This window comes from Quercus lobata, chromosome 12 (genome assembly GCF_001633185.2).
Source record: "Quercus lobata isolate SW786 chromosome 12, ValleyOak3.0 Primary Assembly, whole genome shotgun sequence".
NCBI lineage: Eukaryota > Viridiplantae > Streptophyta > Magnoliopsida > Fagales > Fagaceae > Quercus > Quercus lobata.
In genome coordinates, this window is record NC_044915.1 from 36,618,463 (window position 1) to 36,690,551 (window position 72,089).

General features: G+C 36.9%; 4 protein-coding genes and 1 pseudogene across 6 annotated transcripts; 1 reads left to right on the forward strand and 4 right to left on the reverse strand.

The window, feature by feature from the left end:
* Nucleotides 1-6,828: 6,828 nt before the first annotated feature.
* LOC115970600 lies at nt 6,829-9,345 on the reverse strand. Its single transcript, XM_031090208.1, has 5 exons — nt 9,216-9,345; nt 8,581-8,729; nt 7,740-8,424; nt 7,422-7,616; nt 6,829-7,199 (listed from the first exon to the last, which is right to left on the reverse strand). Exons 1-5 carry the CDS (start codon nt 9,343-9,345, stop codon nt 6,829-6,831), a joined length of 1,530 nt encoding a protein of 509 aa, XP_030946068.1.
* A 13,454-nt stretch (nt 9,346-22,799) lies between these two features.
* Nucleotides 22,800-27,507, forward strand: LOC115972507 (annotated as a pseudogene). Its single transcript, XR_004087488.1, has 2 exons — nt 22,800-25,684; nt 26,925-27,507. The product of XR_004087488.1 is annotated as an MDIS1-interacting receptor like kinase 2-like (transcript).
* Nucleotides 27,508-35,540: 8,033 nt separating this feature from the next.
* On the reverse strand, nt 35,541-36,921 carry LOC115970601 (MDIS1-interacting receptor like kinase 2-like). Its single transcript, XM_031090209.1, has 3 exons — nt 36,305-36,921; nt 36,019-36,212; nt 35,541-35,900 (listed from the first exon to the last, which is right to left on the reverse strand). The coding sequence occupies exons 1-3, from the start codon at nt 36,919-36,921 to the stop codon at nt 35,614-35,616; spliced, it is 1,098 nt and encodes a 365-aa protein (XP_030946069.1). The 3' UTR covers nt 35,541-35,613.
* A 165-nt stretch (nt 36,922-37,086) lies between these two features.
* Nucleotides 37,087-38,820, reverse strand: LOC115970602 (MDIS1-interacting receptor like kinase 2-like). The gene has a single exon (XM_031090210.1). The coding sequence runs from the start codon at nt 38,818-38,820 to the stop codon at nt 37,087-37,089; it is 1,734 nt and encodes a 577-aa protein (XP_030946070.1).
* A 2,542-nt stretch (nt 38,821-41,362) lies between these two features.
* Nucleotides 41,363-45,221, reverse strand: LOC115971736 (serine/arginine-rich splicing factor SC35-like). Of its 2 annotated transcripts, XM_031091761.1 has the most exons (8): nt 45,007-45,221; nt 44,848-44,926; nt 44,657-44,736; nt 44,494-44,560; nt 44,185-44,256; nt 42,765-42,968; nt 42,495-42,654; nt 41,363-42,383 (listed from the first exon to the last, which is right to left on the reverse strand). In XM_031091761.1, the coding sequence occupies exons 1-8, from the start codon at nt 45,080-45,082 to the stop codon at nt 42,378-42,380; spliced, it is 744 nt and encodes a 247-aa protein (XP_030947621.1). In that variant the 5' UTR covers nt 45,083-45,221; the 3' UTR covers nt 41,363-42,377. The 2 variants fall into 2 exon arrangements, with proteins under 2 accessions (XP_030947621.1, XP_030947622.1); XM_031091762.1 differs by lacking the exon at nt 44,185-44,256 and having other exon boundaries at nt 42,016-42,383.
* Nucleotides 45,222-72,089: the final 26,868 nt, after the last annotated feature.

Sequence of the window (72,089 nt, forward strand, 5' to 3'; positions counted from 1 at the left end):
GGACTACTTACAAACAGGACCGGCCTAAAATAGTTTGAGGCCTAAAGTGAAAATTTTAAAAGGCATTTTTACATCTAAATATCACTTAAATAATATTTAGTTTTTTTATATTATATATATTTTTATTCTTGATTAATTAGACTAATTCACCCAGAGTGAGCTAATGATATTTACTATGTAAGTTTTACAAACTGACGTGTCACCAATAAAAAAAAGTCATTCAAAACAATTATTTATTATATTGTTTGAGTGACCCAAATTATATTCTTGTCATATCAATTTGTAATTTTTTGTCATAAAATTTGTATTAGTTATAGCATTTTCATTCACTTAATGGTGAATTGGTGATTCTGTTGTATTACTATTAATTTATAATTTTTTTTTGTGTGGACAAGATGCTAAAATTACTACAAATTTTACTATAAAAAACTTACAAATTGATGTGATATTTTAATAAAAGAATAAATGAGTATTGAATTTTTTTTGTGATCAATGACATACCAATTTATAAGACATATATGTTAAAAAAAAAAAAGTGCAAATAACTCACTCTTTTTTTTAATTAAAAAAAAAAACTTATTGCCCTCATTTAATTTGGGGCCTTTCTATGTTAGGCAGCCTTAGGCCATGGCCCAAATGGCCTAGGCCTAGGCTGACCCTGCGGACAAGTCTTCAAAGTCTTCTTCTTTGTTTTTATTTTTTTTGTTTTCTTTATTTTTTTTGGGGGAATCTTCTAAATGGTTCCATCCCTTAGGAAATAGGAACATTGAGGGCTCTAGTTTAGAGTTTCCCTTGATTTAGATGAAACTAATCTCTCAGGTCCCATATCTGCTTCCATAGGAAATATGTCCAACTTGGCCGAACTTTTGCTCTACGAAAACAAACTTTCTGGATCAATTCCAACCATTATTGAACAGATGGCCAACTTGTCTAAGCTCGTTCTTACTGAAAACAAACTTTCTGGATTGATTCCAACCACTATTGGAAACTTGACCAAAGTCATCTATTTAAGTTTGATGATGAACAAACTAAATGGTTCCCTCCCAGAGGAATTAGGATTGCTTAAACATCTCAGTACTGTTTAGTTAGCATCTAATAGTCTGTGTGGTGCAATCCCTTCTTCCATAGGAATGATGGCTAGCTTGTCTATGCTTGATCTATCTGACAACCAACTTTCGGGATCAATTTCAACCTCTATTGGAAATTTAACCAAGCTCACCATCACTGAATTAATCTTGTTGATGAACAAACTAACCAGTTCCCTTCCACTTGAAATAAACAATCTTACCAATTTCATAAGTCAGCAACTGGGCTATAACAATTTTATTGGCCATCTACCTCAACATATATGCCAAGCTGGATCACTTGAATATATGGGGGCCATAAATAACCATTTTATAGGTCCTATCCCAAAAAGCTTGAAAAACTGCACTAGCCTATTCAGAGTTAGGTTTGATGGAAACCAACTAACAGGAAATATAACTGAAGACTTTAGATTTTATCCAAACTTGAACTATATTGATCTGAGTGACAATAACTTGTATGGTGAACTGTCATCAAATTGGGGAAAGTGGAATTATTATTATTATTATTTTTTTTTTTTGGGGTTTGAAAGTGGCATAAGTTGTCAAGCCTAAAAGTCTCCAACAGAAAGATCTTCGGAAATATACCACCTAAGCTATTATGTGATATATGCATGAAAATCCTTGACTCAAAGATGCGCGATCAAAATCCCACCCTAGATCTAAATTATGTGAATGAATTAATCAAACTAAACAAAAAATCTTTTTGGCTTTTCATATTTTATATGATGCAGAAGAAATTAAAACATGTTTAATTTCCAAAGATGCATGAGCATACGATAAGATGCATGAAATCCAAAATCTACCTGAATAAATAAAAACCCTATATTTGCATGATAGGATTTAAATCACTTACATCCTCTCTTACTTCTAAACTTATTTTATGGGCCACATTTAAAATAAATAAGTTTGTGTGTGTTCGATTGTTAATTTTATTTTATGTAAATCTATATATCCTTATACTTGTAAAGAATAAGGGTACTCAGCCATTCTATATTTTTAAGCGAAATTACAAATTTACAATATATAGCAACTTTAATGCATTGGATTTTTATTGTTCTATGCTTCAAAGTTTATTTTATTGACAAATATTATAATTTATTATCGTAAATATTATTTTTTATTGATGTTTATGGTTTAGATTTATTTTAAGGATTAAAAGTTTGAAAATAAATTAGGGTCACTTAAACCGTTGAAAATACTTTTTTCGATGTTTTCAACCGTTGAAAATAGCAAACTTTCTTGTAGTAGCCAAGGGTGCACAGTGGCCCTTCAAAATGATCTAAAATACCCTCAAACCCTCTAAAATAATTAAAATACTCCTAAAATCTCCAAAATTCCCTTAAAAATTTCACAACAATTTTAAAACCTTTAAAATGAACAAATAATCCTAAAGACCTTTAAATTGACCCCAATATCTAGGAAACCTCTAATATAATACAAATACCCATTAAAAAAATAAAAATAAAAATAAAAAACCTCTAAGTACTCTCAAAACTTCAAAAAGACGGAAAATGTTATTATTTAATATCTTTCTAATGTTTTTATCTAAGTACTCTAAAGTTTTTATTTAATATAATACAAATACCCATTAAAGTTTTTGTTTAATATCTTTCTAAAATATAGAAAATGTTATTATTTTCATGCAAGCCAAATGCCAAAAAAGGTTTTCTAAATAATCTTCAAAAATACATCAAAACACTGGAAACTAATCCATTATTCCTTGGAATATTTTTAGTTGAATTTTTTGACAATTAAAGGAACAACTTATTCAAATATCACTAATTAAAACAGATCTTAGTTTTTTAAAAGTAAATTACAATTTTTAGTTTTACAAAACGTGGTCGTTTGGATTAATGCAATTTTTTATTTAAAAATATTAATTTTTTTTTTTTTAAAAAAAAAGGGTGGTGATGCCTGCGGCCTTCTTACTAAGACAATGAAGTTCTATGTAAAAATAGTGTGTGAAACTCACCTGTGTGTGAGAAACCTGGCATATATTCCGGGTATAAGATATTATTTTCACATGTGAAGGGCGCACAATTTTTAAAAAGATTTCCAATGGTGGGGCCTATGACGTAACTAACACCCAATCAATTTTCAAACCCCTAAAAAGAATTGGCAAGTTTTAAAGAGATTCCAAAGGTTTGCATGCGGGAGGAGATGAGATATCATGTGCTTTTAGCCAAAATCTTCAACCACCCAGAAACCAATTACATCTCTCTAAAGTTTATAACCACAAACTAATGGCATTTTTATTAGATAAAAAGCTATCCACAAAGTCTTGGGAGTCTTGTTTAGCCTTGCAGTCGTGTTGCTTTCTTTATTTCACTGTGCTGCTTTGCTTCCTCTTCAACCCATAGTGATAAGCCAAGAATGTATTGATCCATTCTATAAATTAATCAATTAATTAGTCAAGTGAAATTAATTAGATTCAATTACATGCAATAATCGTGATAGCACAAACAAATCACCAACTAAGTTAAATGCAGCGAAAAATAAATTTGACATAAGTGATTTGTTTATGAATGGGAAAAACCACCGAGACAAAATCCCAACGGGTGAATTGATCACCACTCCCGAGAATCTACTATTATCAAAACAAGCTGTTACAAGTAAAAAGAATCCTAGTACCTAATACCAATCTACAGTTGAACCCTTACCCTAATACCCAATTGGACTTGTAATGTAGTGACAATCTCTCCTTTCAATGCACGGCTCCTAGTACATGACTAACCAATCGATGCACGGATTCAAGTATGCGACTAACACACCAACTTGAGGAAGAGGTTGGCTGCAAAGTTCTTCAATTCATCCAACGATGAAGATCAAGAATCTCATTGGTTACAAAACCCTTGGCGCAAAAATGCAACAATTTCTACACAGAATATGATGAACTAGGGCAAATTCTATCTTCGGTCACAATTTTCATGCACAATCAATTTGCATTGAGTTGCATCACCTTGCATCAACTGAGACGGCCCTTAAAATAATCCTTATATATGTCTAGGGTTGTGAGAAAAGAAACCATATACAAATAACTTGGATATGCATGAAAAACATATCTGAAAATCTGAATTTCGTAATTCTCGATAAATATTGTTTTTGTCGAGCAACTGTCAAGATTCCTTATTAAACCTCAATAGATATTATCTGTCGAACTTTAATGAACATCACTTCTTCACTTGTTTATTGGACAGATTTGCATGACTTCAATACTAGACTTGAACTCTTGTTCTTTGAAGTACTAAACCCATCTTATATCTATCCAATTACAAGTAAAGTGCATTTTGTCAAAAGATTAGCCAATATTACATAGCATATGTTCTAACAAGTTCCACATATGTCCTAACACATAGGAAGAGAAAGGTTTAAAAAAGATTTCAAAAGGTGTATGGAAGGGCCCATGACGTATGCTAGTTAAGATCATCGCCCTCGAACTTTTAAAGGTTGATTTTAATTATTTTGTATTAATATTTTAAAATTTTGAATTAAAGTTTTTATTTAATATCTTTCTAAAATATAGAAAATGTTATTATTTTCATGCAAGCCAAATGCCAAAAAAAGGTTTTCTAAATAATCTTCAAAAATACATCAAAACACTGGAAACTAATCCATTACTCCTTGGAATATTTTTAGTTGAATTCTTTGACAGAAAACATTTTTTAAAGGTACAACTTATTCAAATATCACTTATTAAAACGGATCTTAGTTTTTTGAAAGTAAATTACAATTTTTAGTTTTATAGAACGTGGTCGTTTGGATTAATGCAATTTTTTATTTAAAAAAATTAGTTTTAAAAATAAAAAAAGAGGGTGGTGATGCCCGCAGTCCTCTTACTAAGACAATGAAGTTCCATGTAAAAATAGTGTGTGAGGCTTACTTGTGTGTGAGAAACCTGGCATATATGCCAGGTACAAGATATAATTTTCACATGTGAAAGGGTGATTTTTAAAAAGATTTCCAAAGGTAGGGCCCATGACGTAACTAACATCCAATCAATTTTCTTTTTTTCTTTTTTTTTTTTTATGAAAAGACGATAATATTAAAAACTAAGCACCAAAACAAGGTTCAGGACAAAACATGTTAAAATACATCCCATTGAGGTCACCCTTAAAAACATCTAAAATGTCCACAAGCGGACTATCATAAATAAGAAAATCAGTATTCATCCTAAAGCTCATCCTAGCTAAACCATCAGCACATTGATTGGCTTGACGAAAGCAATGATTAATATGGACATAATGGAAGCGGGTAAGCAGCTGCCTACAATCATCCAAAATAGGTGATATAATGTTGTTAGCATAATCTGCATTTCGTAACACATCAACAATAGCCTTGGCATCCATCTCAACTACAAGACAATGAATATTCAAATTGTAGCACAACTTGAGACCCTCACGCAACCCCCACAACTCAGTGGCAAACTGTTGGTGATCCCAATCCGCTTACTGAACCCAACTACCCACTGCCCATCCTTATTCCTCACCACTCCCCCACAACTAGCCAGGCCGTGAAGCTCACTGCATGACCCATTAGTGTTCAATTTCTTCCACCCTTGGACAGGACGCTCCCACCTAATTCTCCTTAAGACTCTACGGCCTTGCATCCTAGGAGCAGCCATACAATGAAAATACTCCATAGCTTGATACACAATATCCAAAGCCAAATTTTGATTCCAACCTTTCCTATTGAAAATGATGTCATTCCTACTCTTCCAAATGCTCCATAGAGCAAAATGAAAAACAAGTTTCCAAGGGGTACCCATGACATGCAGCTTATCATTAGTTCTAACATTAAGAGACAACCAATCCAACAAATTAACATGCTAGAAATCATAATTTGAAGCCGTGACCCCTAACTGGTTCCAAATATGTTTTAGGTGAGAGCAATCTCTCAAGGCATGCAAGATAGTTTCAGCACCATTGCAGCAAACAGGGCACACTTCATCTTGAACCACTCCTCTTCTTCCTAAACAAACCTTAACACAAATACTATTGTGAGCACACAACCAAATGAACATTCTAACCTTTGGAAGCAAATTTGCCTTCCAAATCCAGCTAGCTATAAAAGCAATCTCATTGGAAGACTCCATAGCAAAACCATATGCGCTTTTGACATCAAAGGACCCATTGGATGATCTGGCCCAAGCCAATTTATCCGAGCCACCTCCTAAAGTCGACATGGGAATTGCACAAATCAAACCCTTCACTTCATCCGATAACTCAAAGATTGTTTTCTCCCAATCCCAGCTCATATCAAGCATAATATCTTCAATTTCCAAAAGATTGGCCTCTTGAGAAATAGGCCCTTGGATCAACTTTCTAAGGGGTTCCCCATTCGTCCAATTGTTATGCCAAATATTCAAAGAGTTGTTTTTGGTCACCAACCATCTACAACCCTTGTTAAAAGTGCCCATCCTTTTCTTCATGGTTGCCCATATTAAGGAGCAAGGGAGACTATTTGCATTAGCGGCTGCTCTCCTTCGATGGTTGCAATACTTCATCTTCAACACATTAACCCACAGTGCCTCCCCCTCCGTATGAAATCTCCAATTAAGTTTGGATAAGAGTGCCACATTCCTACCCTCGGCTGTTTGCAACCCCAAACCACCTTCCTCCTTAGATTTTGTCACCTTCTCCCAACCAACCCAATGAATTTTCTTGGCTGAATCTGTAGACCCCTAAAGGAAGTTCCTTTTCACTATATCTAAGCCATTCAATACCCTTCCCGGAAGGTAAGAGCACTACATAATGTACGAGGGGATAGCAGCCAATGATGACTGAATGAGCACTCTACAGCCAGCCAAAGATAAAAGGTTAGCCTTCCACCCAGAAAGTTTTTGCTTCACTCTATCCAAAATAAATTCATAATCATGTGAAGAAGAACCCGAATGTTTTAGCGGGAATCCAAGGTATTTACCAAGATACGGCATTAACGCAAACCCCAAAATGTCACAAAGGGACTCCTTAGTATCCCTATTGACATTTGGTGAGAAGTACACCCCTGACTTAGCTTCACTCACTATTTGGCTAGAAATGCTACAAAAGGTATCCAAAACATCTCTAATGGCCGCACAATTAACCCAATCAACTTTGGCAAAGAGAATTAAATCATCTGGAAAGAATAGGTGGGAAAAAGCTGGACCACTCTGAGATGCCTTCACTGGCTACCACAACTTCCCACTATACTTCTCTTCAATAAGCTACCCAAGATAGTCCATGCACAGGATGAACAAGTATGGAGATATCGGGTCTCCCTGCCTTATACCCTTAGAGGGATAAATCGGGTCAAGGGCTTCTTCATTGAATAAAATAGATGTAGAAACTGTAGACATACAACTCATTATGACATCTATAATATCCATTGGAAGATTAACCCGAATAAGCATATCTTTGATGAAGTCCCATTCAAGCTTATCATAAGCTTTCTCCAAATCATTCTTAAGCGCCATATACCCAGTCCTTCCTTTCTTCTTTCCAAGGGAATGAATGATCTCTTGGGCAATAATAATATTATCAATCCCTTTACGACCTGGCACAAAAGCCGTTTGCATAGGAGAGATGAGTTTGTCCAAGTAAGGTCATAACCTTGCCACAATAATTTTAGTAACCACCTTATACACCGTATTACACAAACTAATAGGTCTATAATTACCCAAAGTTTCCGGACTCTGAATTTTTGGAATCAAGGCAATGTGGGTACTATTTAAAGTCTCCGGCACTTTTCTATCATCAAAAACCTTTTGAACCTCTTCAATCACGGACTTGCCCACAATATGCCAAAACTTTTGGAAAAAGCCCACATGAAGCCCATCCGGTCCCAAGGCTTTGAAAGGTTTCAAAGACCAAAGGGCTGCCTTTATCTCTTCTTCAGAAGCCCCCCCACTAATATTCTCCTTCTCCAAATCCGAGAGCCTAAGTTGCCATTGAGAAATAGCGGGATCTAGCCTAGACACACAAGAATGAGAAGACAAGAAAATCTGCTCAAAGCCACACCTAATGAAATCTTTTATCTCCCCCTCCTCATGGATCCACTCTCCCACTACATTCTTGATAGCCATGATTTGATTCCTCTTCCGTCTAACCAAGGTTGAAACATGATAAAAGTTCGTATTATGGTCACCCTGTATCATCCAATTCACCCTTGATTTTAAAACCCACAACTCCTCCTCCTGTCTAAGCACAAGATCCATTTCCTTAAGGAGCACATCCTCCAACTTCACAAGAAATTCCGATGGTCTTAAAGCTAGCGCTCTTTGAATACCATTTAGTCTCGACATCAAATTCTTTTTTCTAGTGAAAATATTCCTGAATTGGTTATTATTCCACTCCTTAGCTTTCTGCATAAACCAATTAATAGCATCAACCAGCCTATTATTACTTTCCCACGCCTGATGCACTATCAGGAAAAAAGAAGGATCCAACAACCACCCCGTTTGGAAACGAAAAAGCCTACTCCTCCCATTTTAGGTTCTCAGCTGCACCTCTAGAAGTACTGGACAGTGGTCCAAGTGACACTGGGTCAAATGAGTTATCTTAGCATCAGGATACATCACACACCAACTTGGGTTCACAAAAAATCTATCAATTCTCTCCTGAATCAAAGCTTGCACCTCCCTTCTGTTTGTCCAAGTGAAACGTGGACCTGCGAATCCAATATCCAACATATTACATTTATCCAAACACTCCTTCAACAGTAAAGACCTATTAACACTCACCGCCCTACCCCTAAATTTATCCTCGCTAAGGAGGGGTTCATTAAAGTCACCGGCTATAACCCAGGACCTATTAACATCCAATCAATTTTCAAACCCCTAAAAAGAATTGGCAAGTTTTAAAGAGATTCCAAAGGTTTGCATGTGGGAGATAGGAGATAAGATATCATGTGCTTTTAGCCAAAATTTTCAACCACCCAGAAACCAATTACATCTCTCTAAAGTTTATAACCACTAAACTAATGGCATTTTTATTAGATGAAAAGCTATCCACAGTAGTCTTGGGAGTCTTGTTTAGTCTTGCAGTCGTCTTGCTTTCCTTATTCCACTGTGCTGCTTTTGCTTCCTCCTCAACCCATAGGAAGAGAAAGGTTTAAAAAAGGTTTCAAAAGGTGTATGGAAGGGCCATGACGTACCCAATATCCAATCAATTTTCAAAAACCTGAGAAGGACAAGTTTTAAAGAGATTTCAAAGGTTTGCACATGGGAGAAGTCCAATTTCATACCATTACAATTTTCCGAGTTACCTAGAAGAGCATCTGTCATGTAAACGGTAAACCCACTCAAGTATTAGTTTCTTTTTCATTTTATTTATTATTTATTTATTTTGCCACAACAGACCTAATTTCCAATTGCCAAATTAGAACACCTGTGCCTTTTAGACATTACTGTACGAATATTACATAATACTGTACATTTTTTTTCTACACAAGATACAAGTAATCATGTAACATTAAACATATCACATTAATCCTTTATATTTAGGGTATTGATTCTCATATGTTCATTATTGTACATCATCTATACAAATCACTCCTTTCACATTTTAAATATAGAAATCAATAAATAATAATTAAAAATATAAACATCCACGCAAGAAATTATAAATTTAGCGTATATGAATTATGTACAATAACAAATATGAGAGAATTATTACTGTTATATTTAGTGCACTTGCAACCAATTACATTTTACATTTCCTGCTGGAATTTGATTGAATGGATCCCTCAGAAACGGACAGGTCAGTTTTAATTTTTAATTTTTTTAAAATTATTTATAAGTTGGTTGTAGTGCTAACCCTACAACTCGAACTCTTTCCCCCCTAGACCTTCAAGTACTTTGTGCATGAAAAAATGTCAATTCAGCTACAAAGCCTTTGGCATATGTTAAATTACTCAGTAGGATAAAATTGAAAAGTAAACTAGTCCATTAATTTTTTTGGCTAGTTCATAAATTTTTTTTGACATTTGTCGGTTTGTAAAATTAAAGATTATAAAGAGCATTCACATTACATATGCTAAATTAAAAATAACTAAAAAGTTAATTTAGCACTCAGAGCACTAAAAACACCCACAACATCAAAAGTGTCATAACAAAAAAAAAAAACCCTTAAGTATCAGCTACAATGAACTGCCATTTTTAATAGCTTACTGTAGCTAAATATTATAAAAAAATAATGTTAATTTTTTTCAATGGTTACAGTGGCTATGGCGGTGGTTGAGTGGTTGGTTGTTGAGTGGGTTTCATGGCTAGTGGGTTATGATTGGTGGTAGCTTTTTTTTTTTTTTTTTCAATGGTGGTGGTTGGTGGTGGGTTGTGGGTTCTTATTTATGTGTTTTTTTTTAAACCAGTGGTGGTAGTTGGTGGCAGTGGGTTTGGGTGGCAGAGAAAAAAAAGAGATGGAGAAGAAGATAGAAAAAGTGAAGGGAGCACAGATAATATTTTTTTTTTAACAAAGTGATAAAAAATGGGGGCTGTTTGGTAAGCATACTCAAACACATATTTTCAGTTTTTAAATAACATTACACGTATTTTCACACACTTTTTCACCCGCACATATAAAAAAAAAAAAATATAAACAACATTACTCAAACTCCTCTAACAAATAGGCCTTAGAACTTTTGAAATAATGTATATTATAAAGTGATGTGTTAAAATAGATAAAGTAAGTTTTTAAGTTGTTAAAAGTTAAATTATTTAAGTCCTTAATCGCAAATGCTCTAAATAAGAAGAATCTTTTGTCCAACTCCAATAATTGAACAAATAATTAAAGAATGAACAGCGGTACATAAAATATAAGATACTGGTGCTAACATAATATATTCATCTCACATATCTTTTCATATTTTGCTTCTGTATTGAACAAATTCAAATAGTGTTCTAACTTTATCACCAACAATCGTGTTAGTATGACCTTGATCTCTTTTTCTAACAGAGCTTGCATATACAATGAAAGTTAATGAGAAGTGTAATGTTTATAGGTTATAGCTTTGGAGTGTTACTATTAGAAATAAGGACTAAATACACTTTTAGTCCTCAAGTTTTAGCCTCATTTCTATTTTGATCCTTACATTTTCATTTCACTGTATTTAGACCTTATTTTAATTAGCGTGTTTCATTTTAGTCATTTCCGTCAGTGGAGAAAGATGACATGGTTGACAGACAGAATAAAAAAATAATATAATATTTACTGTTGTCCACCGTGGCCATACTGGAAATACAAAGCAAGCAATAAACAAAATTTGAGACCCAACAAAACCCCAAAAGTTAAAAAGTAAGTGGAAGTGAGTGTGGACCTGCCTTTCGGCGAGTATCAAATGGATCATCAACTCGGCGAGGCAAGAACACACCGGTGCTAGCGCTCTCTCTTTTATCACCTGGGTTTGGAAGAAAGACAGCTCTCATGGCAGACCCATTATGTTACAAGCATCTTCAGATAGACACGTTGCTAAGGATGAAGACTTGCATGGCCACGTTGACAAGAAGATTTCCGTAGCCAGCCACGTTACTAAGGAGATATAGATGACGTTTCCTGATATAAGTTCTAGTTTAGATTGGTTTGGTTTCAATTGTTTAGGTTGGTTTGGTTTCAATTGTTTAGATTGATTTGGTTTCAAGTTCCAATAAGCTAAGCTTTATCTTAGTAACGGTTTCAAATAAGGATGAGCTATAGATAATAGCTATCCTATAGAGTCTGGTAGCAAGTTTATCATTATCTTGTAAGGCGTATTTATATTCCCAAGTATGAAATGGAAAAAGCAGATGAGTTTATTCCAATTTAATTCTAAAGGAGGCCCGGTTTCCCTCGAAGAAAACCACTTAAAACGCAACTCGACCACTTCCTAATATCTATTTCATCAAAATAGGTAAGAGAGGATCAAAATAGGTAAGAGAGGAAGAGGTAGAGGACGTGGAACCCAAGTTGAACATAACACATTATGTAGATTCTGTTGATGTTGTTGGTGGTGCTGTTGCTGAGCTTGTTGTGGAGGAGGCCATGCAGATGGTGACAAACCCAGAGGACGAACATTTCTGCCACCAACAAAAACCGCTTAAAACGCAATTCGACCACTTCCTAATATCTATTTCATCAAAATAGGTAAGAGAGGAAGAGGTAGAGGACGTGGAACCCAAGTTGAACATTACACATTATGCAGATTCTATTGTTGTTGTTGGTGGTGCTGTTGCTGAGCTTGTCGTAAAGGAGGCCATGCAGATGGTGACAAACCTAGAGGACGAACATTTCTGCCACCAACGAACTTGGTGCTTGTCCTTACTCTATTCTAGTTCTGGACCACTTGCTGGGTCTATCTCTGTTGGTATCCTCCACTCGCTTTGGCTTGTCCTCCCCATACCGCGGAGGAGCCCTATTGCTTAATCATCTGTTGGTGTCTCAGTTGCTAAAACTATTAACAAAACCACACAAAACTCCAATCAATAATCTAAAAAGATAAAAACAAAAAGGCCGGGATTCTGATTAAACTGCCAAGAAAGTATGGATATGAGAGTACTTGCAATTCAAACAATCTATACATCCCAGCCTATTATAACCCCTCTAACCAATCCCACCCCCATAGCCCAAGGACACATCCTGAGCAGGTATGGTCACGGTGGACAACAGTAAATATTATATTATTTTTTTATTTGATCTATTAGCCACATCATCCTTTTCCGATAGTGGGTTGATGGAAAGTGTTAGGATATATGTAATTCAATGTTAGGAACATATGTCAACATTTCATGTAGTTGGCTAATCCTTTGAAAAAACACGTTTTACTTGTATTTGGGTAGATCTAGGATGTGTTTAATGCTTCAAGAAATAAGGTTTCAAGTTCAAGTATTAAAGTCATGCAAGTCTTTCCAAGAATCAAGTGAGAAAGTGCCAAATTTTAAAACTCGACAGCTAGCATCTATCAAGGTTTGAAAGTTGCTGAAACTCGTGGCTCGACAGCTAGCTCGATAGATAGCTATCTATCAAGATTTATAAAGTTTACCATGTCAATTTAATTTCTGCTACATACTTAGTGTGGGGCCCAATAATCTATGGGCTAGGCCCATTTGCTTGTGGAGAGTCCGAAGGCCCAAGCCGAGGAGAGCTATGGCCCAAGTCCGATAACATAGAGCACAAGACTGTTTTTGGAATACAGCCGAGGACAGTTCAGTCCTCGGCAGATCCAAAATCCCACCGGAATAAAGGGGTAAAACTGGCATAGGACTAAACTTGAGAAGAGACCTAAAATATCTTGGGAAAGTTACCCTTATGACCCTTCCCAGATAAGACTTTGCACCTAGCAAAGCCGTATTCTTCAGCTTTATCAATCATCCCCAACAATTCTGGGATTAGACTGATGGGATAAATATCAGTCTTGTAAAGATTGACCCTACACGTGGACGAAGGACAGTTAACGCAGACGAGTATAAAAGAAGGAAGTAAGTAAATCTAAGGGGGAGTCCCATCTCGTCTCCAAAAAAAGAAAGACTACATGGGTGAGAACACCTCAACAACACCTGACTTCACCGAAAAAGCCCATCGTTGGGTAACCGGGGAAGACCTTAATGGTCCTCGGATCAAGTCCGAGGAGTCCTATCCCATAGGGTGCGACGCCGTAGGGCTTAAATGTTCAAGCCCAACTCCTTTTTCTACAATGAATTCCTCTAAAACCAAGACCGGGCACCGCTCCGTGACCAACGGCTAGTTTTTCAAGCCCACTCTCTACAAATCATATTGTAAGGGATTTTTCAGGTGCGAGCCCAACATCATTATTGGGCCGCAAAAGAATTGTGACCTTACAATTGGCGCCGTCTGTGGGAAGCTTGCGCGTTGGCGCGGGTGGCGTTGGAGTCAACTCTCTAGCAAGCAGAAATTCCTGGGGTTTCCTCCGTCTCCGACGATATACAGTTGCTGCTCCAGCATAAACTTCTCCTAGGGGCTACGCCTTGCAGTGCCAAGGGCGTGGGCATCTCTAGGGGCTTCCGGCCTCAAGTCAACTTTCCCCGCCCTGGTATAGGGGCTTATGGTCAAAAAATAAACCAAGTAAAAAAAAAATCTCATAAGTTTTGGACAGAACCAAGGCCTTGCATGGTCCTCGGACTCAAGTCTATGGGGAAACCAAGTACAAAAAAGAAAGCTCATAAGTTTTGGATAGAACCAAGGCCTTGCATGGTCCTCGGACTCAAGCCTATGGGGAAACTAAGTACAAAAAAGAAAGCTCATAAGTTTTGGACAGAACTAAGGCCTTGCATGGTCCTCGGACTCAAGCCTATGGGGAAACCAAGTACAAAAAAGAAAGCTCATAAGTTTTGGACAGAACCAAGGCCTTGCATGGTCCTCGGACTCAAGCCTATGGGGAAACCAAGTACAAAAAAGAAAGCTCATAAGTTTTGAACAGAACCAAGGCCTTGCATGGTCCTCGGACTCAAGTCTATGGGGAAACCAAGTACAAAAAAGAAAGCTCATAAGTTTTGGACAGAACCAAGGCCTTGCATGGTCCTCGGACTCAAGCCTATGGGGAAACCAAGTACATATAAAAAATCATAAGTTCTGGACAGAACCGAGGCATTGCATGGTCCTCGGACTCAAGCCTATGGGGAAACCAAGTACATAAAAAAAAATCAATCAAATCACAAGTTTTGGACAGAACCAAGGCATTGCATGGTCCTCGGATTCAAGCCTTTGGGGAAACCAACTACTTGTAAGGAAAAACTACATTACATGCACTTTAGGATTTATCTGAGGAAAACTCTCCATTAACAATTGGGTTAGTTCCTAAATAGCGAGGATTCTCAAGTCTGCTTTTGGATCTGCAGCGCCAAAGGGACTGATGTGATACGGTGCAATATATTATCCTAAAGCACAATCAAAGTCCCTCGCTACTCGGCTACCCTCTCGGACATTGGTCTAGCATGTATCGCGCAGCACTCAGCGACTATCCCGGTTAGTTCCAAGAGTTTAATTTATTGAGGATTACCATTGTTATACTTGATAATATTTGTGAGTTTAAACCAGTAGGAATCTGTGTTAAGGCATTTTTCTACCCGGAATATCATTAAGGGCAAGCTTACATTTAATATTCATGCACAAAGTAGTCGTTACGGAGAAGAAAAGTATGTATAAAGAAATAGACATATTTTATTAAGACAAAGGAACAGTACAGTGTACAGTGAAAAGCTGAAACAAGCTTACATTGAAGCTAACTACATAAGTAAAGAAAAATACAAGAGAGTGAAGATAAAGCCGAGGAGGTAGCACAGAGGAGAAGTTGGCTACTGCCTCGAGACCTTATTCCTCCTCAATGCTTTTGCACGCCCATAACTCAGGCAGCAAAAGAACCCGACTTAAGCCTCACACCGCTGAGGGAAAGATGCAGGGAGCCGGAAGCTGAGGAGCCTTCACCAAAAATTTGCCTGCGACAAGGCAGAGGTGCTGGGGGCGGAGAATCTTTCTTCTGACACACCAAAATTCTGGCATGAACAGAACCTGCTTCGGATTTTGACTAAAAGAGGGAGAAACGCTCTTTCCCCTCTGTCAAACTGGAATATTCTCTTGAATTTATGCCTCCTTTGCCCGTACCTCACTATCTGGAGTCTCAGGAGGACACGGCGTCTTTGTGGCGGAGAGAGTTCCTTTGCCCTAACCCTCGCCTCAAACATGATGTACTAGGAGAGGAAACTGAAGGATTTGTGCGAAAGTAAAGCAACTTTCTCTCCTATTTATTTAAAAGATAAGGTGGTGGCATTTAATTCACGCAGCGTCCCAAGGAACGCTATAGACAAAACGTCTTCGGCTCGATTTCCAATGCCGTCTGCAACCCTGAGATTAAAGGAGCCTCGTGAAGGCGCACTTCGAACACTGGGACGCCAAAAAGTACCGCGTGACCTAAGACTACGGAAATGCCCCCTAATTTGTGGGCCCAGTAAATTCGCGGCCCAGGCTCGTTCAGCATAGGGGCCCAAGGACAGAACCAAGGTCTTGCATGGTCCTCGGACTCAAGCCTATGGGGAAACCAAGTACAAAAAATAAAAATTACAAGTTTTGGACAGAACCAAGGCCTTGCATGGTCCTCGGACTCAAGCCTGTGGGGAAACCAAGTACAAAAAATAAAAATTACAAGTTTTGGACAGAACCAAGGCCTTGCATGGTCCTCGGACTCAAGCCTATGGGGAAACCAAGTACAAAAAATAAACCTTACAAGTTTTGGACAGAACCAAGGCCTTGCATGGTCCTCGGACTCAAGCCTATGGGGGAAACCAAGTAAAAAAAAAAAAAAATGCAGAGAAAAATTACAAGTGTTGGACAGTACCAAGGCCTTGCATGGTCCTCGGACTCAAGCCTATGGGGAAACCAACTGCTCGGATAGGGAAAGTCCTCGGCCCAAATACTGTAAAATGTTAAGGCCAATAAGAGTGTTAGGATGATGGCAGGACGCTCCGCTATTCGGCAGCCTAAGGGGGCTGTTCATTTTTGCGGATGATATGCCTTCGAATAATTACTTCCTACACCATGTAGAACATTCAGTCCTAATCTCGGCTTTGTTTCGGGCAAGTATCGCTATTTACAGGTACGCATTGCTATGTCAAACAATTCTATTAAAGTTATGGTGACATCTTTTTATTAGCCAGTATTTTGGCTTTAGTTATCATTGATTCAAATGCTATATTATTATGCCGAGCAGCGTTTGCAAATTTAAAAAAAAAAAAAAAAAGCATAGAGACAGAACATGCGAAATAAAATAACAACAATTTTTATTAATACGAAAAATTATTACAACGTACAAAGAGGGGCTCGAACAAGCCTATACAAAATGTGAACTGCCTAAGCAACGATAACATCCGCAGTACAGATAAGTAAACAGTCAGGCGTCTTTTAAACTCGTCTTCAAAGTCTCTCCAATCCCTGCCTCAATACTGCTCATATTACGATAAGAACCTTCTTTGGAAAGAGATGAAGGAGAAGGAAATAGTAAGGAAGAAATCAATGAAGAAGATGGAGGAGATGAATGAGGAAGATGGAGGACATGAGTAAAGAAGGAGGAGAAGAAAAAAGAAGAGATGAAAAGAAAGAAAATGAGCAAAAGAGGGAGAAGAGAAAGCACCAGAATGGATCTGGTGCTGGGAAGACTAAGAGAGGGAGGCGGAGAGGGCCACCAGTGAACGAAGAGAGGAAGAAGCAGAGACACTTAGTCCCTGCCTCGGTCCTGACTCCTAACACGCTGGGGCCATATTAGGTGAGCTCATAAGAGAGCGGTTGGTTATGATGATGGGAGTTCTCGACTCAGTCACGCCGAAAGTTGGACGTGATGAGTCCCTGCTTCGGATTTTGGCTGAAGGGAAGGTGAGACGAATCTTAAGTCTCCGCCACCCTTGCCCTGACCGAGCCATTTCGAGCTTTATTAGAACACGGTGCTTTGAGGAGGGGTATGGCTCCTTCATCACTCGTTATGGTAAACGTATTCTGATTGGGTGTATAACAATTGGGTTAAGTAAACGCTAAGGGGGAGGGGCTGAGGATCTCGGATCTCGGAGAGGCAAAAGGGTCTCTGTACGAAAGTGATGGCCTCCTACTTGCCTTCTTATAGGGAGGGCAAAATGGAAGGTATTAAATTCGTTCTGGTTTCCAAAAGAATCTGAAAAACAAAAGGTGCGTCCGTTCCACTTCCCCATCTCATCAGATGAGCCGTCGGACGTAAATAAGTCTCGTAAAGGGAAGTCATTAAAGGCGCATCTTGGACAGCCAAACGGCAGGAGCGGGTCACGAGCAAATTAAAGGGAGCGCCTTGTAAGCCGATATATCTTCTGGGCAGGTGGAGAAACCGTCAGCATTAATGGAGGGCTAAATTAAAGGAGCAGTAATAAAGGCTCAGCATTGCCAAAACCCCCCTTTCCAACCGGGAGGTTGGACAGCCGGGTTTTGAGGGGCTATTGTGGGGCCCAATAATCTATGGGCCAGGCCCATTTGCTCATGGAGAGTCCGAAGGCCCAAGCCGAGGAGAGCTATGGCCCAAGCCCGATAACATAGAGCACAAGACTGTTTTTGGAATACAGCCGAGGACAGTTCAGTCCTCGGCAGATCCAAAATCCCACCGGAATAAAGGGGTAAAACTGGCATAGGACTAAACTTGAAAAGAGACCTAAAATATCTTGGGAAAGTTACCCTTATGACCCTTCCCAGATAAGACTTTGCACCTAGCAGAGCCGTATTCTTCAGCTTTATCAATCATCCCCAACAATTCTGGGATTAGACTGATGGGACAAATATCAGTCTTGTAAAAATTGACCCTACACGTGGACGAAGGACAGTTAACGCAGACGAGTATAAAAGAAGGAAGTAAGTAAGTAAATCTAAGGGGGAGTCCCATCCCGTCTCCAAAAAAAGAAAGACTACATGGGTGAGAACACCTCAACAACACCTGACTTCACCGAAAAAGCCCATCGTTGGGTAACCGGGGAAGACCTTAATGGTCCTCAGATCAAGTCCGAGGAGTCCTATCCCATAGGGTGCGACGCCGTAGGGCTTAAATGTTCAAGCCCAACTCCTTTTTCTACAATGAATTCCTCTAAAACCAAGACCGGGCACCGCCCCGTGACCAACGGCTAGTTTTTCAAGCCCACTCTCTACAAATCATATTGTAAGGGATCTTTCAGGTGCGAGTCCAACATCATTATTGGGCCGCAAAAGAATTGTGACCTTACACTTAGTTATTTGGTTATTTGGTTATTTGTTTGTGTTATCACGTATATTGCATGTTAATTTGATTAATTAATAAATTTGACTAATTAATCAATTAATACATCACAAGGGGTCAATACATTCTTGGCCTTTCAGAAAGGACTAAAATGAGATGCCTTAATTGAAATAGGGACTAAATGTGGTGAAATGGAAATGTAAGGACTAAAATAGAAATGAGGTCAAAACTTGAGGACTAAAAATGTATTTACGCCTAGAAATAATCCTGAGAAAGTATCCCAGAGATCTCATTTCATTTCTGTCATCATTACTTTCATCTTAATTAACATTTACAACCCACATGCTATTGAATGATGTGTTGGACCAACGCCTTTCACTCCCTACCAACCAAATTGAAACTTGAAAGTGATGTGCTCTCCATTGCAAAGATTGCAATTGCTTGCTTACACACCATTCCACACTCTCGTCCAACAATGAAACAAGTTTCTCATGACCTATCAATTCCATGTGTTTGGCAAAGCCATCACACATTATCACATTAGGAGAAATAGCTGATGTTAGAGGCCTGACTGTCTAATAGTTTGTTTTCTTTTCACATTCTCCTTGTTTATACATTGTGACTCCTCTACTTTCACATTTACTTCCCCCCTCTCTACGTTGCTTTCTTGTATTGTGTCTAATAATTGATAAGATTCTAAATGCAATATAGTAAATATCAAAATGAAAAGTTGAGAATTCCATCAATAAAATCAGAAGGCCCGTATTTATTTGTATGCTTAGCAAGTATATATAGTCATTGAGGGCGTTATAAGAGTGTAGACATAGGTCATGTGTTAAGTGAAGATCAAATATAAAACATTTTCAAAGATTTCTTAACCAACAATTTTAGTGACCAATGCGCATCCTTGGCGCAATGGTCACTCCACACGTATAATTGTTTATGGGGTGTAAGGGGATAAGGACCGGAATTCAAATTTCCAGAAAAGAATTTCATACACATATACATTTAGATTATATGTGCCTGTTAAATGTCACATATAATTGTCATATGCGTCACTTTGTCCAATAAAACCATGCCACGTTAATTTCACTATGCCATGTCAATTTTATGTTGTAAAAAAACTTCAAATAATTAAAATAAAAATTCTAAAATCTAAAAATTATACAAAGTAATAACAAAAAAAAAATGAAGTAAAAAAAATATACTTAGATGTGTTTCTGCCATTTTTATTTAAACATTGGAATGAATTGTTAGATCATTAAAAAACAAAAAGTGTAAAAAAAAAAAAAAAAAAAAAAAAAAAAAATTCCTTCCTACATCAAGTAAAAGCTAGAAACCACTCACTCGTTCCAGAGTGTAAACAGAAGAGAAAAAACTTAAATTTTTCCTTCCAATGCCAACTCGCTCCAGCGAGTTTCAGTCCAGTTTTAGGCAAATGTATGTACGATTGTACGTAACCATTTTTCAAAATCTATTGAACTCGCGTGACATGGAATCTTCGCTCTGGCGACAACTTTGCAGTCTTGCACTAGTACTTGGTACATTTTCTTCTGATTTGATATCTCTTTGACACATTAATGCAATTACAAACTCATTGGACTTCAAAAAGATGAAAATATTGCAATTACAAAAGAAATTTTTAACACAAAATTTAGCTAACACTGAGAGTTTGTTTGGTAACGTTGTTTTAGTAATATTGTTTATATTTTTTGAAAATATGTGTGGATGCATAAGGGGGTGTTTGGTGAGAGTTTCTAAACAACAATTTTTAATTTTTAAATAACATTTCACGTATTTTCACTCACTTTTTCACCCACACGTATTTCCACAAAATTTTTTAAACAACAATTTTTAGTTTTTAAACACATGTGCCAAACGGACCCTAAGTATGTAAAAATACATGTAATGTTATTTAAAAACTGAAAAATGTTACTTAAAATGCCATACCAAACAGCCCCTAAATATCTTAACACATTTCTATCCACACATCCAGAGAGAAGGATCCATATATGAATGGGAATTCATTTGCGTCGATCTAAGATCTATTTGGATACCGCTTATTTTGCTGAAAACTGAAAATTTATTACTGAAAACACTATGGCAAAATAATTTTTAAAACACAAAACATTATAACGGTGAGTGGTTGCTGCGTTTTTCATGAGTTTAGTGGTCCATAAACAGTGTGATGGGACCTCCAAAAAACGCAAAACACAAATTGCTCAGCATAATTATTATGCTGCGTTTTTCATGGTTGCTGCGTTTTTCATGAGTTTAGTGGTCCATAAACAGTGTGATGGGACCTCCAAAAAACGCAAAACACAAATTGCTCAGCAAACGCACGCCTAGTGTTAGTTTGGATACGCGTTTTGTTTGCTCCATTTTAGTTGCTGCGTTTTGCCATCTTTTTTTTTTTTTTTTTTTGGGAGCACGCGTTTTACCCCAACGCGGTTACTGTTCATTTACTGTTCATGTAGCCGCAACTTTTGACCAGTTTTGCGTGAACAGTGCATCCGTGCACTGTTCACAGACCCACAAATTTCATTTTTTATCAATTTTTTCATTAAATATGGGTCCCACAGTATTATTTACACATTTAAAAATTATTTTGCTACAGTGTTTTCAGTTTTCAGTTTTAGCAAAATAAATTCTATCCAAACAGACCAACAAGACAATCATGAATTCCTGCGGAGTGGTGAATCACGAGCTATGAAACTTGCTTTTCTCAACATAATAATTATGGAGAAGGGGCGGCCGCTCGCAAAGAAGTATGTTCACATAAGTAACAGACTAACAGTCCTTGGGAAAACGAAATACGAGTTTGACTTTACGCCTTCTCCCTTCTGTTTCTTTTCATCAAGTTATAAGTTCTTATTGATAAATACAACCTCTTGGATGTTGACGGTCTTTGATGTTGCTATTTGACAGTTGACACAATAGGTTGAAGACATTTCACAGCGGGATTAAACTATTGAATGCTTTGGGCTAGCTGTTGTTAGAGGATGTCGCACTTTGGGTCTCACTCATTTATCGTTTAAACATTTTGAGTGGAATATACCTCAAATTTAATTGGTCCTCAGCGTTACGTTCGGAGCTTAAAGTCCTTATGCCATTTGAAGAAAAGTAGAAAACAACAATTTAATCCACATTGTATAGTTCAAAAAGAGGAAACGCGTTCTATCATCTGATTCATTAAAAAAAAAAAAAAAAAAAAAAAAAAGAAGACAAAACTCGTTTTCTGTAACTCTAGTAAATCTGTATAATTACATTTTTTTTTTTTTTTTTCGTGAAAACTTAGAAACTGTTAGAAATAACAGAAACATATATAAGATCCTATAACCAGGGACGGAGCCAGAACTTTGAGTTAGGGGGGCGGTTTTACTGTTGGCTGTGTACAGTGATTTCAACTTTTGATTCTGCTACTTAGCTGCTAAGATTTTTTTTTTTTTTTTTGTAGGTAAGAACAAAATTATTTTTGTTTAGAATTTTTTAAAGGCAGGGCTATTTATATTGGATAAAATTAGTTAATTGAGCTTAATTTTGTTTTTAGTTTTATTGGTAATTTTTGTTGTTGAGCTTTTTTTTTGGGGGGCTTGTATATTTTGTTTTAGATTTTAGATCTATAAATTTTTTTATGATCACTAAAATAAGAAAAATGCTAGAGCTGCAAGTTTTTTATAAATTACTCATGTAATAAGTGGTTACTAGTAAGTAAAATAAATGATGTGAGTGGTATGTCTATATGCGAACCAATAAAAATTTGCTACCAAAAAAATTTGTAACAATGTTATAAAAAAGTTTGTGAGTGTAGCATTAATCTTAAAAGAATTAATGATATTATTAAAAGGAATAAAATGTAATTTTATAGGAAAAAAATTGTTAAAATTTATTTCCAATGATTTACACGTGGAAGAGGCCATGACGTAGCTAATATCGTAAGATGGGATGGAGGAGCCAGAAGGTACGATTTCATTTCCTTGTATATATAAATTTCCAGTGCCCGTAGCCAAATCCTTCATTCACCAAAACAACCCGCATCCCTCTTAAGTTTGCAATACCTGACACCTCCTCCCTATTCCCTAAGAGCTATCGAGTCATGCCATCCTTACAAAAAAAGCCATCCACAGACTTCGGAGTGTTGTTCATGAGTATTGGTGTTGTGTTGGTTTCCTTATCATCTTCTTTTGTGACTGCTGCTGCTGCTGCTGCTAGAGATGAAGTGGGCAAAGAATGGAAGGAAGCAGAAGCTCTTCTTAAATGGAAAGCCAGTCTTGACAACCAGAGCCAATCCCTCCTACCTTCTTGGGGTGGAGGAGGCCGAGGCCACCCATGCAACTGGGTTGGAATTGCCTGCGATGAGTCGGGAAGCGTCACCCATCTAAACCTTTCGAGTGTTGGTTTGAGAGGTACGCTTTACAAACTCAGTTTCTCATCCTTTACCAACCTCCTCACTATTGATCTATCAAGTAACTCGCTTTATGGAAATATTCCCGACCAAATTGGTAACATTTCCAAACTCACCAATCTCAACTTGGCTTTTAATAATCTTAGTGGTCCCATCCCTACTTCTATAGGAAATTTGAGCAACTTATCGGGACTTTTCCTTCACGAAAACTACCTTTCAGGATCTCTTCCTCCAGAAATTGGGAAACTGCAAAACCTAGGCCTACTATTCCTCGCAACCAACAATCTCTCTGGTTCCATACCTCAAGTAGTTGGAACAACGAGATATCTCTGGCATCTTGATTTGTCAAATAATTTTTTCACCGGTGCAATCCCCACTTCCATAGGAAACTTGAGCAACTTGGGATATCTTTTCCTTTATGGGAACCAGCTCACGGGTTCCATCCCTGAGGAACTTGGATCGCTTAGATATCTGAAAGTATTTCAATTAATAGGAAATAATCTATCTGGTGCAATCCCTGCTTCCATAGGAAATATGGCCAACTTGGTTGATCTTCAATTGTCAGAAAATTTTTTCACCGGTGCAATCCCTGCTTCCATAGGAAACTTGAGCAACTTAGAAATTCTTTACCTTTTTGAGAACCAGCTTACGGGTTCCATCCCTGCTTCCATAGGAAATATGGCCAACTTGGTTGATCTTCAATTTTACATCAACAATCTTTCTAGTTCAATTCCAATCACTATTGGAAATTTGACAAAGCTCACCTATTTAGGTTTGTTTACAAACAAACTAATTGGTTCCCTCCCACAGGAAATAAACAACCTTACCAATTTGAGAATTTTGCAACTCGGTGAAAACAAATTTACCGGCCATTTACCTCAACATTTATGCCGTGGTGGATCGCTTGAAAAAATTTCAGTCAAGAATAACCATTTTACAGGTCCCATCCCAAAAACTTTGAAAAACTGCAGTAGCCTATTTAGAGTTAGGCTTGACAGAAACCAACTAATAGGAAATATAACTGAAGCCTTAGGAATTTACCCGAACTTAAACTATATCGATTTGAGTGACAATCACTTGTATGGCGAGCTTTCATCAAAGTGGGGGCAATGCCGTAATTTGACAAGCCTAAAAGTGTCCAACAATAATATCTCTGGTAGTATGCCACCTGGGCTCAGTGAGGCAAGTCAACTAGTTGTGCTCGACCTCTCATCAAATCATCTAACAGGGAAAATTCCGAAGGAATTCGGGCGCTTGAAGTCATTGCTCAAACTTCTATTGAACAATAACAAACTTTCAGGTAACATTCCTTCAGAAATTGGAATGTTATCCCATATTATGGAGTTGAACCTAGCAGCTAACAATCTAAGCGGTTTGATCCCTAAACAACTTGGAGAGTGCTCAGAATTATTATTCTAGAATTTGAGCAGAAATATACTCGTGGGAAGAATTCCTTCAGATATAGGAAGCCTGAAATTTCTTCAAAATCTTGATCTTAGTTGGAATACGCTAATGGGAGAGATACCACCACAGCTTAGAGACTTGCCTCGGTTAGAAATATTGAATGTCTCTCACAATAATCTCTCTGGCTCCATGCCATCCACTTTTGAAGATATTTCAAGCTTGACATCCATTGATATATCCTACAATGAGTTAGAGGGTCCTATTCCCAACATTAAAGCCTTCCGCGAGGCTCCATATGAAGCATTTCAAAATAATAAAGGCTTGTGCGGTAATGCCACTGGTTTGAGGGCTTGCCAAAAAATGATTCATAATCCTTCACGTAAAAGGTGCAACAAATTTGTATTAAAAATTCTAATTCCTGTTTTGGCCAGTATATTTCCGATATTTATTATTGTTGGAGTTCTACTTATTAGTTGCCAAAGAGTGAGGAATACAGAAGCCAAGCCAAGAGACATACAAAATGATGATGTTTTTGCAATATGGAGCTTTGATGGGAAAATGGTATATGAGAACATCATTGAAGCTACAGAGGAATTCGATTCCAAATATTGCATTGGTGTAGGAGGATACGGAAGTGTGTACAAAGCTGAGTTGCCAACAAGTCAAGTTGTTGCTGTGAAGAAACTTCATCCATTACCCAATGGCGAGGAATCCAATCAAAAAACCTTCATAAGTGAGATTCATGCCTTTACAGAAATAAGACATCGTAACATTGTGAAGTTTTATGGTTTTTGTTCACATCCACAGCACTCACTTCTGATTTATGAATATTTGGAAGGAGGAAGCTTGGTACATTTACTAAACAATGAGGAACAAGCAAAAGCATTTGACTGGATCAAGAGGGGTAATGTTGTCAAAGATGTGGCGAATGCTTTATCTTACATGCACCATGATTGCTCGCTTCCTATAATCCATCGAGATATATCAAGCAAAAATGTGTTACTAGATCTCGAATGTGTGGCTCACATTTCTGACTTTGGCACTGCAAGACTTTTGAAGCCTGATTCATCCAATAGGACTTCACTCGCTGGCACCATGGGGTACATGGCCCCAGGTAAGTTTCTATTTTTATTTTTAATCTATAGTCTATGTAATTAAGTAACAATTTTTAGTTAGTAGTAGTAGTAGTTTTTTTTTTTTGGCTGCAAAAAAAAAAATTATTAAAACCAAAAGAATAGAAGCATTGGTACTTTGAGTGTGATAGAAAGTAACCGGGTAATCACATGTCTGAGCCTATGTTCTTCAAATTTTTTTTGCAACCAAATCACCTAGATATAGGGAGGGGCCCAAGCGGGTCCGGGCCCCCTGGGCCAATTTTTATTTTTTTACTTATTATATATATAATTTTTGTAGCTGTCTCACTTCCAAAACCTTAAACCCCCTTTAAATCCCAAGTTAGGTCAGTTTTAAGGATGGTTAAAGCCATTAGGGGGAGAAGTCTAATTTTATACCATTAATAATTATCCAAGCTTGACCAAGAAAAACATCTAGAAACAAAAATAATCATTTCACATTCCTTTTTATTTTGTTCATAGAGCATGAAACTAATTACACTTTAGGTTTTACGCTGAATATATTAAATGGCACCCTCACAAACAGACAGGTCAGTGTTTAAATTCTCTCCCCAAAAAAAAAAAAAGGTTCTCTTTTATATATATATATATATATAAATAAAGATCAATTTTAAAGTTTACTCAATATCTTTTTATTGGAAGTGAATTTTGACAAATTTACAATTGGATTACATCTTCTTCTTATATCCTCCATGCAAAATTTCTAGAAAATTAAATATTAATAGCTATGTCATCAATAAATCGTTTAAATTGCAAGTTTTTGTAGTTTAAAATTTTGGATTAAATATAAGCTTATAGATTATATAGTAAATAATATTCAATTAACACAAAATTTGACATATGCATTAAAACCGTAAAGAACATATAATTGAAAGGTTAAATTTTCAAAATATGTGGTAATGTTTATTTTATTAAGTAAGATTGTAGTTTTAGGTTACAACCAATTTTGTAACTAAATTTTATCTTTTTTTTTTAGTCAGTTCATAAAATTATAGATTGTAAATAGGAATAATCGTTTGTCCAACTCCAATGAATTGAACAAATAATAAACAAACGATGAGCAGTACTTAAAATATAAGATACTAGTGTCAACATAGTTATAGTCATAACACATATTTTCATATTTTGCTTTTGGCATGGACCAACTTCTAGCATAGTGTTCTAACTTTATCACCTATATATAATCATGTCACCATGGCCTTGATCTCTTTTTTCTAACAGAACTTGCATACACAATGGAAATCAATGAGAAGTGCGATGTTTATAGTTTTGGAGTGTTGGCATTAGAAATAATCATGGGAAAGCATCCCGGAGATCTCATTTCATCTCTATCATCATCACTCCCATCCTCATCAACATTCACAACTCATATGCCATTGAACAATGTGTTGGACCAACGCCTTTCACTCCCTACCAACAAAGTTGCAAGTGATGTGCTCTCCATTGCAAAGATTGCGATTGCTTGCTTACAAACCATTCCACAATCTCGTCCAACAATGAAACAAGTTTCTCAAGACCTGTCAACTCGGAAACCACATCTGGCAAAGCCATTACACATGATCACTTTAGGAGAAGTAGTTGATGTCAGAGGCTTGACTATCTAATTGTTTGTTTTCTTCATGTTCACCTTCTTGTTTATGAATTATGAATTGTGACTCCTCTTTTTTCTCTTTTTCACTTTTACTTTTCTCCTCTGTACTTTGCTTTGTTGTATTGTGTCTAATTGGCAAGATTCTAAATACAAAATAGTATACATCAAAATGCAAAATTGAGAATTCCATCAATAAAAAATCAGAAAGGGTATTTCTTTAGGTTAAATATTAGCATTGATACACAATGCTAATATGGATGTGGTAGCGAAAGCATAAAGTGTAGAACACAATAACACACGAAGGCTATGTGGTTCAGCCTAATGGCCTAAATCCACGAAGGAAACCCTAAAGAGCTACATCAATAATATATTAGAGTGTAGTATAAATCCTATATTACAATGAATATCATAACATGTGTATATATAGTAGACTAAATACTAGACTAATAGACTTCTAGTACAAGTAAGAGAATAGGACTTAGCTTGCACCCAAAGTAGAATTAGGCTTGGGCTTATGCTAATGGGTTAATATATCTCTAACACCCCCTCTCAAACTCAAGATGTAAGTTTGATGAAACCTTGAGATTTGATAAGGTTGAGAAGATCCCTTGAATGAAGTTTGGCTCTATGATAGTGGTTTGATGAGGGTAATGGTCTTGCAGTGTTAATGCGATTTCTAACGATGGCATGACTATACCGGAGAGTTTTAACGACAATAGTGGGAAGCCAAAAAAGATGAACGCAATGAAGAAACATCGAGGAAGACAAAGATTGCTCTTAATACACCGTAAGAACAGAAAACCGTGACCACAGGAAGATAGAACTAATACCATGTTAAATATTAGCATTGATACACAATATTGAATATACTAGTATAGATGCAAAAGCGAAAGCATAAAGTGTAAAACACTATAACACATGAGGGTTATGTGATTCAGCCTAACGGCCTACATTCACGGAAGAAACCCTAAAGAGTTACATCAATAATATATTAGAGTGTAGTATAAATCCTGTGTTACATGTGTATATATAGTAAACTAAACCCTAGACTAATAGACTTCTAGTACAAATAGGGAACTTGCTTGCACACAAAGTAGAATTAGGCTTAGGCTTATGCTAATGGGCTAATATATCTCTAACACTTTATATGCTTGTCAAGTATACGTAGCCAATATTTATGGTGCTCTAGAGCCGGTATAAGGGTGCATATATAAGCACTATGATTTCTGATGAAGTGAAAAACAAATATACAACATTTTCAAAGATTTCCTAACCAATAATTTTTGTGAACTCCTTTGATTTTTCTTTATTTTTATCAATTTTGTTATGAGTAATGTTAAAGTCACAAACTATTTTACAATATTTTTACAAATTATTGATGTGACAAATTCTTCTTAGTTCTAATCTGGAGCCATCACTAATATCACATTTTTATTTACCAACAACTATTTGGAAAAGAGTAATGCTACAGATATAAACTATTTTACAACACTTTTACAAACTGTTGATGTGGCTTTAGTATTTTCCAAATAGTTATTGTAAGTAAAAATGTGATGTTAGTGATGGACCCATTTTAGAACTAATAAGAATTTTCCACATCTGTAATTTGTAAAAATGTTGTAAAATAGTTTGTATCTATAGCATTGCTCTTTGGAAAATGCTAATGCCACATCAATAGTTTATAAAAACGTAATAAAATAATTTGTGTCTATAGCATTACTCTTTTATTATTATAACCGTATTTATTACATATATATTATATTTAATGTACATATATTCACCTTAAATTATTTCCTTTTTCTCTCAAAAAAAAAAAAAAAAAAAAAAAAAAAACCTTAAATTATTCCTTAATCAAGGTATATCAACTAAGAGCATTCACAATGGGAATTGTAAATTCCATAAGTTAGCAATATTTAGCATCAAGCCTCAAAAGTACTCAACAACTGGCCTGCTAAAATCTTACAATTGTAAAAAAAATTTGCAATTGTGCTACAGTGCCAACCTAAATGTAGGATGGCACTGTAGCACAATTGTAAACCAAAATATATTATTTAAATCCCTTTTCACCTTTTATTTTCTCTCTCCTTTCAGTCCTTTGTCTTTCAACTCCTCTCTCTTTCTCTCTCTCATAGTCACAGAGCTCATCTCCCTTCTCTCCATTGAGCCTTTTTCTCCTTGTGCCTCTCACTGCCGATGACCCTTTCTCTTTGATGGCACTGCCGATGACCTTTTCTAGGTGAGATCATCATGGTCAAGGGGCTAAGGATAGCTAATTGGATTTTGGTGGGTTTGCTTGGTGGGTCTGGGGCTGAGGATTGTGGTGGATCGATGTGGTGGGCCGTGGGTTTCTAGCGATAGAGATCGGTGAGTTCTTGTGGGTTTCAAGTGATGGAGATCAATGCGTTCTTATGGGTTTCTAATGGTGGAGATCAGTTGGGTTTCTGTTTCTAGATCAATCAATGCGTTCTTATGGATTTCTGATGGTGGAGATCAATATAGGTTTCTGGGTTTCTAGATCAGCAAGTTGTTGTGTGGGTTTCTGGGTTTGTGGTTATGTGTGTGGGTTTGGTGGTTGGCATGGACTATTGTGGTTATAGTGGTGGTTGCTGGCCGGTGGCTGGTGGTTTGCTAGAATGTGAGTGGCGGTGGTGGTGATGTTGTGGTTGCTGGTTGCTTAGAGGAAGATGGAGGAAGAGAGGAAGAGGAAGAATAAGAGAAATAGTAAAAAAAGAATATTTAAATAAAATTGCAAAAAAAAAAAATGGAGTTTGAGATGTTGTGTATGTTGTAAAATGGTATGGTATAATTGATAAAGTAGCTTTTTGAGATGGTAAAATAGAATAGGATAACATTTCCCATTGTGAATGCTCTAACCTTAATTTAAGATCATGGCAAATATATTATTTGAGTCCTTACATTTTGGAGTCTCAATCAATTTACTCCCCACATTTTAGTAACAGTTAATTTAGTCCCTACCTTTTACTAATTTAGTAGCAGTCAATTTAGTCCTTGTTATTTTCAACTTGCAGTCAATTTGATCTTTACCATTAACTCACTAATAGAAAATACATATGTGGCTAATGGAAGCTAACATGGCTAATAAAGTAATAATATAAATTTTTAATTACTATTTTAAAAAGCCACATCAGCTTAATAACAAATCCACATCATAAAATTAAAAAGAAAATATGAATAAAAAAATTAAGTTAACTTGGCAATTTTTTTTTCTTTTAGTTTTTTTGGCTGTCAAACACATTTAAAACCATTGTTCTCTTCCTACACCAATGATCTAGCACCACCACCTTCTCTTGGAAACCAAACAGTTGCTTAAGTGAATGCTATTGGCAAATTAAAGAGAAATTCACAAGAAGGTCGAAGGACCAAATCTGGATATAAACCATTAACAACAACGAAGATGTGATTTTCTTTTCTTCATTTTCTAGGAAACCAAACACAACAATAAACTTAGATCTTCAAAATTTTGCTGAGAAAACTACAAAATCTATACATAGTTGATGGTACCCTAGCCATGGGCCACCGTTGTCAAACCAAGCCCTTTTTTTTTCTCAGATCTACAAAAATTTTGAATCTCCCAAACTCAAAACATGAAATGGAAAAATATAATTTACACACATAAATAGAATCCCAAAGAAAAAGATTTGGAAAGAAACGGTAAGGGCCCGTTTGGTAGAGGAGTTTGAGCAATATTGTTTATATTTTTTTGATATACATGTGGGTGTGTGTAATGTTGTTTAAAAACTAAAAACATGTGTTTAAGATGCTCTACCAAACAGAGCCTAAATATTTAATGGTAGTGGTGGATTTGATGTGCTTGAGGAGAAGCTTATGCAGATAAGACCGAGCTGCTAAAATTATGCTTGAGATCGACGCCGATTTACTCTGGAGGTTCATCATTGCCAGATTGTGATCTCAGGGACTTGGGCTTTCATTGCAAATCTCCACTTTTTTATCTCTCCATCTACCTCCTACATTTCCTTCATGATATCAAACATGATAACAAATGATAAAGTTACAAATTCTAAAGTAAATTATAAAGGCACCTGATCTCTAAATAATTCTAAAGATAAATAGATGTAAAGGTACAAAATACAAATTCTAAAGTAGATCTAAAGTGATCCAATTTCCACGAATTCTTTTCCATTTAACTTTATTTTTATAATATTTTAGTTAGTTGTCTTGTTTGCAAGTTATTCAGCAAACTAGCATCTTGAGTGTCTAAAAATCGAGTTCCAAAATAGAAATTGAGTTTTTAAAACTTGAGTTGTAAGTGGTGGGAGCTGATGTGGAAAAAAAAATCCATGTGGAACTCGAGTTTTTAAGACTTGAGTTCCACCATTTTCTTTCCTGCCTTGTAGCTCCTTTGTTTCTTCTCAGGGTTTCTGAAGATACTCATCCCACAGCCCAAATATGAATCGAATTTTCAAATTTAAAATTTAAAAAAAAAAAAAAAAAAAAAAAAAAGAAGTGAACGTACAGGTGCCTTTCAATGGGTGTGATGAATGGATGGGAATTCTTTTGTGCCTTGCTTTTGTACCCCGCGAGCGTCATCGATACCCACCTGAAATTGAAGTTTATTCAACTAAAGTCGATGGACGGCAAGAGTATTCAATGCCACTTAGGTCTAGGATTGGGGAAAGTTATTGTAAATTTGAATCATGGGCTGATCAGTACTTCTGCTTCTTCTTCTCCTGTTTTGCATCTTCTTCCCATTTCTAGTTCCCCTATTTTGCTTCTTCTTCCCATTTTTGGTTCTTCATCTTCATCGCCATCTTCTTTCATGTTCTTTGGAACTCGAGTCTTTAAGACTCGAGTTCCATGTGGCAAAACCTTGTCCATCTCAGCAATCAAAACTCAAGCACCAATCAGAACTCAAGTTTGAAAGCCTCGATTTTTGTCATCGATCTCGAGTTTTTAAAACTCAAGATGCTAGTTTCCAAATTTCTTTCGACCATATGTTAACTTATTATATTTTTCCCCTCACTATGTTAGTCTGCAAAATCCCTCCAATTTCCCCGATTCTAGAGTGTTTCATTCTTTTTTTTAAATCATTTTTTTTTTTTCCTTTTAGAATTGAGAAATTAAATTTTTTGTTTTCAAGTTTTTAATTCAAAAGCTAAAATGCTGACATGGCTTTATTAAATAGTAGTTGATTTTTTTTATTAGCCACATCAGCTCAAGTATGCTAATTATGTAATCCGTTAATCACGTGGTCATTTTCTGCTAATGAGTTAATGGTAGGGACCAAATTGATTGCAAGTTAAAAATAACAGAAACTAAATTGACTGATGACTGCTACCAAAATATAGAGACAAAATTGACTGTAATCCCAAAATGTATGGACCAAAATAATATTTTTGCCTAAGACAATGAAAGCTTCTAGCTGAACAATTTCCATTGTAATTCTCTTTGTGCCTTGTATATATGCCCATGTCTTGTGTACAAACAAGACATACTAAATATAGAGGTTTTATATTCAATAACTTTTGGACAAAGTTTAGCTACTAAATTGGTTGTAGCTTAAAGTTATAACCTTATTTAATATCTTTTAATTGGAGGTGAATTTTGACAAATCCACCATTAGATTACATCTTTTTCTTATAACCTCCATACTTGCAAAATTTCTATAAAATTAAATATCAATAACTATGTCATCAATAAATTATTTAAATTGCAAGTTTTTTGTAGTTTAAAATTATGCATAAAATATAAACTTAAAGATCATATAGTAAATAATATCCGATTTACACAAAATTTGACATGTGTATTAAGAGAGTAAAGAACATGCAATTCAATGGTTAGATTTACAAAATATGTAGTTATTTTAATTTTATTGAGTAAAGTTGTAGCCTAAGACTACAACCAATTTTGTAGTTAAATTTTGTCCATAACTTTTTTTTCTTTCTCCTTTATTTTCTTGCTATTAAAGCCACCGTTTGGTAATATTGTCCTAGTAACGTTGTTTAAGTATTGTGGAAATACATGTAGGTGAAAAAGTGTTATGAAAATACATATTTTGTTGTTTAAATTAACAACAAAAATTGTTATTTAAACAACACAACCAAACACCTCCTAAGAATCTTCTTGGTGTTTTTCTCTACCTAAGCAACACAACAAATGCTCTTTAAAACCATCCCTGCATGTCCTTGGTGGATGGATTCGTCCTAGCCCTTCACACACCACTATCAATCATTTTTTTTTTTGGGTCCTAAATGATCACCAAACTCAGTTTTACATCACCAAATATGTCGGGCTATCTAAACAACACCACAATTCGAGGGTTCATGCACTCTCATCTACTACCACAAGTTTTTGCAAATCAAATCATGTGCCGTAACGCACCATCGGCATGTTACATTTGCTCACAAGCACAAACAATATTAGGACTATAAAAATTTTCACAATAAATTGAGACAAAATTTATGTAAATTTTTGTGGTAATAGCATTTTTTCACATGAATTGCAGCACTGGCCACTCACCTTTACACAATCACATACACCAACACTAATTTTCTCGTGTCATTACTTGATAAGGCTGGTCATCTTTAAGCACTCCCATTCCCATACAACCAACCACCACTGATTGTCACATGTCGTTACTTGATAAGGCCACATTAGCCTGATTCCCAAGTTAATTAGCAACCACGTCTACACAAAACCTTTGACAATGCCTTGTTCATAGTAGTGTCATATCATTGCCACATCAACTAACACGACATCTGCCATGTCAAGACCTTGGTTGTTCATGCCACATCACCTCCATTGTGCTCAGGAGTGAGGGAGGACTCGGCTTTGTACCCGTGGCCTAAACTGACCCAATTTTGTAACTTGATCTCACAATTCCAATATGTAGCCTACCGTAATAGATATGTATCCCTCATCAACCCAAGATCTTATGGCTAACAATTTGAGCTCACAATCTAGATTTCCTCTCTGCCATATCTAACCACATCCACTAAAAAAAGGGGAAAGAAGCATTTCTTTTTCCTTTTTTTTCTTTCACAATTATTTTCTGTTTTCCACAGTTCAAATTAATGATGTCAGTATGTCACTCATCCGCCTAAACCCTAATAATAACAATATGTAGGCCGAAAATATGCATGTGTTTCTTAAAGGTGTGAAATTATGTTGTTATCTTCCTCATTAAACTCCTAAACTTGTGATCCGCAAGGGTGAACCCAATATTAATAGTTTAAACAATCATCGTTGGGTAGCAATATCACTGGTAGAATAGTTTGTTGCCCCAGGCCCAGCTGAGGCCTTAGACAATGATCTTGGGTTTGTTAGGTTCGATGTTGAGGAGAAGTGCAAGGCAAGGGGCCTTTCAAGAGGATTGACTGGTTCTATTCCAAAAAAGTAAAAAGTTTCAACAGATTTAGATTCCGCTTAATAATTGAAAGGCAAAATCGACCGCCAAAATGGACTAAAATAGAACAAAATGAACCGAATTAGACCTAAATGGATCGAAATAGATTGAAGTAGACCAAAATGGATCGAATAACCGATGTAGACCAAAATAGACCTAATAGGACTGATTTCGTATTTTAGAAACAAATCAATCACTACTTAAACGGCTATAGATTTTTCTCTTCTTTTTTTTTTGAAAAATAATTATAACATGCTGCTAACCCCGCAACTCGAACCCTTTTTTCCCTAAACCCCCAAGCACTTTGTGCATGGGGAGGTACCAATTCAGCTATAAGGCCTTTGGCTATAGATTTTTCTCTTTAAAGTTGTGCTATAATGTTTTTTATTGGCTATTAATGAAAACATTGATCTTCCCATAAAAAGAATATATATATATATATATATATATATATATATATCTCAAAGGCAATGGGTTTTCGAGAGGTTTGCTTAATTAGCTAATGTGATTTTGAGAAATGTATTCCCTACTATGCTTGATTAATTTAAAAAAAAAAATGCTTGACGTTGACTACTAGAGAAAAGGAAAAAAGAAAAAATTGTTAAATATTTATGTTTTTCTCTTATATGGACAAAACAAATGTAGTTTTAACCACATTAGCGCATAAATAGAATGGCTTAAATGCAATCCTTTATAACATTAGGGGTGCAGATCCAATTTTAAAATTAGAGGGGTAAATGACTAATACTCCAAACTTTAAGGGCATAAATTATAATTTAATCAAAATATTTTAAGCAAAGGGATGATCTAGAAAGCATGTATTTACTAATTTAGTAAGGGCAACTGTGTAGGGCTCAGCATTTTGGGCCTTTACATGTTATTTACTAATCCTAGCGTGACTGAAGGTTCAATGCCTTATAGGAGGCACTGTGGGTTTATAATCTCTGAGAAATCACTTGCATGGTTGGCCTAGATTGTGGATTGGCATTCAAGCAAGCACTTGCAAACTTTAAGATGTTTATCAATTCATCCTCAAAATGACTCGGGGGAGGTGCAAGGCGCTGGTCCAATACATCTTTCAGCTCTACTTCTTCCATAACTGATGGAGACAATAGACGAGAAATGAAATCACCCGGATGCTCTCCTTTGATCACTTCTAGCGTTAACACTCCAAAGCTATATACTTCACATTTCTCAGTCACCTCCATTGTGTAAGCAAGTTCTGTCAAAATAGGAGGAAAAAAAAAAAAACAAAAGAGAATAAGAGATCAATTATTACCATATATACTGTACTAAAAGTTCTATGAATATTTAGTAGACTAGTAAACCGTAAGTATTACCTGGTGCTATATATCCGTATGTTCCTGCAAGGGCAGTCCAATTAGATGAATCTGGCTTTAGAAGTTTTGCAGTGCCAAAGTCTGAAATATGCGCCTCATATTCTCCATCAAGCAAAATGTTATTGCTTGATATGTCTCGATGAATAATTGGCGGGGAGATGTCATGGTGCGTGTAACACAAGGCGTGAGACACACTTTAATGATATTCAACCTCTTACTCCAATCCAATCCTCTGGCTTCTTCTTCTTTGCTCAAGATTGCAGCTAAGCTACCCTTTTCAAGGTACTTGTAAATTAGAAATGAGTGTCGTGGATGTGAACAGAAACCATAAAGTTTCACAATATTTCGATGTCTTATCTCTGTCGATGCCCTTATCTCATTCAAAAACTCCTTGGGATAAGTCGTCGCATCATCAGGTGGTGATGAGTGAAGCTTCTTCACAGCTACAACATCACCCGATGGAAGTTTTGCTTTGCAGACGCTTCCATTTCCTCCTTCCCCAATACAATGTATGGCATCAAAATCATTAGTTACTCTTATGATTTCTTCATACAATATTTTTCCATCAAAGGTTGATATCATAAGCAATTCTTTGTTATTCACATCGCTTTGTTTTGTTTGCCACTCTTTTTTTCTTCTTTTCAAAATCAAGGAAATTCCAAAGAAAGCAAGCAGAAGTGAAAGTGCTCCTAAAAGAGGGTAAATGATATAAATTACGACTTTGTGGGATCCTTTTGAGATATGAGTAGAGGAGAGTTTGCATGACTGTAGTCCTCTAACATCACCACACAAGCCTTTGTTCCCTTCTACTGCCTCAAATGGAGCATCTTTAAATGTTTTGCTATCAGGAATAGGACCCTGCAACTCATTATAAGAGATGTCAATATACAACAAGCCACGCATTCTTGCAAATGATGTTGGAATGGATCCAGAAAGATTATTGTGAGAGAGATTAAGCTTCTCCAAACTCTCCAAGGTGCTGATTTGCCACGGTATCTCTCCACTTAATGAGTTATGACTCAAATCTAGTTGGGACAAACGAACTAATTTCCCCAACTGAACTGGAATTTATTGGCTAAACTTGTTGCAGCTCAAATTCAAGTAGATCAGTCTCAAGAGTTCGTCTAGATCTCCAGGAAGTGACTTGCTCAGTTTGTTTGAAGATATGTCAAGATACTCAAGGTCTGTCAATGACCCAAGTTCTTGCGGTATACCACTGGAAAGTTCATTTCCATTCGGCATAAGTTTCACCAAAAAAGTCAACTTTCCAAGTTCCTTTGGAATCTCGCCAACTAAATGATTCATAGATAGATCAAGTACATGTAATTGAGTTGAATTTCCAATCTCAGGTGGTATGCTACCAGTAACATTGTTCCACGCTAGAAGTAAAGTTGTTAGTTTCTGACACCTTCCCCAGTTATGTGAAATTTCACCATAGAAGCTATTCTTGCTTAGGTCAATGAAATTCAAGTGTGGATAAACACCAAAATCTTCAAATATATTTCCAGTGAATTGGTTTCCATCAAAACGGACTCTAATTAAGGATGTGCAGTTTCTCAAGCCTTTGGAGATTGAGCCTATGAGGTGGTTGTTACTTACAGTAAAATTTTGAAGTACTCCACCTCGACAAATATTCTGGGGTAGAAAACCAGTGAAGTTGTTTGTGTCCAATTCCAACACAACCAAAAAGAGATTTTCAATCTCTTGAGGAATAGTGCCAGAAAACTGGTTGTCGCGAAGGAATAGAGTCTCTAATTTGCTCAAATTACCAATTGAAGCAGGAACAGAACCAGTTAATAGATTCTCACTCAACTCTAGATTAACAAGAGACTTTAAGTTTCCTATCTCTTTAGGGATACTACCAGGAAGCCCATTATCATAAAGTTCAAGAAGGGAGAGATTTTTTAGATCACCAAATGATGTTGGGATTGAACCAAAAAGATTGTTTATGCCAAGTCTTAACTTTAACAAGAACCTCAAGTTTCCTAATTCTGGAGGAATGGGACTAGAAAGTTGGTTTTCGGACATGTACAACTCGGTTAGCTTGACTAAGTTTCCAAAAGTTGATGGGATGGGACCTATTAGACGGTTTATATCCATTTGGAGTAGAGCCAAATTGGAGAGATTTCCAAGTTCAGGAGGAATAGAACCAGAAATTTGATTGTCAAAAAAATACAAAATAGCCAGATTGCTCAAATTACCCAAAGAAGCAGGAATGGGACCTTCTAGAGCGTTGATATACAATCCAAGCATTGTAAGAGACTTAAGCTTACCTAATTCTTGAGGAATTGAACCGTTGAATTGATTATTAACAAGGTGCAAGAACTCAAGCTTTGTTAGGTGACCAATTTCTGGTGGGACTGACCCTGACAACTTATTATAGGACAAATCAAGATATATGAGCTTGGAAAGGTTACTAATTTGAGGTGGGATAGTACCAAAGAGTACATTGTCAAAGAGATCAATATATGCAACATTGGGTAAAGATGAAAATGGAAATTCGTGGAGCATACCTTGTAAGCCTGAACTAGTGAGGTTTATCTTGATGACACTTCCGGCAGGATTGCAAGAAATACCAAACCAAGTGCAGGGAGATGTGCTTGGCTTCGGGTTGGTAGCATTTCGAGGAAGGAGGGTCCATGAAGATAGTTGAGGCTGCGTATTATTTTCAAGGCTGGATTTCCATTTGAGAAGAGCATTTGCTTCTTCAGTGGACTCGGATGTTACGTTGTATGAGGAGCATAACAGAACAAACTGGACAAGTAAAACGAGGGAAACTAATCTGTCAAGGGTGATTGCCATGGTTTGTGTGTCTTCTTGTATGTTATATGGTTATGTAAAATATGATATTTATATAACAAGAGCTCACTAATCTTTACATACATTTTCCAAAGTAATTATACATCATCCACAAATTTCCATAGTAAAGTATCACTACAGCATTGTCAATTTGACCTTCAATAGGAAAGAGAGTTAGTGAATAAGTGCTTCTCTTCATGATGACATTATAGAAATGCTAATCTTTTCAAGGGTTGGGTGAGAAAAAGGGAAACCACTTCCACTCACATTGGTTTGTGTTATACAAGAGCCTTTCTGTGTCTTTGTCTTAATATGAACTCTATTGGTTTGTTTGAAAGCATCCATTCCTATCCACACACCCTTGAGAGAGGTAAAGAGTTGGGGAAGTATCCATGAATGGGACTAAACGGGTCAGTAGAGCATGACAAACATGAATTCCTGCATAGGGGTGTATCACGAGCTATGAAATTACACTCACCTTTTTCGACATAATAATTATAATTTTAGTGGGGCAGCCACTCTCAAGTCTCAATGAAGTATGTTCATACTAGCAATAGTTCTAGGAAAATACCAGTTTGATTTTGCGCCTAATCCTATCCCCTTTTATTTCTTTTCATCAAGTTATAATTTCTGATTGATAAATACAACCACAAAGCTATTAAAAGGCTTGTGATGTTGCTTTTTACACATAGGTCGAAGACATTTCACAGCGTAATTAGATTAACCATTTGAGTGCTTTGGGCTGAGGTTAGTTGATGGCGCACTCGGCTATCACTATACCACAAACTTATTGGTCCTTTAGATTTGGGACAATCCTAGACTTTGGATTTTCCGAGAATCTGCATTTGCAGAAAACATTTTATTCCACATTGTATAGTTCAAAAGGAAAAAATACAACACGTTTTCTGCGAGTCTAGTAAATTCCGATTAATCAAATACTTTATTGGTAAATCACATATCATCTATCTGTGGCTCGTCAATATTCAATTCCAGCATTTGATTTAAAAGTAATAAGTTATAGTTTATTCACTCGTGGCCTATTTTTCTATACTTTCGGTTCATAAGTTTAGTGGAGTCAAACCAGATCCTAATATTAAATCAAACTATAATTGGATCCTAATTGTGCTTTAGGCATCATTTTCTAGTTTATGATTTACACTAACAATTTTAACATTTTTTTTGGGCTTAAAAAGAGTCAAAAGGTAAGTTTTTATAATCAGCTCTCGACAAATCAAACTGAGTCTTAAAATCAGTACCAAAAGACTAATCGCCTGTTCTATACTTAAATAGAACCTTCACACAACTAATCATTGCAATGATGCACTTAAACATCCAGAGCATCCATCAAGAAGCCTGTACCACACACACTGATGCTCCAAAATTCCCGAGGTACTTGACATTAAATCACCTTTGCAAACATGATCCAATTGGTCAACCATTTGGATACAGAATCCAGGAAAGCAAGCAAATATAAGCTACAGAGATCCACAATGTTCTTGCTGAAAAAGTAATATTATTGATGAAAGCGCAGAGAATAACAATCTTTTGGCCACTAGCACATAAAATATTTTTAAAAAGTTATAAAAATTCAAAAATCCATTATTCTAACCAGCAAGGAGATGATACTAGAGCATTAATACCAAATACTAATGTTATGCGGCCATGCTTGGTCAAATTAAACACACTGCCCACATCCACACACAAGTCAAGAAGATCGAGTTCTACCATCAGTGAAACTCTAATAATGCGTTGCTCCCATAATCCAATAAGCAACAAGGAAACAAAATAGAGGGTCATCACACTGATACATGCTAATAATCAACACTATCAAAGCATCTTTGATCAACAGCTGAAAGCCAGCAACAAAGCCAATGATCCATGGGTCCAGTAACACCACCCACTTCGTTAAAAAGAGTGGTAACTTAAAAGCCCTAAGCTGAATCCCAGGATGAGGGAAATGGTGTAACCTCCTTATAGGGCAGGCTAGGAGCTTAGAATCACCGCTTGGAAAAAAATAAGAGCATCTAAAAGGAAAAATACCATTTCATATGTTCAACTCTGACCACTTGGATTTCGGTCTTACTTTTCAGCACAAATCTATTTAGAAATTAAAGCGGCAACATTTGCACCTCCAAGTACCATTAGGCATTAGCCAATGTCATTCACCAATGCACATCTTCCATGCACAAGTCAATGATCTTTACTTACAGCAGGAGACTAACTAGTGTAATCTGACAAGAGGGGCTAGCTCACATAATAAGACAGAAAGAAATGTGGTACTTTATTCATTCTTTACACAACAATACTTTTTTTCATTTATTTGCCATATATACTTGACTGCCTTTAAGATAATGGTCAAGAATGATTAATGGTAGATCTCACCACATCTTTCAATGAACATGCTAAAAAGAAATAGAACACAACCAGAAACAAGACCCAAAAGAAATTTAGTAAAACAAAAACCAAATTGAGGGGGGTTAATAGTAAGACTACATTCAAACAGGACATCTATAAGCTATTGTCGAAGATAACCATTAGAAAAATGAAAAAGCAAAGGGGAACAAGACAATCATTCACATAAATGAACATGTCCTGGTGACAAGTATCTATCTAATTATAATAATACTGCATCATAGTCACCAACATGGACCAATCCCTATCAACACAGGCATGGCCACGAAGAGCTGCCTGAAACTTAGACTCCAAATGAATCAAGGAGTATTCAATGAAACCGCAACAGCTACATTGAAGGCATGCAAATTGCATCGATCTTTGGGCAACCACAGCTACTAAGACTCCTTGGTAACCCAAACTTTTAAAATCAGCAATGTTTGAGAAGTATGGTCAGGTTAAAAGCCATGATCCCCATGGTTGTAGGACTTAAACAGAATGAGAGTGTTAACTCTTACCAATCAGGACATTATCAAAGAAAAAATGGTAAGATACAGTAGATTGCAACCAGCATGAACATGATATCCAATCCACCATCTGTGAAGCAAAATCAGCACCACAGCTAGCACATCTCAGCAAACAGCAAACAGCAAACAGCAAACAGCAAACAGCAAAATTTCACCCTTCCCGAACACAACTATATAAGGACAATATATGATCCACAATGAGAAATTCCATTAACAGAAGGAAATAATAATCAAAATTGAAGATTTATAAAAAATTTAGAAACTAGTCAAGAGAAGGATAGAAAGCAATAGATGAAAGTAAAATAAAAAGAGCAAGCAAGCAAAAAAATAGTCAACCTAAATTCAGGAATGACCCACTGGCAGGAACTCTTAGACAACACAATAAAAATTATTGTGGAATATTTGAAATGGTGCAAACCTATAGAATTTGGAATACATGAACTACCATCAAACAAGAGTAAAGGAATGCATTGAATCCAACAAGGTAATGTTTAACCTCCAAAAAAAGGTCCATGATGATGAAATCTAGCATTCAAGTTGTTGCTCACAGCATGCACAACATAATGTCTTCTCCAAAATTAAAGCAGATACAGAGAATGCACCGAGCCAAAGATATCCCCATCACAAAATATGCTTGCTCCTTCATTCCTAAAAAACACAATGACCAAAAAAGGCTTAGCCAAAGACATATTATTCCAATCAAGACACCTCTATACTATGAGGGAAAAAATTTCCAAATACTGCAGTGTAGAAACTCACATCAGCATCAGATCTACGTGGAGATGGGCTTCGAGAATCAACAACTCGACCATTTGGTGAAGCAGTTTTTGGTACAGGAGAGCTTTCATTGTGATTGTGTGCATCAGGACTTTCGTCCCTAGGTGTCCTACGTGGGGACAGGCTCCTCCGAGGATTGGGACTGGACCAAACAGGAAGGCAATTTGACAAATTCCCGTTTGCCATCAGATAACAAATCATGAATCCACAATTTTCTGATTAAAAATCATTAATATATATGTGATCAAATACCTATCATAGGACCGGCTTCGACTACGCCGCTCATCATCATATCTGCCTCTCCCACGATCTTTGTGATGATCAGGACTTGCACTACGGCTCCTGCTCCGGCGACGATCTCTTTCCCTCCCACGATTCCTGTCACGATCAGATCGCTCCCTACTCCTACTGCGACTTCTCCTTCTGTAATCCCTGTCCCTATGTTCATCCCGATGTCTGAAAAGTGAAAAATGTTTACAATCAGTAGCTACATAATGAACATGACACAATAAATTGCAAGAAGCAAGATTAGTTCATAACACTCATATACAATAAGTCAAATCTAGTACAATTTGCACATGCAGAGTTCTTAAGAGCACAATCAGCTGTATAAGTGTCAAACCAGCCCAAATTCATGTTCTTTAAGCTTGATAAGTTTTGGAGATAACAGACGTCAGTGCAATTATATGAAAACAGACAGTATAGAAGTAGAACACACTCCACCGAATAAAATAATCTAGCAGGGGAAAAAAACAAATAAATAAATAGATAAAAGATTCCCATGTTGTCCTTCTATAAGAATGTTTGCAATGCTCAGAAGCAACAGGAGCAAACAAAAATAGAAAGAAACCAAAGTCGTATCAGAACATGAAATTGAAAAATTATGGCAACCAAATGCATAAGCAGTGGAAAAGCTATACCCTGTGACACCCATACAGATACAGGCTCTAGCCTATAGTACCACTATTTCTATTACATCAACTACTTGTAGATTACCCCTTCCAGGAAATGGATCACCCCATCCTATTATTCATCTGTTAACCAAAGGGGTCCGAACCATTTTTGATCAAAACTAACTCCTACGCAAAACATATCCATCATGTAAGCCTGAAATATATATATAACTTAATCCACTTGGTTCCTGAGAAACTGGCCAACCTGACTACCTGTGAGGACCATGTAAACAGACCTAAGGTGCATTTCATAACCATACGGTGCAACTGCAAAATGAATTAAAGAACAAACCATGAATCCCTATACACTAGAGCACACTGAATATCAGCAGAGCCAAGCTAATATAGCAGTGCTTCACACAAATTGGAGAGAAACACACCCACACAAACACACACAATGCCTTAAATTAGTGTTTTTCATTGTTTTTTTACGAGTAACAAATTCATTAAATAATTGCAAAAAGGGGTGTAGCCCTAGTCCTCAGGTTGTACACAAAGGAAGAGAGCACAGCATGCCTTGCATCAGTAGTAATGTGAAATTTTCAATTCGGTCATGTGCTGAATTCAGAATATCTCAAATAAACTGATAATCACCTCATATCTCTGAGTTTTCATTTACAACCTAGTTAAATCCCAACTTACATAAAAATTACCATGCTAGTCAATAGGCCCGGTTTAACACCCAAATTAATAGCACTTTCCAAGACAAGGGACCTCACCTAGGACGAGGGCTACGACTCCTTGACCCTCCTTTTGTCTTGGAAGATGACTCTATTATCCTCCCTTTGTGACTGACAATAAAAAAACCAACAATATACCATTAGACAGCACCAAATCCGAGAAACACGCAACTATGCAACTAATAGCTAAACTACAAACATTTTAATAGCCTATTGCCATATAAAGTCCACCTAATGACTCATCCGCAGTACATAAGCATTTAAGTTTGAAAACGCAGTAATCAAAATTAGAAGAATGGCACCAAAAATTTAAAATAAAAATCAACCAAAACAGCACAGATGACTTACATTCGCTCCGCATTTGGGCCATACTTGGCGAACTGAACCATAATCTCTCTGCCATCTACAACTTTTCCTGCAAAATAATAAATAAATAACAATATAAATAGATAAATAAAAACCAGCTTCCAACATGGTTGTAGATATCAAGATTTGAGAAAGTAAATCTGACCGTCGAGCCTTTCCACCGCCTTCTGCGCCTCGTCCGCGTACTTGTATCGAACGAAAGCGAAACCTCGCGATTCTCCAGTCCTATAATCAATCACCAAAAAAAAAAAACACCAAATTAAAAAAAAAAAAAAAAAAAAAAAGCACAAACAAAATAGATGTGTGTGAGTGAGAAAGAAGAGAAAGATAGGGGACCTTCGGTCTCTGGGGATAAACACGTCGACGACCTTGCCGTACTTGTCGAAGAGAGGAAAAAGATCATCTGCGGTGGTACCTATAGCAAAAAAAGAGCGTTAGAGATTGAGAGAAAGAGGGGTAGGGTTGAAAATTGGAGAGGAAGGAAGGGGCAAATACGGAAAGTGATGTTGAGGACGAGGAGGGAATAGGTGTCTCTGATGTCTGGAGGGCCAGATCTCCCAAAGTGCGACATCTCGATTTCTGCCTCTGCCTCTGTGAGATAGAGAGAAAGAGAGAGAGTGGCGGAAGGACTTTGTGCTAGGGTTTAGAAATTTGAGGTTGAGAGTTTGGGGAAAAAAATTGTCGGGGGAATTTTTTTTTTTTTTTTTTTTTTGCCAATAGATTCGGTGGTTTAACGTAAAATGCTAAATAAGGACATTACTTGTTTAAAGACGAATATGCCCTTACTTCGCTTTTCAAAATACTCTACTGTCCCAAAAAAAAAGAAAAACAAAACCTTGCCTCCCTCCCTTCACTGTCGTTACACTATTGTCTTCCTTGTTTTTTCAGTGTCTTTTCCCGCCAAGAATGTGTGATATTTGGACCGCTATTTTTTTTTTCTTTATGAGGTTTTTTTTTTTTTTTTTTGAGAAGGATTTTCTTTTGAGTTTAGTGTTAAATCTTTTGTTTTATATATCTTCCAATAACGGTATGTCAGAATGCCGTATTATTATTTTACAAATTAAAAAAATTGTGACAGTCATGTATAATAGATCCTCGTTAATACCTATATTAGAGCAACCACATTAATTCGTTTAAAAATTTCTGTTTATTTTAGTCTTAAAATCTATTTTTTCTATTTTACGCAACCACTTTGCAAAAATAGCAATATTAGATTATCTATTTTACACTTTCTTTTAATATAATATTAATTCTTCCTTTATTTTTTGCTATTATTTATGTCCTTTTTTTTCCTTTGTTTTCTCACCAAACAAACACAATTTAACCCAAACCAAACTCACAGCAAACCTCTATAGACATAAATCACAGCCTCTCTTCCTACACCAAAACCCCCACATCCAAATCACAACAAATTCAAGCCAAGTAAACCACCACCAAAATCAGCAAATCACCGAGCAAACCCAATCACTCGCACTTCTGGCAAAGTTCTGAATCTTGGTGGGCATGGTAGCAAAAAATAGAAGAGCACCAAAGAGGAAAATGAACTACTCTATTATGGGTTTTCAGTTGAGAGAGAAGATAATGGATAAGAAACAAAGGAGAGCCACCAATTGGAGTGGTGGTGGTGGCTAAGAGGTGATGAGCAAGGACTGCAGATTAAGGAGAAGAAATAAAGAAAGAAAAGAAAAAGAAAAAGAGAAAAGCCATAGACGGAGAGAAAAGAAAAAGAAGGAAGCAAGTAACAAAATGGAATAGAAAGAAAGAGAGAGAAATTAATTAAATATTGATGCACAAGTGAACAGTAATCATGTATCTTTTCACGATTACTGTAGCTTTTTGGAAATTTGCACAATTTTAGAACAGTTGATGCGGGTGATTTTTAAGGTAAAATGTGTAAATTTGTGCACTTTTTGTATTTTAGAAAAGCTTATGTGAGTGCTCTTACCATTAGTCCGTCTAAAATTTTTCGTCTATTTTAACATAACAGCCTACTTTTTTTTATTTTACACAATCACTTTGCAAAAATACCCACATCAGATTATCTATAATACATCATCTTTAATTTAAATAATATTTTTATCACTTTTTTTTTATTATTTCACACCTACCCACGCACAGTCCTACCCACCTTACCCCACACTCCAAATATTACTTCTCTCTCTCTCTCTCTCTCTCTCTCTCTCTTCTTTTGCAATTTGAGTTTGATTACAAGCAGTGATTTTGGGCAGATTTCTCCACTACTATGGGTGGATTTCTTTTACAAAAACACTCACATCAAATTATCTATAATACATTTTCTTTTATTTAAATAATATTTTTCTCACTTTTTATTATTATTTCACACCTACCTACCCACCTTATCACACACTCCAAACATTACTTTTCTATCTCTTTCTCTCTCCTTTGTCTTCTTTCTTCTTCTTCTCTTCAATTTGCTTTTGATTATAGGCAATGATTTTGGGTTTGCAATTTGAGTGGTGATTTTGGGCAAATTTCTCCATTATTGTGGGCGGATTTCTTTTGCAAAAACACTCACATCAAGTTATTTATAATACATCCTTTTTTAGAGCAAAAACGTGTAAAATAATGCACTTTTTCTATTATAGAAGGAATAGTGTGAGTGTTCTAAGAAAGTCAAAACCCAAATAAATTAAAACTTAAACTCATCTTACAATTGAAGAATCACTAAGGCTCCCACTAGCCATATGTGCCACTAATTAGAGAAACCGCCAAAGCCTAGAAAAAATTCATCAAAGTTGTTGTTTATGTGGTGGCCAGGACCAGATATTAGAGGTTCAATGGCTCTTCAATCGGCAACATGATATTATGTTTTTGGTGCACACACCCAGCTCTCTCATAACACGTGGGTTCACATGTTGTGAGATAAATAAGTGAATACACCCAAAACATGATATACCCTCTCCTTCAATCGTAAAATTGAGTTTGGGTTTTGATTTTATTATGGGTATTAATGAGGATATATTATGTGTGACGATTGCAGTGGGCCTTTTTTGGGCCTTTTGTGGTTAAAGTGGGCTGGGCTGCCTCTTGCGGTGTTGGACCCAAGTTTTCTGAGTAAGGGAGTTGAGATCGGTCCAATTGCAACTCAATTTGATTCGGCTTGTGCGCAAACTATGCCTCGTCTGCCAAGAGCAAGCTTATAGCAAGCAGAACTATTTCAGATGGATTGCGGCAGCCAGATATGATAATAATAAGATAAAATAAAGTATTTTGAGATCTTTATTAAGGTAAATATACAATCCCTACTTAAGAAAAAGATAATCACAGTTTAACAACAATTATCTTATAAAAAAAGTAAGGGGAACAAGTGGGTAGTATATGAGTTGATTGAGAGATAAATAAATCAGATCAAGTCTGATCCGCAGGACCAAAACCAAAGAGGAAAGAACGCCTCTTCTCAAAGTGAATAATCTCTTAGGGAGATCCTACCATAGAAATTAATCACTTTGAGGGAAGCGGACCTGAATGGTTGGTACATAAGAACACTCTTTATCTCCGGCAGAGAGCAAGATTTTGAAAGGGAAAGAGGGAATCAACCTATTGATACATGCCTGCCGTTCTAACTCTCTATCTTTTTCTTTCCTTCTTTTCTAATATTCCCCTTTCTTATCTTTTTCTTTCTATTTCTTTTTCTTAATCCTTATTTTTCTATTTCCTAGTTTTCAAGCTTCCAATATTGTGGTGCTTGTCGTCCTCCTTTCTATACACGGCAAGGGTCTCTTTATAGTGCATGTCGTAACCGGATTTTACTATTTTAACCCTTAACTACCTTTATTTGGTATAGGTGTACCTGTCGACCACCACTGGTCCGTCTGTGTACCACTCCCGATCGCCAGACAAAATAAAGTTATTTTGTTTGTTTGTCTATCGTGGCACCATTTCCTGGTACCGTGTGGATGTCTTCTCTCTCCCTATCCCTCATGACATGCACCTAGTGGTTCCAGCTCAGCTTTGCCCATTTGGGTGATATATCATCCCAACAAGATACTTCCCTCAAAAGAGCCCTAGTAGGAACCTTAAAATAAGTTTTTCCATCTCCCCACCACCAAACCATGCCCTCTTACCTCTGACTCATGACCTCATCGTATCCTGTATTGGCTGGGTACAGGCTGGTGAGGTCTGGGTCTTGCGCGTGCCTCTCTTCCATGTATGTCCAAAATTTGTCTGCTGGTTATGCATCTGCCGTGGTTGGCCTGCACAGTCTGCCATCCATTCTTGACTATTTTCTGATTTCCCTTTCCTTTATAGCTTACCCTATTCGAGGCTGGGTCTTGCTTGACGGTGGGTTTTGCTTTTTCTTCAGCCCACCCTTTTTCCTACTACCATCTCCTGCCATACCACTCGATTATTCCTACTGCGAAGTTGTTTTGCCTTAATCTGGCGGGCTCCTGTGTCCCATTTGTTTTCCCTTGGGCGTCCTAGGCTCGTTTACTTCCCTTGGACTTCCTTGGCCCTTTTCTTAACTTTGCATTAGCATGGGCTTTTACTGAATTCTTTGGGTTTCCCCAGCCCAATTACATTATTCATCATCCTTGGGGTTCATGAACTTGCCATTAACCCCTTATTTTCTTTACTTTCATTACTTTGGACCTGCTGTTTATTCTTCTCTTAATGGCCCAGTAAGGCCATTGGTTCTTTTGTTACATCACTAGCGGGCTCCTATGTCCCATTTGTTTTCCCTTGGGCGTCCCAGGCCTGTTTACTTCCCTTGGGTTTCCTCGGCCCTTTTCTTAACTTTGCATTACCATGGGTTTTTACTGAATTATTTGGGTTTCCCCAGCCCAATTATATTATTCCTCATCCTTGGGGTTCATGGGCTTGCCATCAACTCCTTACTTTCTTTACTTTCATTACTTTGGGCCTGCCGTGACCCATTCTCACTTTTCCACATCATATACTGCCCATGGTTTGCTTTTTCTCTTTTTCTAAGTTCCTTTAAGCCCATTTACCTCCTCAAGACCCATTTGTTTATCTCACCATTTGTTTATCTCATGGGTCTGTGATCCATTATTCCTGCCGCTTGAACTTAATGAGTTTTCTATCCGTTTGCCAACTCTTTTCTGTCCGTGTTGCTAGGCTTCTCCCTTCCACTTGAGCTTCTGAAATGACCATCAACATTTAACCCCCTGAACATATGAAGCGTTCCTGCGATTCATATGTGAATAAAAAAAAACTTCTCTGCCCTTTCTGTCTTTCCATCTTCTTTTCTTTCGTGCGCTTTTTGAATAGTGGTCCCTATCTTACAAATACATATATATTAATATATATATATATATTCCTGCCGTGAACAGTGTTGTCTCTTCGGATTTCCCAACTTGGTAGTTATTTTGAAACAAAGCCGTCGTTTCATTAATTTCATCCTCTTTCTGATGGCTGACACGTCGCCTCCTTTCGTGCCGGCATTAATGATTTGGGTATTTAAAAAGGAGTCCCTCTGTAATCCAAACACAAACTCCTTCATTCTTTCCAGAACTTTCTTTATGTTTTCCCTTTCTTCTCCTTTTCCTCTTCCTCAAACACTCCATACATTTTCTTTGATCAAATTCCTACACAATGACATTGGTGAAAAGCCAAAGCTCCTCCCACCATAAAGGAAAAGAAGTTATCTCTGATCTTCCTACCGCACGTGGTGTAGACGAGGAGGCGATGTACTCCGAGTCGGACCATTCTGACGAGGAAGAAACGAAGCGTAACCCAGAAATGAGTGTGCTCCACTTATTGATCCCTGGTACGACGTTCATCCCCATTTCCCAAAGATTCCCGGCGATTATGCACCGCCGCCGGCGGGTCATGTGTGGCTTGCTCTTTGCAAGCGAAATACAGACATTTCTTGGGCTCCGTTGGCCTCTTCGATCCCCGATCTAGTCATTCGCTAGGGTACTTCACTCCCCGTACCCATCCATTTCGAGTTCAAGTCGGGTACCGCCTTGGGTTGGAAGGAGTGGGTGGACAATGAGTTATCCGATACCGGCTTCATGGGGTTGTTACAACGGGCTGGTATTTTGAAAGCCATAGTTTCATCTCCCTGCTTGTCCAACTTCCGGGACCTCTTCAACCTTCATCACTTGGTCCACCAATTGTGTACCACCACCCATACCTTTTTCTTTTCCTGCAGTGAGGTCACCATGACCTTAGAAGATGTGGCCAACCAGTTACTCCTGCCCATCCTTGGAGACATTGATCCTACCACCTTAAAGTTTTCCTTGGAAGAAGAAACCGTGGAAGCTGAGTTGAAGAAAAGGATGAGCGAGAATAACAAGTTGTCTTACTGGGTTAGTTCTTCTTCTAAATTTTCTGAGTCTGCCCTCCGTTCGACCTTTGTTGTGTTTTAGCTTTACAAGTTTGTTTTTAGGTCCCACCCTCATTACGCCATGAAACCTTTATATTTCCGTTTGGCCATTAAGATTTCTGCTGGGGTTAGTCTGCTGTTGGCTCCTATGTTCTTGAGGCATCTACATGTTCAACTAGACATCCAGCAGAGTGATGAGAGCTAGGCAGACTCTTGTCATATAGTCACCTCCTCTGTTCATAGTACTATTTTGCAACACCTGCTGTATGAGCGTTGTGCTAAGCATTTGTCGAAGTGTAGGCCCTTTCGTTTTGCTAGAGACAAGTACCAGTTGTGTCCGTAAGCCATTACTGATTTTTGTGGCAGATTTGAGTCAGACTTTCCATTAGCCTTTCGCTAGGTAGGCTTAAAACCAATTGACCATTCTGCTATTGAATCCTTTGATCAAGACATCAGATTTTCTTGAAGACCTTATAGAAAATTGGTTGTCGGTTATACATGTGTAGATTTTGCTATGGGTTTGTTCGTTGACACTGCCGGGACTACTACAACCTTGACCGGCTTTAATGAGACCAGAATCACTTACTTGGCAGCCACCAATGTTGGGTGGTTGCCTTATTTAGCCGATGAAGGGATTAGGTTTGTTCATTATCCTGCCAACCGGGTGAAAAGGTAGTTCGGATTAGATCAGGACATTCCTTATGACCTTTCTTTTTTTATGGAGTCCCCCACCTCTGTCCGACCCTTTCTGCGACCCACTGCCTTTGAATTTTGGAGTCAATGTTTTACTATAGTCGTCGTTCCGGGCTCACTGAGGGAAGGTCTTTATACCCCTGCCATGCATGGATATTGGCAGGTCATGATGACTTCGTTTGAAAAAAAGTTGATAGGTAGTCATGGCTTCTCCCTCGTTCCTCCTGATGGGTTTAGCGCAATTATCTTGGTCAATCCTCGATTGCTTTTGCCTTCCAAGTCTGTGTTAGCGTATGCCAAGAAGTAGGATCAGTCTGCTATCTCCGAGTGGGATGAAGAGAAAAGAGGGTGGCATTAGCACGCCGGTGATTATCCTCCGGGCTGGGAGAAGAAAGTTAAAGTGACGAATATATCTATGCCAAGTAAGAAGGCTCCTGCTAAGCTTAAGTCTGCAAGCAAGCCCAAACCTGCCACTCCACGGCCATCTGCAAATGCTCCCCCTTCTAGCAAAACACGAGGCAGTAAGAGAAAGACAACATCTCACTCTGCATTTGTTGCTAAGCGGAGAGTAAGTTACCTTTAATTCTGCTTTGTCTTTTATATGCTTTTGACTTTCTTGCAGCTACTCCTGACACGTGTGCTGACTTTTCTTTTTAACCTTATCTTTTGTTCTCTTTTCCCTTTGCAGTCTAAGCATAAGGAGAATGCATCAGTCACCCAACCCATTTTGCTTGATGAACTCGAATTTGAGGTACATCTTATTTTCTTTTCTTCTTCTTTCTCTTTTTTTTTTCTTTGCACGTATTTCATCTGCCATATGCTCTTGTTTGACTTATCTGCTTAAAATTTCCTTTGATCTTCACATCCTTTTCCTTTCGTCTTCTAGGATGAGCCCGAGCCTCTTTCTATATACCACCCTATGGCCGAGGAGCTTTCTGCCTCTTTCTATATACACACCTGCCCCTTCTGCTACTGCGCCCGGAGTTCCTACTAAGGCTCCTACCCTTCCCACTAAATCGGTACCTATAGACGAGGGTACTTATACTGGGAAGGTTAGTGAGGCTACTCTCGTTCCTGCCGAGAAACACTTTCCCTAAGAGGTGGCCACTCCTCCTACTACTGTCCAGACCGAGGCTGCTTCTCCTGCCACACTCCTTGTCATCTCCACCAGTGACCCCTTTGCAACTCTATCCCAGGCTATGAAGGATGGTTCTTCATTGGTAGTTACTCCTTCTTCCAATCCCAACTCTGCCACACGTGGTCCTGATGTGGACTTGTCCTCTGAGGGGTCTGAGGACGTCCTTGAGGATCCAGACAATGAACCTGTTTTGAAAAAGAGGATTTCTGACTCTAATAACGAGGAGGATGCTCCCCCTAAGACTGAATTCATGGGTATGTGCCTTTCTCCCTTTTTTTTGTTTTTTTTTTTGTTTTTGGCTAAGTCCATTCCTCCCTCTTTTTTGTTATCTCTTCTTTAGGCATATGTATTTGCATCTCCCCTTTGCTGCAATTCCCTTTAATTTATATGTCTATTTCTGTATTTTGTAGAGACTTTTGGGGGACCAAAGGTCGTAGCAAACGTAGATATGCCTTCAGCCACTGCTCCTGCCACACCCATAACACCCGTTTCTGCCATTCCCACAGTGCCCGTTTCTACCGTATCTTCTATACATGTTTCTGTCGTTCCCACAGTTCCCGTTTTCATGGGTCCTGGTGAGTTTCTCGGCTCCTCCCTTATTTATTTCTTGTGAGTTTATTGCTCTTAACTTATGGTTTCTCGTCTCATACTCCTTGTTAGGTTTGTTGCCTACTGTCCCTTCTCAGTTTGAGGTGGGCAGTAGTTCTGTCACGGTTCGAGACCTCGTGGGTGAGGCCACAGCCTTTTTTGTACATTTTGATTAGCCTGAGATTAATGACCTCGATCCTGCAGACTTCTGGGGTTCTGGCTCTCCTTATGTGGATTTCCATGACTTCAGGGTTCCCCAGAATTGCATTTCTCACTTAGATGCAGTTTTCAATAGCCAAGGGGACTTCGTGTAAGGATTCCGCCTTGGTCGTTCTGCCAGGGAGCATTTCTTGGAATTGTTGGGAAGCGTAATGAATGATATTGAACATAACTTTGTTGATACTGTCTCTTCCGAGAGGATCCTATAGTGGAGGGTTGCAGTTCAGGAGCTGATTAGTGTGGGTTTTGCTGTGGAGTTCATCCTAAACCATTTCCGTGAGATTGCCCGAGTCTTTTTCATGAAAAAGGTTTAGCCTACTGTAAATACTATTGACACACGGATTGAGACTTTGAAGAAGGAGGTGGCAGATTTGGAGGGTCGTCGTGAGCATCTTCTTGCTAGCATTGGTGGGTCCAACCGCTTTGAAGACCAGCCTCTTATCTCTAGGCTTCGTTGATGTAGTTTCCCCATTTTTTTTGTTCTTTTCCTTCTTTTACTACCTCGCCTTAGTACACTTCATCTACATACTTCCTTTTTACAGCACTTATTTGGATAATTTGGCATAGTTGCCACAGTTTGGGTTTGTAACTCTTAAAATGCTACACTTGTTTGCTGTTTATGCTACTACTTATGACATGGAATACTTTTTATAATATTTCATGTCCTTTTCATTGTGTACTCATAAAAACATGTTACAAAACTTGTCTATGACATGGTCACTTGAAGGAAAAAAGAAAAAGAAAAAAGAACAGAAGTTAAACCTTGAACTCATTGAATGAAAGGGACAACTACATAACCTTAACTTAGGCATGATAACGCTTCAGCCATTTCCCATTGATGGAATCCATTAGGTCCTTGCCATCCATCTGGGCTAGACAATAATACCCACTCGGGTGTGTCTCTCTTATCATGAGGGGTCCCTCCCATTTTGGTGCAAACTTAGATGGTCCTGCCATACCTCGTCTGACATAGTCTGCCACTTTCAGCACAAGTTGTCATTCCGTGAACACCCTTTCTTTAGTCATCCTGTCATAGGCTTCTATCATTTTTTGTCCGTATCTGCGGCTACGCTCTTAGGCTTCCTCCCTTCTTTCATCAAGTCCTTCTAGATCTTCACACATTTTTGCCGTAAAGGCTTCTTCCTCTTTTTCCTTCCCCTGCATCTACATAACTCTTAAAGATGAAGTCATCACTTCTACTAGGCTCACTACCTCTGTCCCAAATACTAAGGAAAATGGTGAAAATCCTGTGGCAGACTTTGGTGATTTTCTGTATGCCCAAAGGGCGTCTGGCAGGTGCGTTGCCCATCCTCCTGTGTACTCTTGGCTCATTTTACTGATGATCTTTATGAGAACCTTGTTTGTTGCCTCTGCTCGCCCATTTCCTTTAGGGTAATAAGACGATGAACGATGGTGCTTGACTTGGTAGAACTCCAGCATTTTTCCTTACTTCACTGTTGACAAATGGTGTGCCATTATCGCTGATAATCCTATGGGGTACTCCAAACCTCACAATTATGTTTTCCTTGATGAAATTTGTCACTGCTCCTCCTGTGGCTTTTCGGAGTGGCACTGCCTCTATCCACTTAGTGAAGTATTCCATAGCCACTAGTATCCATATGTATCCACACGATAGTGGGTTAACTGGTCCTACCAAATCAAGCCCCTAAGTGTGGAAGGGTCATGGGGTGACCATGCTATGTAAGTTCTACGAGTGAGTGTGAATCAAGTTGGCTTGTACTTGGCAACTGTGGTATTTCTTCACAAATTCTGCCATATCCTTCTTCATGGTAGGCCAGTAGTAGCCCATTTGCAGCAAGCATTTATAAAGTTTTTTCTTCCCCTGGTGCTCCCCACACTCTCCCGAATGCACTTCTTTTATCATTTCTCTTTCTTCTTCAGGGCCTAAACATCTTAAGAGGTCACCATCGTACCCTTTTTTGAAAAGGATCATGTTATGCAAAAAATAGTGCGTTACCAACCTCTTAAGCTTGTATTTTTCACTATGCTTTTGTGGCAGGATGCCTTCTACCAAGTACTGCACGAATGGGCTTCTCCAGTCTTCGTTGATGAACACAGCGTAACTTTCTTCTCTGTTTGCTGCGAGCTGGCAGGTCCCACATTAGGTTTGGGCTCGGTCTGCGTCTTTACCCATACTTGGTCCAGCTTGTGCGCAAACTATGCCTTGTCTGTTAGGAGCAAGCTTAAGACAAACAAAACTGTTTCAGATGAGTTGCGGCAGGCAGATATGATAATAACAAGATAAAATAAAGTATTTTGAGATCTTTATTAAGGTAAACAGATAATCCCTACTTAAGAAAAAGATAACCACAGTTTAACAATAATTATCTTATAAGAAAAGTAAGAGAAACAAGTGGGTAGTATATGAATTGATTAAGAGAGGAAATAAATCAGATTAAGTCTGATCTGCAGGACCAAAACCAAAGAAGGAAGAACGCCTCTTCTCAAAGTGAATAATCTCTCAAGGAGATTCTGCCGTGAAAATTAATCACTTTGAGGGAAGCGGACCTGAATGGTTGGTACACAAGAACACTCTTTGTCTCCGGCAGAAAGCAAGATTTTGAGAAGGAGAGAGGGAATCAACCTATTGGTGCATGCTTGCCGTTCTAACTCTCTATCTTTTTCTTTCCTTCTTTTCTAACATTCCCCTTTCTTATCTTTTTCTTTCTACTTCTTTTTCTTAATCCTTGTTTTTCTATTTCCTAGTTTTCAAGTTCCCAATACTGTGGTGCTTGTCGTCCTTCTTCCTGTACACAGCAAGGGTCTTTTTATAGTGTATGTCGTGACCGTATTTTACTATTTTAACCCTTAACCACCTTTGTCTGGTATGGGTGTACCTGCTGACCACCACTGGTCCGTCTGTGTGCCACTCCCCATCGACAGAGAAAAGAAAGCTATTTTGTTTTTTTGTCTGCCGTGGCACCCTTTCCTGCTACGGTGTGGGTGCCTTCTCTCTCCCTATCCCTCATGGCATGCACCTAGTGGTTCTAGCTCAACTTTTCCCCTTTGGGTGGTATGTCATCCCAGCAGGACACTTCCCCCAAAAGAGCCCTAGCAGGAACCTTAAAATAGGTTTTCCCATCTCCCCACCGTCAAACCATGCCCTCTTACCTCTAACCCATGACCTCACCGTGTCCTGTATTGGCTGGGTACAGGCTGGTAAGGTCTGGGCCTTATGCGTGCCTCTCTTCCATATATGTCCAAAATCTGCCTGCTACTTATGGGTTTACCGTGGTTGGCCTACACAATCTGTCGTCCGTTCTTGACTATTTTCTAGTTTCCCTTTCCTTTATGCTTACCCTATTTTGGGCTGTGCCTTGCTTAACAATGGGCTTTGCTTTTTCTTCAGCCCACCCTTTTTCCTGCTACCATCTCCTGCCATACTACTCTATTATTCCTACTGCAAAATTGTTTTGCCTCAATCTGGCTGGGCCTCTTTAGGCCTGCCGTTTATTCTTCTCCTAATGGCCTAGCAAGACCATTGGTTCTTTTTTTACATCATTGGTGGGTTCCTGTGTCTCATTTGTTTTCCCTCGGGCATCCCGGGCCCGTTTCCTTCCTTTGGGCTTCCTCGGTTATTTTCTTAACTTTGCATTACCATGAGTTTTTACTGAATTCTTTGGGATTCCCCGACCTAATTACATTATTCCTCATCCTTGGGGTTCATAGGCTTGCCATCAACCCCTTACTTTCTTTGCTTTCATTACTTTGGGCCTGCTGTGACCCATTCTCACTTTTCCACATCATATACTGCCCATGGTTTGCTTTTTCTCTCTTTCCGGGCTCCTTTAAGCCCATTTACCTCCTCAAGACCCATTTGCTTATCTCATGGGCCTGTGATCCATTATTCCTGCCGCTTGAGCTTAATGGGTTTTCTATCCGTTTGCCAACTCTTTTCTGTCTGTGTTGCTGGGCTTCTCCCTTCCACTTGAGCTTCCGAAATGGCCATCAACAACGATCCATATATTCATTAATTTGTAAAACATCGATGTGGCATATTGGCATTATTAGAGTGTGTAAGAAATTGAAAGTATTTGATATCAAATAATATTACATTAGTTGTATCAAAATACAATAAAATGAGACACATGTGTGCAAAAATAACCACTGCACTAACACCCCTAAGAGTAGTGGTAGAATGTTGATATGGTTATTTTGTACATGTGTCTCTTAATTATTGGATTTTGATACGACCATCTTGTTATCATTCGATATTAAATACTTTTTTTGTAAAATTATCAACTACACCCTCTAATTTTGCAATTCAATCCTTTAGTTTCATTTTTTCTATTTATATCGTTTAACTTCTATATATTTCCAAATTAGTTTTTTTATCCACTTCATACCATTAAGTCCACCAAACAACTTGGTTTTGGAAATTGAAAGTACTAACTAACTAACTAACTAAATAAATAAACAAAACTCAATCACATCTCGTCAAAGTTAAAAGGGTTAAAAGGTATAATTTATAATCGATATTAAATTCTATAAGAATGTGATGCAAAACTCAAATTTTACACTATCTAATCCCAACATGCCACGTCATTATATCATATATTAAAAATATAGGCATAACCACATCAAATCAATTCTAATACCCATCTGAAAATCTAACCTAACTGAGAGTTGATTGAGATGTTATTAAGTGTGATATAATGTGTTTTGACTTTTAAGTAAAAATTTTGATATGACATTCTTTTTATTGGATGATGTAAAACATGAATTTTATACTTTATCCTTACCAAATTCGAACTCTTTATAATTTAGTATTTTTTATTTCTATTTTCTCTTTAAACAAGGATTTTAAAAGAACATAATTGTGTCTTTGGATAAGGTATTTGGGTATGAATTCAAGGAGGAGGTTGTGTTGTCAATGATTAACAGAGTGGAACAAATAAAAACCTTTGCGCAACGCGTCACCATGCTCCTTATTGCACATGCTAGGGACTGTATAACCATTTGCTCTTAGTGGTTTGACATGCCACTTAATCGAGCTCCCAGCCCTTTGGATTTCCTTTCCTTTACCCCTTTTGGGTCTACTTTTGAAGCTATCGTGATTCAACTTCTGTGAAGGTGAAAATAGGAAGGAGATCAAATTAGAATGGGGTAAAAATTCTTACAGACACCGTGAAAAAAAAATCACTGACCTTTCACATGTTCACTTAGAATGGTTAGCCAAAACTCGGGGGCACAAATTCCAACACCAAATCATGTGTAATATATGGAATTATCCCATTGCTTCAAAAGGGACATAGAATGGGTGTAATTTGATATTTTTAAAATTATATATACTTAATGTATTTAAGAAAGTACTAGAGTATAACTTTAGAGTTCGGATAAATAGAATAATAGAAAATAATACTTATGGTTGATTCTGATAAATCTGTAGAAGATCCATACCCAACTTTAAAAAATTGGAAATAAGATTTTGTTGTTATTGTTGTACATAATGTTTTAAGGGGCAAAAATTGGGTCGAGTGCATTGGAGTATTGGAACCAAGTTCATGTTTTCAAACTTTTTATTAGGACATGTTGTGTGAAAAAAGAAAAAAAAGAAAAAGAAGTTAACTCATTTTGATAGATTATACAGACGCATTCAATCAATATACTGTAGCCTACATTCTTATTGAGTTTAGCCTAGTATACTTACACAGTCACCAAATCTATATCTATACGTGTGGTATTAAAAATGTCATAAAATTGTCTAACAAGTATCTTAAAAAAAAGTATTCATGTTTAGCAAAAAAAAAAAAAAAAAACTTAAAAGTATTCATTAACAAAACTTCTTACTTATTTAGCACGGGTGCTAATTTACGCATTTACAGCTGGTTTTGATTTGTCATGGGCCCTCGGGTTCATATTGAAAATCCAGCCCACTGCCAAAGTACTAGTGTCGCTGTGAACTTTGTAACCATATTCCAAATATTTGTATCCATGCTGTGCTACTTCAAATTTTGATCGCGGTTGCGGCCAATTTTCGTTGCAATTTTCTTGCCAGAGACAAAGGGAGTCCCTGCTCTCTATGGAGTCAATGAATGAAGTGTGGTGGGGCGGCATTGGTTTTACCGCCACTTGTCTGGGAGCAGCCATATGCAAAATATCTATGAGATCATGCTTGACTCATCATGACTACGAATCTTTAACAAGTGACAAATGTTAATACGACAACAAATTTTATTACCGGCTAGTTTTGAGTTGTGGATATATGGATCTCATAGACCTACTAATTTTTCCTACAGATACAGCAAAAATATGGATCCACTAATTTTTCTGCCAGTTTAGTAAAAGTTGTGAAACTTTTTGTCATTTAGTATTTCTCTTAACAAGTGGAGAAATGAGAAATCCTGAACAAGAGAAATACCTATTTAAAAATTTAGCAATTTAGAGCTCAATGATTATTATTGCAAGGATAAGAGGCCCAAGAACATATGTTGGGCTTTGAGCTTTGTCTGAGGATACTTTACAGTCTAAAGACAGATAAACAGTAATAAGTATGTGTTAAATATTAGCAACGAGATGTGTTATACCATGTTGTGTATGCTAGAGTAGATGCGGAAGGGGAAGCATAGCAGAGGAACACCGAGAACACGAGGGTTACGTGGTTCAGCCTTGACGGCCTACATCCACGGAGGAATCCCTTAAGGGCTACATCTTTATTGTATGAGAGTGTAGTACAATAACTTCCTATGTTACAATGAACCCTAACATGAATATATATAGGCGACTAAACCCTAAACTACTAGTACAAGTAGGAATGGGCTTGGGCCTATTACATTGGGCTAATATGTCTAATATATATCTCTAACACCCTCCCTCAAACTCAAGGTGGAAGCTCGATGAAGGCTTGAGGTTGGATAAGCATTGAGAAGATCACTTGGAGATGCCTTGAAGAATGCCTTTGAAGAAACCACAATGAAGAATGTGCCAATTGTCCAATTTCGAAGTTTCAAATGAAGAAACGGAGGCCAAAATCGGAATCTACGCGAAAAACTGAGCAAGATAGGCCCTTTCGGAACTTTTGACTTTTGGTCAAAAGTCAACACAAAAAGTCAAAAGTCAAAGTCCAGAGTCAAGTCAACAGTCAAAGTGCTCACGGGTCAGATCCGGGTGGTCCGGGTCGGGTCGGTCTGGGTTGTGGTGCTGACGAGACGACACTGCTGACGTGGCTGATGACGTGTCGCTGACGTGGATGTGCTTGCGTGGCTGCTGACGTGGAGTGATGACGTCATCCGGATGACGTCAGATGACATCAGCAGCAGATTTCCGGAGCGTGGAATGCGCGTGACAGCGTTACCGGCGCGTGGAGGAGAAGCCAGAAATCTTGGAAGTGCGTGGGGGCGCGTGTAATCTCAGATGAGAGCCGGAATCGCAGGTTTCGTAGATCGGCGGACGAGGAGGCCGATTGGGCGGCGCGTGCTCGCAGAATACGATCTAGAAGTCAGGATTCTATGGCGGCGCGTGGGAGATTTTCCAGAGGCTACGGAGGCGCGTGGAGGCGCGTGGCAAGGCTTCGGGTGACCGGATTTCTGGGTTTTGGTCGCGGGAGATCTTGGAGCACGTCTGTGGTTTTGGTTTCATCGGGCGAAGCTTGAAGTTGCATAGATCTGGGATTGATGTCACGGGTTTGCTTGAGTTTGTGGATCTTGGACACAGCACTACGCCACGGTGGCTGCGAGATGCCGTGGAGTCTAGATCCAGCAGAGAAGCATGCGTGACTTCTGATGGTGGTGTGCATGTGATATTCTTCTTTGCTTGCTAGAGATGTTTTGTTTTATGCCAAGAACGAAGTTTGGCTCTGATACCATGTTAACAATGTAAAGTGAGAGAGAAAGACTGAATAGTCTGTATATTAATGTGTAATACCATGTTGTGTATGCTAGAGTAGATGCGGAAGGGGAAGCATAGCAGAGGAACACTGAGAACACGAGGGTTACGTGGTTCAGCCTTGACGGCCTACATCCACGGAGGAATCCCTTAAGGGCTACATCTTTATTGTATGAGAGTGTAGTACAATAACTTCCTATGTTACAATGAACCCTAATATGAGTATATATAGGCGACTAAACCCTAAACTACTAGTACAAGCAGGAATGGGCTTGGGCCTATTACATTGGGCTAAGATGTCTAATATATATCTCTAACAGTATGTAAGACTCCGGGTTCCATGAGCGTGCTACGAGTGAGAATGCTGGGGAAGGTAAGCTGAGGAGGAGTATCTCCTCGGCTAAGTGAAACAGAGGTCAGAAAGAGTGTCCTGTCATCTAGGGTGACATTTCGAGAAATTCTAGTGATAACAATATATGTAATGAACATACAGGACAACTACGAGATGAGAAATATCTGAGGGAAAGCTGCTACCACCGCATTGAATGCTCTGCAGCTAACTCTCTGGCCACATTAATAAGGAAGTGATACCTGAACAGTAGTTTTTAGCCTTACATCTACTCTTCAGAGACTTTAGGAAGATGCTGATGTGACAGGGATTAACACCAACAATCTAATCTACACGTGGAGGGCAAAGATAAAGGCAAAGGGATAGTATAAAATAGGAAGAAGGCAATGAGAGTAAGGGATCAAGAAATTGAGAGGAAAATACTGTAGCAATTGAAAATTGAACTGGTAATCAAACTTGAGAAGAAATATATAAGAACTGATCTCCTCGGATTGTGCCCAAGATGACTTTTTTTAGATTAAACCAATCTATCTTTATTTTTCTTGTCATTTGGATCCACTTTGCTTGTTGTCTGACTCATTAAAGCCTAGTTTTCCAACCCACTCTCTACAAATTTATTGTATTAGGTTTTTTGGGCCTGAATTTATACATCCTTTGGGCTTGGGAGCCAAACTGTGTCTATACAATTATGATTATTATTATTATCTGCGGTGAAAGACTGATGATTGTCCCCACTCCCCACTCGAAAGAAATTGTTGTTGGATTAATAAGAATTTAAACTCTAGGATACAACAAAGTCATCAACCGCAAGTCTTTAAGTTTGAAATTTCATTATAAAGATTTTCTTACTAAAACATGTATTTTCACTATATTTCAAGCCTTTTATTTATAAAATTGAAGAGCTACATCACTTCATTTGAGTTGACAATTTTTATTTATTAATAATGTTATTTTTCTTAATAATTATAACTGTTCTAAAAACGACATATTTTCAAAAATAGTTAAAATTATATTTGAAAATAAATTCCATGAGTTATGATTTAGTGTATGTTTGGAATTGCTTAAAAAGTCATGTTTTTTTTTACTATTCAGCTTATTTGTGTTATTATTCATGGGTCTTATTATACTTTCAACAAAAAGTTTTCAATTTCCGTTAAATAAGTTATTTCCAAACAGACACTTAGTACAATAGGACTCATGAATAGTATCAAAAAATGCAATAAAACACATGAATAGTAGTAAAAAAAAACTGAATAGTAAAAAAAAAAAAAACTAATTTTTTAATCCAATACCAAACGTACACTTAGTGCGTCAAGTACCTTATCTCTTTTTAATAAAATAAAAAACCATCCGTTCAATCTTGATCACACAAGCGCCACATTTTACTACTCGATGCACATATATGTGTTCAAAAGCCACGTGTCCATGGTCTCTCTTAATTATTTTATTTATAAATTTGAAATTTCATTTTAAGAGAATTTCTTACTAAAACATGTATCTTCACTATATTTCAAGCCTTTTATTTATAGAAATGAAGAGTTACAACACTTCATTTGAGTTGACAATTTTTATTTATTAATAATGTACTTTTCTTAATAATTTATAACCGTTCTAAATACAATATATTTTCAAAAATAGTTAAAATATATTAGAAAATAAATTTCATGAGTTATATGATTTAGTGCGTGTGAGAGTGCCCTTTTTTGTGACACTCAGGCCCAAGGATCCCGGACCTAAATAAAAGGTTTGGTGAACCGGGCCTTGACTCACCGTAGCTAACAAGCTGTTTAAGAATTAAGTGGTATACATGGGATGCTCCTGACAATATAAAAAACGACAAGCAAGGATATTCATATTGAAGAATGCCAAAAAAAAATCAACAAGGTAAATTCAGAAGGAAAGAAACAGGATTAGTAAAGTGATACAAAATTAATGCTGAGGGGATCCTGAGAAATATGAGGCATATTTTATTAATACATTGTCTGTTAAGTTACAGAAAGCTCACTAGGACGTGATACAAGGTTCAATCGAGTTCAAAAATTACAGTCTTGAGTGGCTATTTCAGCTTTCAAAACTTGCAAAGTTTGATTCTCTTTGAATCCGAGTATGTGCAATAGTGGGTTTTACAGGATACCGGGAAGCAATGTTTGTTTTTCCCTTAGTATTTTTTCTTTCTCTTCACCACAGATTTACTGATAGTTTTTTTATCTAGAAAATCTCTTCTTTTCTGTGCTTCTCTCTTTTTTTCGCTGCCCTTTCTTCGCAACCCATCCCTTCCTTTTATAATGGAGTTTTGGTCTTCCCGGGGAACCGTTGGTTCCCCTGTTTTACCTTTTTGCGAACAGAGTACGTCCTGTACCTATCACTCGGTAAGTTCCATTTCCGTTTTTTCTCATTCTTTCCTTCTTTCAGCTCTGATTCTTTTGAAAGTTCCTGGTTGGCCATCTTCTTTGGGATGTGCTGAGGTATGCCCTTCTCGGCATCCCCGTTTTTGGCAGTTTCCACTTTTCCCTTTTCTTTCCCATCTGGGCGGAATCCTGTTCTGCCATTTGAAAGCCGCTTGTTATCATTCTTTTTTTTGTGCTTCCTTGTTTTGGTTCCCCGAGGTTTTTTTCTGTTTGTGCCATGAGAGGTTGCTGGGTTCTACTGGCGCTTGTGTTCTTTTGCTTTTGTTTCTTATTTTCTTCTTCTGTCTTTTTCTTTCGAGCTGTCCTAGTCTTCCTTTGTCTTTGTGCCTGAAAGGATCCGCGCCTCTTGATGGTTCCTGAGGATCCTTAATTCTTATCCCTTACCGTGGTTCTTTTTTTTTTTTTTTTTTATGCTTCTTCGTCTGGGCTTCAAGATCCCCTGGGCCCTTTTATTCCTTCATGGGTCTCCTGCATCTGCTACTTTGGGCTTAGCTTGATTTTTCCTTTTGGGCCTGACTCATTCTTTTGGGCCTCCTTCACTATGATCCTTTTTAGACCTCAACAGTGCGTTAGGCACCTCATCTCTTTATTATCTTGATCACACAAGCATCACATTTTACCACTCCATGCACATGTATGTGTTCAAAAGCCACATGTCTATTGACTCTTCTAATTATTTTATTTGTTGATGTTTGGATTACCTTATATACCTACCAGAAAGCTTTGTAAAATTTCAATGTGGGACAAGCCTGCAAACCCACTGATAGAATCTAGAATGGCAATATTTGTTGGCATTGGAATCTTAACAAGTACTTGTATCCTTGGTCATTTGTGAAGAAAGAGCCAAGCCTGAAGTTGTTGAAGGTGTGCAATACGGGAAAGCTCGCTCGAGCGAAACCCTTAACTCACTCAAGTGAATCATTTAAACATACTCAAAGTTTGCCACAACATTGCTTGAGCAAAATGGCCTATAAGATCACCACGATCTCATGGTATCAATGTCAATTTAGAACTAGGACATTTAGGCCATGGCCAAGGCCCCCAAATGTCGAGGGCAATAAATGATTATTTAATGAAAAAAAATATGCGGATTGTATTGTATTTTTCAACTATTTTAGAGCACTCATATCAAATATGTTAAATGCTAAATGTTTAGTATTTAGCACACCAAAGGCTAAAAAACCACCTACATAAGGAGTTCAAATCTTCTGTTCCACACTTTGTGCTCCATTATATACTCCACAAATTAAAAAATGCCATATATATGTCTATCTAATTTATTAAATGCTAAATTGATGCTTTCTATTATTTCAATTATCTAAATATGATGGGTTATTTATTTATTTATTTTAGGAAATTGAAATAATAAAAGACATAAATTTAGTATTTAATAAATTAGAAGGACATGTGACATGTTTTTATTTGTGGAGTATATAGTGGAGGAAGAAGAGTAGGATAAAAGATTTGGACTCCTACATAAGATGTGTCAAATGGCAAATTTTTTTTGCCACATACTACAATGCAATTCTAATACTAGCAATGCACAGAGAATCAGAGATAAGTTGTATAAATATTTGTTATTTCTTTATTCAAACTTTATTTCTTTTCATGATTGTTGGAGTTAATTAATAACATTTAAATTTTCTCTCTCTTAATATCTTCAATGGCACCATTGGGAACCAAAAAAAAAAAAAAAAAAATTAAAAAGAATATTTAACTAAAATGGTAAAATATATATAATAGTGTATTGTAAAATAATGTGTTAAAATAAATAAAATAATTTTTTGTGTTAAATATCATATTTTTAGAACGCTTAATGCTAATGCTCGCAAGAAAGTCAAAAAATTTAGCGATGCTAGAATGACCATAAATTTACTACATATATGCGTGTCTTACAAATTGATGTTTCACAAAGTAATTGAAATACTCATTTATTAATATCATGTTAAAATGGCACTAACCACATTCATTACCACATCAATTTATAAGCATTTTATAATAAAATTCATAATAGTTTTACCTTTCCCCCCAAATTATGGATTATTAGAACTCCAACCCAATCACATTGAGTGAATTAATCATATAAAAAATAAGAATAAAAAATTTTTAAATAAAAAAATAAAAACTATTGAACATTAATTTTTATTTTTTGATGAATAAAATATTGAACATTAAATAGATATTATTTAAGTGATATATTATATATATAGAAAAAGGCTCATTTTTTTATGAGAGAGAGAGAGAGAGAGAGAGAGAGAGAGAGAGAGAGAGAGAGAGGCTCATTTAAACTTATCAATTTAGGCCTTAAATGATATAGAGTTGACCTGAGTGGTGTACAAAACAAATAATCTTCTAATAATAATCTTACTGTTTTCGCAAGGATGTTTCACAAAGTGTGGATTAAAAATTCAATTACCTTTCCCCCCAAATTATGGATTAATAAAACTCCAACCCAATCACATTAAGTGAATTAATCATATCATTCTCAAAAAAAAAAGAAAAAAAAGTGAATTAATCATATAAAAAATAAGAATAAAAAAATTTTAAATAAAAAATTAAATAATTGAACATTAATTTTTGTTTTTTGATGAATAAAATAATAAACATTGAATAGATATTATTTAATTGATATATTATATAGATAGAAAAAGGCTCATTTTTTGTGTGTGAGAGAGAGAGAGAGACAGAGAGAGAGAGAGGCTCATTTAAAGTTATCAATTTAGGCCTTAAATGATATAGAGTTGACTTGCGTGGTGTACAAAACAAATAATCTTCTAATAATAATCTTACTGTTTTTGCAAGGAAATTCAATTATCTTTCCCCCAAATTATGGATTAATAAAACTCTAACCCAATCACATTAAGTGAATTAATCATATAAAAAATAAGAATAAAAAATTTTAAATAAAATAATTGAACATTTATTTTTGTTTTTTGATGAATAAAATAATGAACATTAAATAGATATTATTTAACTGATATATTATATAAATAGAAAAAAGGCTCTTTTTTTTTTCTTTTTTCTTTTTTTGTGTGAGAGAGAGAGAGAGGCTCATTTAAAGTTATCAATTTAGGCCTTAAATGAAATAGAGTTGACTTGCATGGTGTACAAAACAAATAATCTTCTAATAATAATCTTACTGTTTTTGCAAGGATGTTTCACAAAGCATGGATTAAAATTCAATCACCTTTCCTCCCAAATTATGGATTAATAAAACTCCAACCCAATCACATTAAGTGAATTAATCATATAAAAATTAAGAATAAAAAAATTTTAAATAAAAATTAAAATATTGAACGTTAATTTTTGTTTTTTGATGAATAAAATATTGAACATTAAATAGATATATATATTTTTTTTTTTGATGAACAAACATTAAATAGATATTATTTAACTGATATATTATATAGATACAAAAAGGCTCGTTTTTTGAGAGAGAGAGAGAGAGGCTCTTTTTTTTTTGAGAAGAGAGAGAGGCTCATTTAAAGTTATCAATTTAGACCTTAAATGATATAGAGTTGACCTATGGTGTGCAAAACAAATAATCTTCTAATAATAATCTTACTGTTTTCGCAAGGATATGTACAAAACAAATATACGGAAAAAATATTGTAATGTCCCACGTTGTCGTAATATTCCCTTTCCCGTGATGATCGGGAATACACTTCGTGAAGCATACTACTTGTTGACAAAAAAAATTCCCACACTACTTTCGCATATAATACTGTAGTAGATAACGGTCTCCGTCTCACGTCTCACCTCACTGCTCGCCAGAATTTGAGTTAGGAGATTAGAGGGGAAGGTACACGTTCTCTTCATGACTTAACTACCAGTCCATACCTGCCTCCTTTTTCTATTGATTAATAATTTTAGCTGCCATTCTCATGTCAATGATAATGATCATGTGAGAGAGAGAGAGCCATGTCAAATTATTGCTCCCGATATTTTTTTGTTTCTTAATCCCTATTTATGCAATAATTATATCTTGTATCCAGCATATATACCGGGTACACCATATACTAGTTCCTATTTATGAGGAAAAATATGTGAATAGTTTTAGTCATTAATAAGGGTAATATCATATTCATACAGAAGAGAATGTGGCGGAATTTTTTTTCTTCATAATTAATACAGAGGACTTTTGGATGGAAAGTGTTAACGTGACTAACAACTAATTTAATGATGTTAAGCAAATTTGTGTCATCGGTAGGACATTGATGAAGATAGGTGTGAAGCTTGCGGTATTGGGGAAGAAACTAGTGGTCATGTTTTCTGGGAGTGTGGGCAAGCCTAGGAAGTGTGGGGTTTAATGGGTATTGCATTTGAAACTCAAGGAGTTCGATATTGGGAATTTGTGAACTTGGTTTGGTACTTGCTTTTCATCCAATACGATGGAGATGATTTTTATGGTAACCCGGTGCATGTGGTATAACATAAATGCAGTCAAACATAGGAGTGTTCGTCAATCGGCACCAATGGTGATGCAAAAAGTTCGAACCATGCTTACTGAATTTCAGGTTGCAAACCACGCTATACCTAGGCAAGGATAGAGATGAATGATTCATGGTCACTACCGACGTTTCCAAACTACAAGGTAAATGTGGATGTAGTAGTTTTTACTTAAATTCAGGGGTCTGGGGTTGGGATGGTAATCCGTAACCATGAAGGAAGGTCTTTCAACCTTTGGGTCTGCTAGAGATTAAGGCCAAAGTTATAGAAATCGGGGTGTCTTTTGCGTGGGATATAGATAAAAGGGATGTGGTAATTGAAAGTGATTCCAAGGTAGTGACTGATACTCTATTGGGTTTATGTACTTCTCCTATGGTTGTCTCCAATATTTTGACAAGTTTAGCTCACAAGTTTCAGGATTTTCGATCAGTTCAAGTCTCCCATGTGAAGCAACAAAGCAATAAACTTGCTTATCTTTTAGCAAAACATGCCAAAGAAATAGATAATATTGATGGTTATGTAATATGAATAGAGGAAAATTCATTTATAATTGAGTCAGTTGTTGCTCATGATGTACTGAATTTATTTTCTTCTCAATAAAGTTACAAGTTTCTCATTAAAAAAAAAAAAAAAGCTTTAATAGTTTTAACTTGTTTGGAAAAAAAGAAGTTATTACTCCCTCCGTCCCACTTTTTTTGTTCTGTTTGAAAAATTAAACTTTTTAAGAGAATATCATTTATTATCTTGTCTACCTTTTAACAATGTATAAATTTTCAAAACTACCCTTAAAAAAATTTATCAAAAAATTGAATTAGTAAATTAATAGGGGTATAATAGGAATATTAATAAATTAATGATTTTTATTTTTAGAAATTATACAATATTTTAGGACACCTCAAAATATAATAGATGACAAAAAAAGTGGGACGAATAGAGTAATTTATAATAAGTGAAGGGAAAATAAAATTGAAAACAGGCAGAGCATGTATCTACTGTCAAGTTATACTTCATAAAAACATTATGTTATGTTCTAAAGACTTAGGTATTTATGTATTTAGAACTCTAATGTGTATTGTTGGCAAACCATGATCAAAACAATGTGTTTAGAAATGTTTTAGTCTTGCTCAAAGTTGTGTATTTTATGTAAAGTTGGAATCGAGCTAATGCAGAAAGAATTATGCATTTCGGCCTAGCTTGATTGATCGAAGCTTAGGTTCGATCGATCGAATCTCGGGCAAAATGTTTTTTTTTTTTTTTTTTTTTTTTTTTTTTTTTTTTTTAGATTTCCAACTCAGCCCTAGTTGTTTAAAACGTTTTAGGGTTTTCTAATTTGTCCTAAGTATAAAAGGCAAACCCTAGCCACGTTTTAGTGTTGCTCATATTGCGGTTTGTGTAAATATCTTGTGAGATCTAGAGGAGCTTTCCTTTACATAAACTTAGGGTTTTCAAGGAGAAGATTTTATCTACACCTTGATGATCAACTCGATTGCTGCCATTGAAACTTAAAGAAAATACAAGCAGGTGTGCTTGTATCTGGTGGTGAATCCAAGAAAGAAGAAGTCCGTGGATTCAGAACTTGCACATGGTCGTGCCAGTAAGTTCTACTGGTTGGTAGCAATAAGAAGTCGAGCGTGGGGGCTTGTAAGTCTTATTGTATGAATTTCGATTCTTTCAAGATAGTGGATTCAAGTTTACCTTGAGGATAGCTAGATCAAATCCTCCCCAGGTTTTTACCGGTTTGGTTTCCTGGGTGATCATATCTTGTATTATTTATCTTTCCGCTGCTTTGCATGATATGATCTTTGTTATTGTGATAACCTAGATTTGTTAAATTGGACTAAGTAACAACTTGGCTAATTACCTAGGTTAAATCAATTGTGTTTTAAGGGATCTAAAAACCATCACATTAAAAAAAGATAGTGGCAACAATTTCAAAGGCAGCTCCGACAACCAGAGACAGGTCGAGGTGGGGGCCCAACGGGGCCTGGGCCCCCCTAGGTCCAATTTTTATTTATTTATTTTTGTTATTTTATATTTCATTTTTGTAGTTGGACTATCATTTTCCCCAATTAGTCTAGTTAGCTTAACTTAAATAACAACTGTGCGCACCAAAGACAGGGTTACTGGGCCAAACCCCTACTTAGGCTCACAACTTACTTGTATGGTGGGTTTAGGTATCCTACTTTGGGTCGTTCTAGATTTAAAGACTCAATGGGATCACTTTTCTCTCTTTCTCTGTGTTTCTTCCTCTCAAACTCTTTCTCTTTCTCCTTTCTCACCGCAAAATTGCATCCCCTTTCCATTCTTTAGTTTCTCCTATTTATAGCCAATTGTTAGTGGGGGGATTATCATTAATTTTTAACTAGTGCAATGAGAGGTCCAATGTCGTTAATTTAAAGTGGATGTTTAGGTATGAGTGGCTTTGGAAATGGTTCCCACTACAGCAAGTGTGTTCGGCGGTGAAGTTTCCTAAGGCATTACCTAGCACTCAAAGGGCGATGTGACTGAACATTTGCATATCGTCCGGGGATGACTTTCTGAGCAATATGTGAGCTGGAATCCGCAGTCTGCTTTTCAAGTATTTGAACAACACCCAGCTTAGGCTCGTAGTTATTGTGGGCTCAGGTCGGGATCCCGAGCGGTACGGAGGTTGGACCCCTGGCCTAAGGCCCAAATGGACTTGGATGTTAGGGGTCGTGCAACAACTATTCAACCCAAAAACTTAACAAAAACAATTAAAAAAAATTCACAATAGTGATTGTATTTTAGCAAAAAAACTATTTTACTACCAAAAAAAAAAAAAAAAAAAAATCATGTGTTATTAGATATGTTAAAGCTAATTTTTTTTTTTTTTAACTACAGTAAACTGGTATAAATGCCAGTTGACTGTAACAAATTGTTAAAAATAAAATAAAATATTTTATCAAGATTATATCTCTTTTTTCAGTTATAAAACTCAAATTCTCTCTCTTTCTTATTATTTTAATGAGTTGTTTATATTATTTTAAATGAAGTGATTAAAAAAAAAACATTTGATATTGAGTGTATTGTAAAGTGAGGTGGTAAAATAGATAAAGTAGCTATTTGAGGTATTAAAAATTAAAATTTTTAGTACCATTACTGTGAATGCTTTAACCAAAAAAAAAAAAAAAATCCTAGTCAACCTAGAATTAAAAAAAAAACATTATTTGTTTTTGTTTTTGCCTTTGTTAGTAGATGATTGCATCTTAATGTATTTAAAAATAACGATCACTGCCCACCCTTGGTGCGATAGTCACTTCACAAGTATAAGTACTTGTAGGGTGTGGGGAGTAAGGGTCAAGGTTCAAGTTTCCAAAAAGGAGTTTCACACACATATACACTTAGATTAGACTAAAATAGAAATTCTATTTTATATAAAAAAACAACGATTTTATGTATTAAAAAGAAGAAGCAGAAAATGCAAATGCAGAATAATCTGAATCCAAACGCCACGATAGTATTAAAAAATTATAAATACATAAACAGTGCATAAAAAATAAAGTGAATGTGGGTTCCGTAAACAGTGCATGAATAATATATAAACAGTGCGTAAACAAT

What these genes read in the sequence shown, in the direction of transcription:
- LOC115970600 (XM_031090208.1), bottom strand. Translation starts at nt 9,345, where the DNA reads ATGACAGATGCTCTTCTAGGTAACTCGGAAAATTGTAATGGTATGAAA. An exon ending in GAAAATTGATTGGATATTGG is followed by an intron (nt 8,730 to 9,215) that starts GTACGTCATGGC and finishes TTGGATTCGCAG; the next exon opens with GTCCACGTTTCACTTGGACA. An exon ending in TATAGATGTCATAATGAGTT is followed by an intron (nt 7,200 to 7,421) that starts GTATGTCTACAG and finishes TATTCTTTCCAG; the next exon opens with ATGATTTAATTCTCTTTGCC.
- LOC115970601 (XM_031090209.1), bottom strand. Translation starts at nt 36,921, where the DNA reads ATGCGTGGCTTGTTGTATATTGACATCTCTTATAATGAGTTGCAGGGT. An exon ending in CACTCATTTCTAATTTACAA is followed by an intron (nt 36,213 to 36,304) that starts GTACCTTGAAAA and finishes ATATCATTAAAG; the next exon opens with TGTGTCTCACGCCTTGTGTT. An exon ending in ATACGGATATATAGCACCAG is followed by an intron (nt 35,901 to 36,018) that starts GTAATACTTACG and finishes CTATTTTGACAG; the next exon opens with AACTTGCTTACACAATGGAG.
- LOC115970602 (XM_031090210.1), bottom strand. Translation starts at nt 38,820, where the DNA reads ATGGCAATCACCCTTGACAGATTAGTTTCCCTCGTTTTACTTGTCCAG.
- LOC115971736 (XM_031091761.1), bottom strand. Translation starts at nt 45,082, where the DNA reads ATGTCGCACTTTGGGAGATCTGGCCCTCCAGACATCAGAGACACCTAT. An exon ending in TTTATCCCCAGAGACCGAAG is followed by an intron (nt 44,737 to 44,847) that starts GTCCCCTATCTT and finishes GATTGATTATAG; the next exon opens with GACTGGAGAATCGCGAGGTT. An exon ending in GGCGGTGGAAAGGCTCGACG is followed by an intron (nt 44,561 to 44,656) that starts GTCAGATTTACT and finishes ATTATTTTGCAG; the next exon opens with GAAAAGTTGTAGATGGCAGA.